At 43.5% G+C, this 71,738-nt stretch overlaps 1 protein-coding gene and 1 long non-coding RNA gene across 6 annotated transcripts; one reads left to right on the top strand and one right to left on the bottom strand.

Annotated features, from left to right (window-relative positions):
* Positions 1 to 15,235: 15,235 nt before the first annotated feature.
* Positions 15,236 to 53,877, bottom strand: LOC114487088 (uncharacterized). Of its 2 annotated transcripts, XR_008618604.1 has the most exons (7): positions 53,407 to 53,877; positions 51,642 to 51,690; positions 50,921 to 51,092; positions 32,377 to 32,570; positions 16,656 to 16,813; positions 16,179 to 16,260; positions 15,236 to 15,807 (listed from the first exon to the last, which is right to left on the bottom strand). It is a non-coding gene; the product is annotated as an uncharacterized lncRNA (long non-coding RNA). The 2 variants fall into 2 exon arrangements; XR_003681713.2 differs by having other exon boundaries at positions 50,921 to 51,690.
* NR2F2 (nuclear receptor subfamily 2 group F member 2) lies at positions 52,466 to 65,542 on the top strand. 4 transcript variants are annotated; one of them, XM_055088200.1, is made up of 4 exons: positions 57,802 to 58,799; positions 59,025 to 59,248; positions 60,850 to 61,377; positions 64,072 to 65,542. In XM_055088200.1, exons 1-4 carry the CDS (start codon positions 58,582 to 58,584, stop codon positions 64,344 to 64,346), a joined length of 1,245 nt encoding a protein of 414 aa, XP_054944175.1. In that variant the 5' UTR covers positions 57,802 to 58,581; the 3' UTR covers positions 64,347 to 65,542. The 4 variants fall into 4 exon arrangements, with proteins under 4 accessions (XP_007108507.1, XP_054944175.1, XP_007108508.1 ...); XM_007108445.3 differs by lacking the exons at positions 57,802 to 58,799; positions 59,025 to 59,248 and adding an exon at positions 52,466 to 52,815; XM_007108446.4 differs by lacking the exon at positions 57,802 to 58,799 and having other exon boundaries at positions 59,160 to 59,322.
* Positions 65,543 to 71,738: the final 6,196 nt, after the last annotated feature.

Genomic DNA, 71,738 nt, shown 5'->3' with positions numbered 1-71,738 from the left:
ATGGCTGCTTTGTCTTGTGGTTTACTGATTCAGAAGTAAACTATTTCTTAAAGATGCAGTGTGTGCATTCTGAGGCTTGAGGTAAGCAACCCCTAACTGCGGGTTAACTTCCGTGGAAAGGACTCTCTACTAAAAGAGGAGAAAAATTTCCCAGGTAGTGGTGAGAGCAGGACGCTGATATTGAAGAGCCATGTAGCTGCTGGGTAGCTCTGGGGTGGATGAGGTCATAATACTTGGGCAGCACTCAGACTCAGTGAAGACGCCGGAACACTTTGGCAAAGTGTTCTGTGGCGACCTTATGTCCAGTGAGACTCCAGGTGACCATAATGTGTGTTTTATCTCCCCAGTTGATTCTGGAACACCAATTCAGTCTCTACTCTTGGGTGGTTGAAGCTAGCCCTACACAATGTATAAATTATATAGCCATCTTTAAGTGGATTGCAGCCCCCCCCCGCAAAAAAAATTCTGGTCTTTTCAAGATCTAAAACTCTGATCTCATAAGTTGTCAAGAAAATATTCTTCAGCTTCCTACACAAGCCAGCTGATTAAGGTTTTGACCAGTGAGCCAATGAATGCAATCACTTGATACTGGTGCATTCCCAAAGCCATTTCTGCTCTCCATGTGCAATATTTTAATATTTGTTTTAGTTTCATTCATGAGAGTCTCAAGAGTAAAGGAAGAAATAAGTGTCCCAACTGGCAGGATAGAAATAGAAAAGAAGGAAAAAGAAAAGAAAACAAAAAAATCTAGCTTGGTCGAAAATTCCCTGCCACTCATGTATAACCCAGTTTGTATGACCCACCAGACACTTCCTGGGCTTGTGTAGTCTGAATAAATCCAACTCTCTCTTCTTTACTGTGAACCCTAATTGCTTTTATCAAAAAATCACTTTTATTAGCAAAAGGATCTCACTAGTTTCTTAATGCTGAATTGAACATGCATGTTTAGATTTGCTATATCTTAAAATTAATGTTTGTGATAGTCTTTTGTTACATATAAAATGTGTTTGCATTTCCTCCCAGTTCCTGGTTAAATAAAACCTTTTGGGAAAGTTTATCACTATACCCTGTAAAGCTATACTAATGTTACATAATTTCCAATAGTACCACAAAATGAGCTACTCAGAAATATTTCAGGAAAATTTACTTGATACATTTCTTGCTAAAAATCAAAAGTTCTTACCAGTCCTTATTTGAGGGCTTTCTCCTGAACTTTTACAACATTAAACTGCCATGTAAATTATAAACCTGCAACATAATAAATGTACATTTTCATTGCTCTTTGCAATGGTTGACTGTCTAGCTGCCACATTGCTGCCGTATTGGAAATATCCTAAACTTTCAAGTGACATTAGGTCTGAAGGTATCCTCCACACTTACAGCACTTCCTTGCTGACACTTGTCACATTTTTTTGAGTACATTTATTCGATAACAATGATGACTCATATTTACCATGCTTCATAATTTTTGAAGTTCTTTCATATAAATTACATCATATAAATAATCCTATGAGATAAATGAGGCAAATAATTTTATTATCCCCCCAAAATTAGAGGGCAGATAATTGAGGCTCAGAGAGGTTAAGTCACTTGCCTAAAGTCACAAGTCAGTAAACGCAAAATTGATCCTTGTCCCCAGGCCTTGAACTCCAAAATCTGAGCTCCTTCTGTCAGGACATGCTGCCTCTTTACTAGCTGCAAAGTCACCATTAGCAGTAACTCTCCAGAATCTACAGCTCTTACCATAAACAGTCCTCTCAATCTTTATTTGTACCTGGGCAAGTCTGACAAATGAGTGTAAAGACACACACACACACACACATACACACTCCCCCCCTTTATAAACACCAACTAAGAAAGGGACAGAATTCACACTGCATTGTTACATCCCTACCTCAATTTAAGATAAATAATCTATATTTGATTACAAACATATGCTTAGACTGGAGAGCTATCAGCCACAAAATTGAAGCAATTATCTACATAATTCAAATTTGAGGTATAGGGCAAGGACCACTCTTTTTAAGAGATATGGGTTTGTATCCAAATTTTCCAGAGATTCGGTTGAATCTTTTCACCAAACATCTCTCCAAGACCTTTGCACATGCCCTCTGCCCCACTCTTACCCCTTGTCACACATTCCCATAGAACTAACTCAACCCTGACCATCAATCTAGAATCAGCTCAAAGATCACTTCTCTTTAGAAATAGTCCCTGACTTGTATCTCTACCCCTGTTCCAAATACCTCCTTGATTTGATCTCCACAAATGAGCCTCCTTCATCCCAGTAATGGCCTCTCCCATCCTGAAGCCAGTGAAGACAGGATTTGGATCCAGAATCCAGAAAATACAAACTCTTTCAAGGGTGTGCTGGACCTATCTGCTGCAGATCCCCAGCATACTAAAGTGCCATGCTCATGACTCAGAGCCGAGATTAGCAAAGCAGTTTGGGGCTGTTCTTTGCAAAGGAATGGCCACCACTTTGATGAGAGATAGGCAGCTGACCCACGGTATGCCACTTGCAGAAGTGGCCTTGAAATGACAACTCTATCAAATAAAATATCCAAAGCAGAAGCCTATGGGAGTAGGCAAAAATCAACGATAAAAATCACATCAGCCATGATTTCCCATGAAAAACTATTTCTGCCTGAACTGGAGAAAGAGAAGATACCAGAAATGAGCCCAAAACAAAGGATCCCAAAACAGTGTAAAAGTATGTCCAAATCCCAGATGTGACAATACCTAAAGTTATAGGAGAAATGAGGGGATATGTCATTATTTCATTTAGTCACTCATTCCTCCATTCAACAATTCATTCAACAAATACTTTTGAGTCTTGAGGAGATAATGGCAAAAATAGACATCATCGCTACCCTCCTGGAACTCACAATTTAGTGGGGGAGACACATATATAATCACAGCACTGAAGACAAGATTGCCTACTATATAATACACGTGGGGAGTATAAGTGAGGATAAAATGGGACTCATAGTGGGATCTTGATATAGACAAGTGCTTCAATATAGAAAGTCTTACAACAGAAGCCTGAAGAATGAGGTTATACATGAATGTTTAGAGAATGGGGGAAAAGCATTTCTGGAAGCAGAATTTGCAAAGGCCCAGGAGTAGAACACAGCTTAGCAAGTTAAAGGACCATTAAACAGACCAGTGTGACTGGACCGCTAGGAACTGGAAGTAAAGTATAATGTGTTGAAACTGAGGACATAGGTAGGCAGTCCATGTAGAGGCTTGTAGACCACAGTAAGAATTTTGGATGCTACCTTCAATCTAATGCAAAGCAACTGAGGGTTTCTAAGCAGGAGGGGCTCCTGATCATATCTGCAGTGAGCTTTTTGGTGACAATGTTGTTACAGTTTGAGTAAAGAGCCTCAATTTGTAAAGAAAGAAACATACAATGGTTTTGTTTCTCTAGCACTGGCTACCAACCATGCCCTAGGGAACATTTTCCCCTTTACTGTTAGAAAACAGAGCCCTCTCCAACCTGTTTCCTGTGTGAGCCCAGCACCAGGCCCACCAGTGCTGATGGGGGGGATCTGGCATAGCAGGTATGATACCAAAGACTGACTTTTGAGTCAGTTCTAAGAAACAAGGACTGTTCTTGTGAGACCAAGACATCTGCTCAAATGCTGCAGCAAAGCTAGATGATACATAGGCTCTGAATGAAATGGAGTAGGAGCCGGTCCAAAGATCCCACAAGAAGTCAGTTTCAATATCTTGGAATGCTGACTGGACTACATGACATGCTCCTGAGTCACTGTCCTGCACCCTTTGACCCGGTCAGGACCTACGCACTCTGAACCCCCTGTTAGAGCCCTCTGCTGCCAGTACTTCTTAATGACCTGTCTCCTCCACGCAGCAGTAAGATTCACGGAGCAGGAGAGGCGTGCATCTTAGTGACCACTTAATCGCTAATGCCTGGTACAGTGCCGGACACCTGTAGGTGCCTACTAATGTTGGTTTGTTTCATTTGTACTATGGTCTGCAACACTGTGTTGTCATTGTGGATTTTATTTTTTCAATCTCCCTCTGTGAGTCATTTGAGAGCAATGTCACCGTCTCTGTATCTCCAGTTGGCACCTGATATAGGATTGATTAATTGTTTAGTTAAGTAATGTATGGACAAAGTAATTAATATAAAGGATCTTCATGAATGCCAATGACTCCACCTTCTCTTTAGGCAGCCACAGGATGTATAAAACCACATCACCTGAGAATCTTGCATACCATCAATATTTATTGGTGAAAGATGATCCCTTAACACTGATGGTTAATGCATTTCTACATATTAAAACACAACTAAAAAGAGAATGTATGTAGAAACTGCTGAACGCCAAATAAGGTCTATAACTGGGTTAACAGTACTGAATCAATTTCCTAATGTTGACAAGGTACTGTGGTTATATAAGATGTTATCTTTGGGAAAATTGAGTGAAGGGAACAGGGGATGTCTCTGAATTCTTTTTACAACTTCTTGTGAGTTTAAAACAGTTTTAAAATAAAAGATTATAATGACTTAAAAACAAATTTTAATTTTTTGCTCTTATACATCTTTATATATTTTTATATTTGTACTTTTAATTTTCATATCTATTTTTAGAATAGCTGAGAAAAATGTGATGATTAAATGATGCTGTCATACACCACACCAGCATGCAGGAAAGGTAATGCCCTAATTCTGGGCACTGTTCTTTTGGTCCAGCCAGGCTGGCATTTAAAATATGCTGGGAGAGGAACAAGATGCATTACTTTTGCCTGATTCAAGTATATCCTTGAAATGGTATTTTCATAAACAAACTGCCGATGGCTACTATCTTCTCTCCTATTTTCCTTTTATCCTGTCAGGTCAATAACAAATATCTCTGTCTCTTCTGCAGAGCCCAGGTTTTGGAAGATAGAGAGCAATTACAGGCTACAGGGAACTATTAGTGAAAAACTCACAGGAAGCCAGAGTGCCTTTAAACTTCCTTCTACTTACCACCATCCTTTTAAAAACATGTCAATTTTTTAAAAAGATGTTTTAAACAAATATGGTTAGTGTGTACGCTCCAGTGGTGCTCCTGGGGTTTTTTAATTACATGTTCAAGTGTCCACTGGTGGTTACATGGATAACAATGTGTGTCATGACATCAAAAGTCTGAAGCATAGTAGGCAATTTTTCTACTATTGGGAGATCTGAAAACCACCAACAAGAAATGCATATGTGGGCTTCCCTGGTGGCGCAGTGGTTGAGAATCTGCCCGCTAATGCAGGGGACATGGGTTCGAGCCCTGGTCTGGGAGGATCCCACATGCCGCGGAGCAACTAGGCCCGTGAGCCACGACGACTGAGCCTGTGCATCTGGAGCCTGTGCTCCACAACAAGAGAGGCCGCAATAGTGGGAGGCCCGCGCACCGCGATGAAGAGTGGCCCCCGCTCGCCACAACTAGAGAAAGCCCTCGCACAGAAACGAAGACCCAACACAGCAAAAATAAATTAATTAATTAATAAACTCCTACCCCCAACATCTTAAAAAAAATAAAGAAATGCATATGTATGTAGATTAAGGTGAAATTGCAGTTTATCTTAAACTGCTTAAACGTGGAAGGTCAACAAGAACTTCCTCAGCATGAAAAGCTTCAATTTCCAATACTATTCAATTAATAAACTTCCTGGAGTCCATATGATGAAAATTATGAAAAACCCTGTAGATATCATAAACATAAAGTCAATTCAAAGTTGAATGACATTCCCCCATATTCATCCTTTTTTTTTTTCTGAAAACTGAAAACCTTGGATAGGTACATCTAAGAAGACTACCTGCTCAGAAGTCCCTGTGGTTTTGTGATAACCTGTTTAAATCAAGTTCAGCTCCAGGTATGGCACTGTGACATCATCTTAGCAATCTACAGGCTTGATCAGAAAAGATGCAGAAGGGCCATGTATGATAACCAGGTGCAGAAAAAGAATGCCTCTCTGATGGCCAGAAAAGCTCATTAGACAAGGGCATCCATCTTTACTTCTTCAGGATAACAGCCACAAGCTGTAAAGACAGAGTTTCACTTAATAAAAGAAAGGGAGGGAAAATGCAAGAATGTTTTTAATATTTGGCTTATTAATTCATGAATCAAAGAAGAAGAAACTATAATTATCTCTGGTTCTGTCAGAACTGAGAGATTTCTTCCACACAATCTTTTGTATGGCAGGAACAAAGCTTTATTCCAAAGAAAATTCACTTTAAAATATCCCCAAAGAGATAAAATACCCGCAAGATTCTGCAGCTCTTTAATGCTTGCCATAGGCCAAATCGTGCAATTAGAATCAGTCACTTTAAGTGCTGAAGTCGTATAATGCTAATAGATCACTCTCTAATATGAGCAGTTTTTAAAAGTCGTATTTAATTTTCCATTATTACTGTACTGAATGCTAGTTGTGTCCATACAGTCAGTTAGAGATTCTCAAGTCCAGAGAGGACAGGGACAGACAAATTGCCACTTGCCAGGGCATTGCTCTATCCTGACTTTAATTCTGAGATCTGAATTAGAACTCTAAAATAGACCATATTTCAACTTTCTTCCTAACTGTGTTTATTTTTATTTCCAAACCAAATGACAAGGGATCCTTTGGTTTTGTAATTATTTTATTCCAAAAAGTACAGATTGAGACAAAATCCTCTATGATGTGTGTGTGTGTGTACGTGTGTGTGTGTGCACGTGTGTGTGTGTACACGTGTGTGTGGTTTTCTTTAAGAAAATGAAATGAACCATAAAATAAGCCCTTAACAGTAACCTAAGAAATAAAACAAAATCATTTACAACACATGGGATTGTTGCAGGATATGTCAAGATTAGATGGTTTAAGGGAGCTCTCCTGAATGTGGAAGCAATTATCATGAAATTCATGACTCATTAGCAAACATTCCATATTGTGTTTCTCATTTCTGGGTCAATGTTATAAGGAAATATAGACTTAAGATTTAGCTGTTTCACTGACTTCAGTGCTAGATTAGAGATAGTTGGACCATACGATAGTATAAAGCAAAGGCTCCATGGTTTTGAAGTTCTTCATTTCTCAGTTGTAGGCAATTTGGTCCTTAAGTTAAGTATGAACAAAATAACCTCGAAAGCACATAGGTAAGAATGAAGTTGGTGATAGAAGCGCTGCCTGTAAATGTAAAGTTAAGAATTGCAAACTGCACATACGTACTGGTGGATGTCAGCGGGGATTTCACAGACACACTGCTTGGTATGCAAAATGGCTGGTGAACTCAAGTACCCAATACTGTATATAATGGGAACCAGATGTCTAACAGAGAGAGAAAAATATTTTATAGCAATAAATGTGACATTGACTCTTAAAGGGTTTGCTGCTTTTAAACAACTTCCCAGTCTTCCTTTTCCTCATGTATTTTAAAGTAGATCATGGAAAGAAATTATTTTCACATTTTTAAAGGAAAAGTGTTTAACCTGCCACGAACTTCTAAAATGCATACATAAGGAGAAATGATCTGAAAAAGATAATTTTGGAATTTACGAAAGCCCTGTACTCAGCAATCCAAAAAAAAAATTATTAAGGCAAATAAAGTATAATTCCTCCTGCCCTTTAGCAACTTAAAATATACAAGATGTGATAAGATGCATACAGCTGTTACGGGGATGTGGCCAAAGCAGGTCCTGGGAAAGAGACACAGAGTGTTCTGAGAATTCAAAGGAGGGAGAGAAAACTCCTATGGCTGGCAGGTTCCATGAAGGAGGATCTCGCTGACTCATCCTCCTCTGGGCCTCCCATAGCCTCCTCTGCATGCACCAGTGTTGCCCTGGTGAAGGCCTCCTGCTCTCTTGCTGGCCACTGCAGTGGTCTCCCAGCAGCTCTGCTCTCTCAGCCTCCCTCCACCCACTCCCAATACAACCCTGATTTTGCTGCTGGGGTAGTTGTTCTGAAGCATTGGTGCTATCAAGGAAGCTGGTTAAGTTGCAAGCTCTCTAGTTAGGCCTGGGTCCACATCTTGCCTTGTCATTTACTGGTTGTGACTTGGGGGATTCACTTAACCAACCTCCTTCTACCTGCATTTTTTCATCTGTAGGGTGAGGATAATCAAAGTCCAAGTCTCATGGGCTTAGTGTCAGGATTAATGAGGTCTGCACAGAATGTGCTTTGCTAGATGCCGCCATGAAGTCAGGGCACTGTTGGTTGAAACTCTTTTAGCTAGCTGCTCTCCTATCAGTCATCAGATCCAGTTTTTAAAGGACAAAATCTAATGTCCTTCTTTTGGGATGCCAGGCTGCTCAGGAGCTGGTGCTTGCCTGCTTCTCCAATTCTTTCTTTCAATCCCTTCCCTCAAATACCCAACTCTCCTACCACCCTTGTCTGCTTGTCATCATCTAAGGAGGGCTTCTGGGCTCCAGCCCCTGTACCCTTGCACATGCTATTCTGCCTGCCATGGATGCTTCACCTTCCACCTATCTACATGGCAAATCCTTGCTGACCCTGCAGGTCTCCTCTCTAGCAGATCTCTCTGTGACTTCCCTGATATCTTGTGAAAAAAATAAGTGCTCCCTTTACTAAGTCAATGGTCGCAAACTCATGGCCCACACAGATAGCATAGCTAAGTGAAGGAGGACAAGGCAATGCAGTAGGGAGTGGTGGGGACTGTGGCAAAAAGGAGAACCCATGCCCTGGCTAAAGGGTCAGCCACTCCTCACTGTGGCCATGATAAAATGAGCATACAGTATTGCCAAAACTTCCATTTCTTCAAGGTAAGAAAGAAATCTGCATTTTTACCTGAAACCTCCAGTTGTTAATCGTTGACACCTAAAAAGATTTTTAACGCTATAACTTTGAGCCAAACAAAACCCTCTGGGGACCAAATGGCTAACTGTGTGCAGACCTTGGCTCTTGGGTCACCTGACTCAGGGATTTCCTTACAGGTGCCCCCCTCCATTCTTGGTCCAATAATTGTTAGCACACCTACTTCTCCAATAAGGAGAAGGAGAATGTTGGGTTTTCTTTGTCTTTCCAGTGCCCAGCACAGTGGGTGGCTCATAAAAAGCATCTCAGTGAGTTTTACATTGATATTTCCTGAGCCTGAAAGCCAGGGTAGGGTCTGCAGGTGGGAGATCATTCCAGGCAGGTCAAAGAATCAAGGTGTCCCTATTCCAAACATCCCTCTTTCTAAAAAGGAAAGATTTCATAGATATCATAAGCCTTGGTCAATATCTGACTTCTTTAGAAGTGTCTGGAAGTCTTCCTACAAAGATCCAAAGCCCACTCCATGGTTAGCAACACTGGAATCAGTCCTGAAAATATAAACATAGTCTATATATAAACTTAATCTGTACCTGGCGTGTGAGTGAATAACTCAATGAATGAGTTAAATCTTCCTTACAGAGACCCAACTCAAGTGTCAGATATAACACTGTCTTAATTTCGTTGGAAGGTGACCAGAGAGCAAATGCTGGATCAGAAAGAGACATGTTGTCTCTGAAACTGTGGACAAGAAGAAGAAAATGGTAAAGGTTGGGATGTGGACAACATAGAAGATTCAGTGAAAGCAACGACAATACACTTTTTTAAACTTTTTGAATGACCACAATCTTTGATCTGATGAGGCACTTATTTCAAGGAATAATCATGCATAAATATTTGGCTACAAGTATGTTCATTGCAGCTTTGTTTATAATGTTGAAAAATATAGGGGCTATTACATGAGCAGTAATAGAGGACTTATGATTATGATTATTAATAACAATAGATGAAATCTACTGAAGGCAGACTGTGTATTGGGAATGTTGGATTCATTATATCACTTAACCATATTGTTCTATCCATCTTACAGATGAGGACTCTGAGGCACAGAGTGCTTAAATAATCGGTCCAAATCACATAGCAAACAAGTGTCAGCACAGGCATTTGAACTCAGTACTCATTTAATGCCAGACCTTCCACTTTTCCCATAAATATTCGACATCCACTGTGGTCGTTGTGCAGTCACCAAAATTATAATCTGGGAGGATATAGGATGGTACAGAAAAAACTTATGAAGTGAAAAAAGCAGGTTACAAAAAAAAAGTGTCATCTTGCTCGGGCATCGTTAGAGGAAAATATCAGAACCCTTCAGACACTGTTCCACCACTAAAGAACGGTTTGAACTGAGAAGAAATGCTATCCCACAAAAGTCACTGCAGGATTAGTGCCAGATTCAAGGAGTATCTCTAGCATCCTGCCATCCATTCCTCTACTTCTCACCCTGTGTCTCTTTTACCTGTCTCTTGCAAACCACCTTCTTCAGTAACCCCACTTCACTGTAACCCAGCTCAGGCCTGAGTTTCACCCTGGTCCACTTAGCTGGGGTCAGGGGCTAGAGTTCTATAACAGCTGATTCTACAAAACAGCAAATGACTTACAGGAAAGCACTGCCCATCTAAGTAGTAATTCTATTTTTTGTAACTAAAAACCATAAATATGGAGAAAAAAGATGGCAAAGACTCACAACAAGGTATTAGCAGTGTTTAAACGTACAACATTTGTCTTCTTATGTTTGCTTCTCTATGTGTTCTAAGTTTTCTACAGTGGATATAAATTATTTCTGTACTAAGGGGAGAAAAGAGGCCAAACCGTATAGGTCTAGAGTGGGTGATATTTGGAGACTAGAAAGAGAAAAAAAAGTGTCCTTAGTGATGCTAAGGTATAGGAAACTCTTACCAAAGAAAGGTTAGCAGCTGAACAGCAGACCCCACCTGAAAGTCGCCAGATGTGGAGCAAGACCTCACCTTGAGGCTGTCAAAGCTGTACTGATGGAGATGCTAGGCATGGAGTGCACCAGTGCCAGCGCCCCGTGACACTGTGCTGGCCGAATGGCTCCTAGGATAAGGCAAGTCAGAGCAGAGAAGAAAGGCATGAGCTACACGGAATATAGGATATGGTTATAGAAGGCAAGAGACAGTGACCATAAAAGAGGAAACCAAAATGAAAAGACGTGTTTCAAGCACTCAAGTGAGGAATGGGACAAAGAAAAGCAGGGATACTGCTTTGGTCCAAAAAATGGCAATGGCGTTGCAGATAGGTGATGAAGGGGAGCAGGAGGTAAGATTTTCCATGCACAGAAAGATAAAGTGATGCCAAGGGAGATGAAGGAATGGAGAGATTTTTTAGATCCATAGACGGTATAGTACATTGAAGAGTAAAGGAGCTGAAAGAAGGATGGTGGTGGAACCAAGGTAGGGCAGAAGAAGAAAAGACAAGTAACAGGAAAATGAGATATTGAGGACAAACATTTGGGCTTGAATAAAGCTAGCAAGGACACCCGGTCCAGAGTTAGGGAATGTTACCCACTGCCATCTTATTTGCCTCCGATTCTCCCCAAATCATAAGCTGCCGTGGGCCTTCCTAACCACACACTGCCTGTGGCCTCTCTGGAGGCATGTGTTCATCTTGTATATCACTCGGTACAAGTTCCCCTATCACCTTGCTCAGCTGAAGAATAGATATTTCATTACTTTTCACTAATTACTTCATCAATTTTTTACAACTCCAACTAGACTGGAAGTTCTTGGAGATTGGGAGGTTGGGAACAGCTGACATTGTGATAGGACATCAGCAGTTTTAAGATGTGTCCACAAGTTTTCTAACACTCCTCAAATCCAGAGGAGGGGGCTATGTGCTCTCCCCTTGTATCTGAGCTGACCTTAGTGAATGTGTGTGCCTGGGCTAGGACAAAATGGATGCTTTAGCTTTTGCTTTGTTTTCTTGGGATGCTCATCTTTGGAGCCCTGAGTGGCCAGGAAAGGAGTACAAGAAAGATGCTGTAAGGAAGCTCAGGCCACATGGAATGACCAGGCGTTCCAGCTGATAGCCCCAGCTGAGGATGCAGCAATGAAGGACCAGCATCAACCATCACACGAGTGAGGGAGGAAGCCTCAGAGGTCCCTCCAGCCTCTGCCACCATCAAACCTCGTTCTCGTGAAAGGCTGCTTGAGAACCACCTAGCTGAGCACAGCCAACACTCAGAACCATAACGGATCATAATAAAATGTTGGTTGTGGTTTTATGTGAGTAAGTGTCAGGCTGAATCTGTCATACAGAAATAAATAACTGGAGCAGGCCTGGTTGGTTCTCAACAAACATCACACTTACTTCAACAGCAGATAAGGGAAGGCAACAATGTCTTTTGATCTTTTTCTCCCTTTTTTTCTTACTCTCCATTATTTTCTGTTCCTTAGTCAGGCTCTCCTTATATCCTCAATCTCTCTCTCTCTGCAAATCCAGAATTTTCCCTGTAGAAGAGAGAGAGAGAGAGAGAGAGCCAGGGCTCTCTTCACACCTATAAAAGGCCGCTTTTTTTTCTCTCTCTTTTGGTGTAAAAGAGCTCACATTCTTTATTAAAAACAAAACAAAACAAAACCTGTTCCCATTTTCCTGTTCTTCACTGACTTTATTCCTCCTTCCCCAATGACCTTTGAGTCTTGCGTGTTCCTTTTAGGTTGTAAAAATTAAGAACAAGATACTCCACCAGTGATGATCTTGCTATAACCTCACCCACATCTGGAAAGCACTGTTGTTTGGGCCACCTTCAGATCATCTTGCAGCTGCCCCACCCATCTGCTGCAGGAGTCCTGACTCACTTCCCCAGGCAGTACAGGGGGTCCGCAGGCAGCAGCTGCATCAGGAGCTTGAGTGGGAAGACAGCAAGCCGGGTGGTCAAAATGGCTGTGAGGGAGGATGCTGAGTACAGCTTCAAAGGAGGTCTCATAAGAGGGATGCTCAGACCCTGTAACCTGGAGACCGGCCCGGCTCACCTTGCACGAAGAGGGAATGAGGCACTGAATGGTCACTAAGCAGCTGATAAAGCATGGAGGCTGAGGGATAGGCAAAAACTAGACCAGAAAATCCCCCCGCCCCCTATGTGGAAGGGCGTGCATTCCATCTGTGCTGCCCCTCGGGAGTAGCCTGCGCCCCTACCTTGAGAGATCACCTGTGGCAAGCCTAGATGGGTGCACATTGACAGAGTGATGCTCCTGCACAAATTCATGGAATTCTGGAGGAGCACAGAGCTGTTCAGCAGAGGAATGAAGAAGCAACCCCCAGGAACGCCAAACACGCTGCTGAAAGGACCACGTGCAGGGTTGGCCCAGCACACTAGCAGCAGGCAAAGTAATATCATCTCAGGTCAAGGAGAAAACCCACAGCCCAAAATAGCCACCCTTCCCAGTTGCCACTGGGTCTAAAATTATACCATTGAAGATTTATTCCTTTGCACACCTCACTTTCCCTGGGGGCCAGTCTGGGTGAGGGCAGGGACCCATGCACCCATATGTCTTCACATTAAGGTGTAAAACGCCTGACAGCTCCACGGAGTTACATGGAGGTGGGAAAGGAAGGGAGGTGTTGAAAGGAGAGGAACAAGGCAAAGGAAGTGTTGGTGAGGAATACCAAAAGGAAACTTCTCCTATTTCAGAGTTTTACCCAGAAGGAACCTAGCTGGCAGCTACATCGTAAAACAAAGGCCTGAGCAATTTGCCAGTAAATCTGAACCATGCATGTAAACAATTCTAATCATTTATTCCTTGAAATGCCTTTATAATATATTATTATGCAGAGTTGCACATGCTTCTACTTCAAATTGCCTAAAGCAGGGGTGGGGGTGGGGTGGGGGGAGGAGTAAATGAAAGAGCAATTAAAAAGTATAACAAGGGCTTCCCTGGTGGCGCAGTGGTTGACAGTCCGCCTGCCAATGCAGGGGACACGGGTTCATGCCCCGGTCCGGGAAGATCCCACATGCCGCGGAGCGGCTGGGCCCGTGAGCCATGGCCGCTGGGCCTGCGCGTCCGGAGCCTGTGCTCCGCAACGGGAGGGGCCACAGCAGTGAGAGGCCCGCGTACCGCAAAAAAATAATAATAATAAAATAAAATAAAATAAAAAGTATAACAAGAAGGAACATGAGGAAATGGTATCTGCCTATGAGGCTAGAACACAAAAGGAAGCTACAGACAGGTAATCAGATCATCCTCAACCAAAGTCTCCACTTCTGGGGGAAGATGTCCTCAGAAATTCAGGCAAGGCCTCTGTTTTTATATAGAGAAGTTTGGTTAACCTTACCCTAGAAGATTAAGCAGTAAACAAAATGAAAACAAATAATCACTATTGGAAATACACTTCCAGTCCACTGTTCCAACAACCACCACCTCCATCCTATTCTATCTTTCAAGTCCTTAAGAAATAGACAAAAATGTCAGAATGGTAACCCACCCCCCTTTTCTTAAGCTACCTCTTGGGCAGAAAGCTAAGTACACGGATGCCAGGGATGAGCTTTAGGCAGAGGCAAGAATACAAATAGGGAACAGAAGAAGGAAAAGAGTGAAAGGCAAGGAAAGAGAACAGAGTGCTGAGAAGGATGGGTTCCTGAAAGAATGAGCAACATGTTCACACTGTTTGGCTGTTTCTAAAGGGCCGCCACTTAACTTTACCTCCAGTCCTCCAAACTCCATGAAGGAAGGAAGTTTTACTCCCATTTTTATGAATGAGAACACTTTGGATGAGAGAAATCCGCTGACTTGCCCAAGGTCATACAGCTGGGTATTTGAGGACATGGGCAGGTCTTGAAAGCTGCGTCTAACTAAGTAAATCCCCTGTTCCATCTACTCTAATAGTCTTTGGAGTTACCAAACCCAGGGATTCAAGAAATGTTCCTCCTGGGTCTGTAGGTAACGTACTGATGATTTCTGTAACTAAGATTTCCCTTCTTAAACTTGATTCGTTCATTCACGCAGCAACGATTGAGTTTCAGCTAGCTCTGGGCATTGTTCTAGGAGCTGGAGTTCACCTTCGTGGGTGAAGGGTTCTCCTTCCATCTATGTCACATAGACGACTCCTTGATAGTCAATCTCAACTGTCCCTTTGAGATTGACTATCAAGGGGGACAGTGAACCAGGCCACCTCAAGTGGCCCCTGGCATCCTTTCCTAGTGACTCTTGTCTAATTTTCCCATAATACATAAGACACCTGAAACAATGTAAGTCTTATCTTTATCCACTATTTTACTGCTTGTCTTCTCTCTAGAAAACCAGGTCCTTTAGAGCAAGGACCTTCTCTTATTCAAAGCTGTCTCTCCAATGCTTTGAACAGTTCCTGCCCATAATGGATGCTCAATAAATATGTCTCCATTAAACGACATTGAAAATCATGGAGAGCTTTTTCCAGTGCCTACTATATGTCCAAAGCAGTATGAGACTGTTTGCATCAATCATCCCATTTAATCAAGATTACACGTGCCAAAGTAGAAAATATATGAAGAATATAGGGTTTTAATAATGGCGGAGAAAGTGCTTGGAAGAATTAAAGCTCAGTTTGAAATGCCTGTACCCTGTACCACTTGATGCAAGAACAAGGGCCATCTTGTGACATTAAAAGGTAACAAATTTAAAATGAATAAAAGGAAATACTTTTTAAAACAGCATATAATCTACCTGTGGAATTCATTGCCGCAGGATATTATTGAGGCAAATAGTCTAGCAAGATTCAAGAAAGGATTAGACATTTATATGAATAGGAATAATATTGGCAGTTACACTAACTAGGTTAAAAAGTTACAAGGCATGTCCGTCCTGGGCTCCAGGGCATAACTGCTCACCAGCTGGAGTGAGAAAGGAATTTCCCCTTGTGACAGAACATTGCATAATTGGCCAGATGCACAATGGCTGGTATTTTTGCAGTCTTCTGTAACAGAGGTAGAGACCGCTGCCCAGGGGAGGTTTCTGGAGAAGTCGGACCAATGACCTCTTAATATGGTTATTTCTGTCTTCATGTTGTACAATCCTAAATAGAAGGTAGAGAGGACACATAAATTTGGGGGGATTTGTACCTGAAAATTATTCAACTGCAGAAAGCAGAAAGGGTAAAAATAATTTTCTTCTTCCTGATGATGAAAATATTTCACAGAATGAAATCATACTCTAGCTGTAATCTTATTAGCAGCATAGCCAATAGTTCCAGGAGGCTACCTGTGCAATTCCAAACCTCAGCATGCTAAAGTCCTGGGAAAATCTTACATAAGGGCATCATCCATCCATCTTTCATGTCCATCTAACACTATGCCTTCTGCATGTGCACTTAACAAATATGTGCTTAATGAAAGTGCATTTTTGCAGGTGTGGTAAGCAAAGCTGTTCATAATGCAGTCCACTCACATTTTGAAGCTTTTCTCTTTGTTATAGAGTCAGGCACTTCCTTTGATTCTTAGTAATGCATATCCTCCTTTTTTTCTTCATCCTACCACGGAAAATCAAAAAGGCAGTTGTTAGCCACACATCGGGATACAAGTGTCCATAATAACATGTGAACATATTAAAGAAAACATCAAAACTAAATTATTCATTATACTAACTTACTTTACAAACCTTAGTTATCCAAGTGTAGGTAAGACTCTGAGGAAACTGTATCAGTGCTTGAATGATTTAGGAAAGAATATCCCCCAAACTGTGGGACAAAGAACACTATGCAAGCCAAAACATAAAGGGGAATTTTAATTTAAATCCTCAAACCATCAATGAACCCAAAAGATTTCAAAGTAGAATAAAAGTAGATAGATATGCAATAAAATGTATAAATTTTAATACGATGGGCTCTTTTTATCCGCAGATTCCTCATCTGCATGTTCAACCAACCAAAATTCGATCCTCAGTTAGATGAATCTGTGGATTCGGAACCTGCCGCTAGGGAAGGCCAATTGTACTACATCATTTATACAAGGCACTTGAGCATCCACGGATTTTGGTATCCTCGGAGGTCCAGGAACCAATCCCAGATGGATACTGAGAAACGACTGGAGAGAGAGAAACAGAGACAGACCATAGTTATCATTAGTATTTTCAAATATGTTTTCACACAAAGTAAGTTAAGAACCACTGGTCTAGGACCCAGTCCACCAGAAAATTCTCAATTCACCCTGGACAGAGTCTTTTCCATCTACGTACAAGAATTCCTCTCATTAAGATTTGCTTCCTTAAGTTGGCAGAATAATATTACTTAGATTCTCTTAGTAAAAGATCAGACATGTTGAGGGGATATGGGGATATATGTATAGGAATAGCTGATTCACTTTGTTATACAGCAGAAACTAACACACCATTGTAAAGCAATTATACTCCAACAAAGATATTAAAAAAAAAAAAATGTAGGATCTAATTCCCATCCAGAGGAAAGACCTTAAACATTTAAGTGTTGTTTCAGATAGCTACCTGTCATTTTATTAACTGGTGGAAGATAAGTCTTTTCAAGTTTGGCTGTTTTCTCTTGGTTTAAACTTTCCTATTTACTTTTTCATGTGATTATCATAAGAATAGATCTTGTCAGATATTTGTTTATTGGTGTTGGGTTGCTTTTAGTTTGGGGTGCTTCTTTCTTTCTTTTATTTTTTGTGGTTGATGATTGTTTTTTTACTCAAAATTAACCACATAGCATGAGGAATTGCATGTTGTGTAAGGTCTGTCATCAACCAGGATGGGGTTCAAATTTCACCCTAGCAGTGTTACTTTAGATAAACCAATTCCTGTGACTCTCTTTCTTCATCTGTAAAATGGAGATATAATAAATTTGGCTTAATCTGGTGAGTAGATTAAAGGAGACATGACTATAAAGCATTTGACACATTGCCTTTTATATATTAAGCAGAGAATAAATTTAATCTATTATTAAAATTCTGCATATTTTGCCTGTGTATTTGTAATCATTAAGAGTGCATATCCTATTTCAATATTATTACAGCAGCTGCATAACAATGAATATCAAGAAAATATTTTATACTTCCCTTTCCTGTTCTAACTATTATAAGCAATAGTTTGATGAATATTTTCGAGCATAATCTTTTTGGTACTGAGAATGGATTCCTAGAAGTAAAAATTAATTGGTCATGGGTTATAAAAAATCTCATGGCTCTTGATACACATGGTCAAGTGAGTTTCCAAAAGGGTTTTGCCAATGTACCCTCATCTCAGCTATATAGAGTATCAGTTTCACTGCTCTTTGGTGAATAATGGGAATTACTATTTACCAGTAATAAAAAGAAAAAAAAATTAAAATAATGAAAAGACTCTGTACAAGTAAGCCATTGTGTTTCCAGATCTAGGAAAAAAACATTCTTTGAATGGTACAAATTTCCATTCCTTCAACATCAGCAAGTTTCCGTCCAAGTGTTTTCTCAAAGTGTTATATTCAACCTCTCAGGAACTTTTCATCCTACAGTCACACACCTTGTAGTTTTCTGGCTGAGCGAAGTCACAGAGGGGAAGGAGCAGTTTCCTGGTTTCCTGCCAGCTGTCCAGTTGTCCCATGAAGACCAGCGATTCACTGCCTGCCACTGGCATGAAAACACTGCACGCAGGACCATTCCCAGAGGAAATGGGACCTAATGAGACTCATACATAAATATTTTCTTGCAAAGTGGAATACTGTAGAATGACACAGCCCACATCTGACCACAAAACATGGAAGATATAACCCAGGGAGGCATATCACCTGAGCCCTGAAAAGGATAATCTGAGGAGGAACAGTTGGTTTGTGCCGCTTTGCAAGAGACCTAAATAATAGCTGGTTTTGTGGCAAGAGAGAAGAAAAAAGGAAAGAAAAGAAAAGAAAGAAAGAATACTTTGGCCTTTGGTAGTGAATTTACTACACGTGAGAGGTGAGGGATTGACAATGTTGAAATGGAAATTTTCTAACTCGAGGTGACCAAGTAGAGGCTTTTTCTTCCCTTTCCACATCAATGTTCTGCTGACCTCCTCTTTCTCTTTAAACAAATCTTGAGGAGCCCCAGAATTTCATTTGAAATCTATGTGGGCATTGTTCTAATAAGAAAGCATCTGACCACCCTCCACACCAAACTGTCCAATGAGAAATCTCTTTTAATATTCTTTCACTTAGGGCTTCCCTGGTGGCGCAGTGAGAGTCCGCCTGCCGATTGCAGCGTACATAGGTTCGTGCCCCGGTCTGGGAGGATCCCACGTGCCGCAGAGCGGCTGGGCCCGTGAGCCATGGCTGCTGAGCCTGCGCGTCCGGAGCCTGTGCTCCGCAACGGGAGAGGCCACAAGAGTGAGAGGCCCGCGTAACGCAAAAAAAAAAAAAAAAAGATGCTATCACTTATAAGGCTAGTTCAACGGCTTCTCCTGGCTCAGTTACAATGCAGTATTCACATAAAAGGCGCAAATCACAGTTGGACTCTTTCGACATTTATGGATGGTGTAGCGTTATTTATTAAATTCCAGAATCTGGTGTTGGTTAAATAGGCTAAAATGATTAGTGACTCCAGAGATGGAGACCATTTTCATGACATTTTATCCTGGCTCCATGGATGTCTGCACACCTGGGTATGAAGCACACCTAAAAGCAGGCAACAGGGTAGAAGGGATAAAGACTCAGCCTCCTATCGCTACTACCTGTGTGACCCTAATCAAGCAATGAACCTCTCTGGGCCTTTGCTGCTACTCTGTTAAATGGAGATAGTAACACCTGCCTTACAGAGTTATGTGAGGAAAGCTCCAGTTCCCAGTACAGGGGAGATTTTTATGTCTACACACGTGAGCACACACACACACATATGTGAATATGTGTGAGTGCACTTGAGTTTTTGAAAATCAATTACACCTCTCCATTTTTATAGCTCACAAGGTGTTTTGAAAAGTCAATCAAGAACGGAAGGAAAGAAACAGATTTTCCTTTCCAACAAGAAAAAGCAATTAAACGTCAAATATGAACTGTTCCTGGGAGTAAATTTTTTTAGTGGGTTAAAGGCTTGGCCATTATAGACCTCCGATATGTAATTTCTAAGAAAGGACCAGGTAATATTTTTTTTAATTAAGTGGAAGATAAAATGCTAGAACCAGTGGACCCATTCAGAAACCACTTTTTTAGCCATTTTCCAGAGCTTCCCGATTGCATCATGCCTTTTAAGAGGCCCGATTTATTTAACAGCACTTTATTTTAAACCTTCATTTGTGAAAAGCATTGATTTATGATGGGCTGATTAAAGCAATGGTATCTTAAGCAATAATTATTTCAATTATTGGACTTTCACTGATGTGCATTATCATGGCTTGCTCTCCATTCTTTCCCCATTTTGATTCACTATACTAGAATATGGTAGGTGACATAATTTTGAAAAATTCCTGTACAAATGTAACATGAGAAAGAAAGGTATAGACAGATGGACCGCTGTACCCTTTTTGATGATGTGAGGGTATGGTATTTTAATATGCTCTGACAAACTTGAACAAGTCCCTGATGGGCTCCTACTCAATATCATTTGGATTATTCAGAGCTCCAAGCCTGCTCTATTCTCCCTGGAGCACAGAGAAGTCATAGGAATGTACATACTAAAGATGACCCCTCGAAGCCTAGTACTTAGAATCTTGCCTTCTCTTTTCATGGACCTGGAGAAAACAGTTAAGCTCGCACTCAGATCTTTAACTCAATTCGAAATTAGCACTGATATAATGCAGACCAGATATTCTCTCCTGATCTGAGAGCCTGTCCCGTGGACCAGGCTGGTAAATAAAAAAGTGAAATTGGCCTGGAGTCATATGCTAGGGAATAAGTGGCAACTTGGAAGGAACCCTGTATAATGGGGGCAGCTGCTCCTGGGCCCCAGCTAATTGTCACCAGCTGTGGCCCAAACGTTCCCACATCTTTAGATTTTTCAAAAGAATCCAGAAATCCATACTGTTGGGTGAAGTTGAAGTTTCTCAGTTTCTAAAGGTTAGACAAGCACTGGCCAAATTTAGCCTGTAGGCCACCTCTGCTCTGCTTCCTAGTTGGTGCACAAGTGGTCAATCCATCTAGTTAGTGGGGAGAAGATATGCCACACATTTTTTAAATTAACAAAGTATTTTTATTCCACTATTTCACAAACATTTAAAGGAAATATATTATGTGCTAAGAACTATATGCTGGGTACTGGGAAAGCAAAAAGAAAGTAACACCTAGTATCTGCCATCAAGGAGCTGACAGTCTAGCTTTTATGTATATGAACTATGAAGGACTTGGCACTTAAAATCTTAAGAGGAAAAGCAACCTAACATTGGGGCTCAATCTATCACATTCCTTTTTTGTACATAGCTCCTTTGTTATCCTTCAGGTAAGAAGTTAGTTTGTCCCTATGTTCTGCTTTGAAGCTCTCTCTCTCTCTCTCTTTTTTTTTTTTTTTTGCGGTACGCGGGCCTCTCACTGTTGTGGCCTCTCCCGTTGCGGAGCACAGGCTCCGGACGCGCAGGCTCAGCGGCCATGGCTCACGGGCCCAGCCGCTCCGCGGCATGTGGGATCCTCCCGGACCGGGGCACGAACCCGTGTCCCCTGCACCGACAGGCAGACTCTCAACCACTGCGGCACCAGGGAAGCCCTGAAGCTCTCTTTTAATTTCAGGACTACTCCCATGAATATTAAAGTCCACATCATGCACATTCCCATTAAAACCCCCAGCAGCAATTGGAAGGGAAAATTCCATTTGTACCTTGACAGTTTATCTCCATCAAATCAACTTTACAGATTTCTTAGTTTGGTGCTATTAACTAGTCTCTTGCATGATTTGAATCTAGCTATTCTATGCTGCTGTAGTTTTTATGAGAGCTGATCAGCAAATGCTTTATGTATTAATCCCTCTGGAAAATCACCTTAATAACTTTTTTAAATTTTGGGGGGGGGGGAATTATAGAAGTCCCAAGACACAAATGAAAGCGTTTGGGTCCAGCCATTAGAATTTTCGTTTAGCACTTGAAAAATGATGCACCTAATTGCTTTACAGAAGAAAATCAGATCAAAGTTAAGATTCTTTCTTCTTAAACTCTGTAATTATTTCTCAGACTCCTACTTGAAATGCCTTAAAGTACTTCCATTGAAATGTATATGGGCTTTTTCCCTCTTTCTTTTAAATATGCCTTGACTTTGCTGGGTCGCTTTTCATTGCCCTCTTTGATGGCACGACCTGAAAGGAAAGTCCTCAAACATCACCATCACTTGCATGGTATAGAAACAGACAAAACAGGTGGGGCACGGTGCTAAGATCCAGGCATTGCACCAATTTAAAAACAGCATTTGATACAGTCTGCAGCTCAAAAACAGACAATTACGGGTGGTCTCATTTCCTTCTTTGCATAGAATTCCCTGTCAACCCTTCGCATACAGATCCCCTTCCCGTCCTCTTTTTCCCAGCCCATCCCCATAGCAAGTTCATGTACGGCTTCTCAGGGAGCACTGAATCATGGGTAACATGCTCTGACTGCTGTGGGTACTGGATGTTGGGGCACATTTGACGCTTCTCATTTACTTAACACAGCAGGCAATTCTTACAAGGTCACTGACTTTCTTAGTTGAAGCTACTTTGCTGATTCATCGTCAAACCCGGTATTTGACAGATGAAGGAGAAGAGACTGAGAGAAAGGAGGTGACTTGCCTGGGGTCACACAGCTGGCCACAGTGACTTCCATCTAGTGCTCTCCCTGCTGCCACTCACGGCCATGGTACTGTACAAACCTCGTCTCAAACAGAATTTTACTTAGGCTTCACAATAAAAACTAATGTATGATAAAAGCACAGATGGGCTTCTGTTTTGCACCAAGAGCCTACCCATCGCCAGAGACTCAACAATGAATGGGAAGCAGCCTAATCCTGATTTAATCACCTGCTGATGATTCGTGCCCCCTGAATTGATCATTGGCTGAACACTGCCTAGATTGTAAGAGGAGGAACCTTAGAACTTCCTTCCCAACTTTTGTTTTACAGAGGAGGAAACTGAGGCCCCTGAAAACCTTAAGAGCTAATTCACACCAGAGGCAGGTCTAGAACCCATGATGCTGATCACTGAGCGATGTTCTCTTCACTTCCGTGCATCCATCTAATTCCGAATGCAACCTAACTTGGGGGCCCAACTTATCACATGGATCCCAGATATCTCCTTTGTTATCCTTCAGGTAAGTTAGTTTTTCAAGTGCTCTGCTTTGAAGCTCCTTTTTAATTTGAGAACTAGTCCCATGAATACTAAAGTTCATGTAAGGTACATTCCATCAAAATTCCCAACAACTGGACAATGGTTCCTGGGACCCAGAGTTTAGCATGCCGTGACTGGCACAGTACACATGGGTCCCAAGGGGCAGATTGGGGACATCTCAGTAAAGAGGGGCAGATCATGAATAGAGCCTCCATTCCCAGCTAGGGGCTCTTGGGTTCTGCGAAGCTCTGGGCTTAAACGTGAAAACTGGACAGTACACAGAATAGCATGTACCCATAGCTCTGACATATTCAAGACAAACCCAGAGAAGTGGAGTGATAAGCCAATGTCCACTGAGACCCTGGGGTTAGTGTTTGTACCTTTACCAGACTAATGGGCTTTTTAGGCTTCCCACAGATATATTTAAAATAGTAGCTGCAGTTTATATATATTTTCAATGACCTTGTAAATCAACAGTATTCAGTAATCTTAGCTGAAACTATAAATGGCTGCTGGGCCCATTAAAGAAGAAGTAAGTTAGATCTTCTATTTTTTTAAATATGGTCTTCCAGGAAGCTGCCTCTGGAATAAGTACAGAAAATTAACACAATAAGTAAAGCATTATAGAACAGCTATTAACAGATTACACTAATAAAAACCAAATGGGGGCCTTAATGCTGCCCCTCTGGGAGAGAAGGACAGATAAAATAAACAACAGGAAAAGAATATGGAGTAAAGGAAATTGATTTTAAACAATAATAATACAGAAACCTCCCACCATGTTAAAAAAAAAAATCAGATCTCTAGCTTCACTTTGGGAAAGATAGAAGGAAATTTTCACTCTGCCTTGGTAAGACTTAAGTTTGATACTAATAAGCCTGTTCTCCAGGCTAACAAATTGGAAAAATGAAGACGTGCTGACAAGGAAGTTCTTAAATGCCAGGCACATGGCCACAAGGACTATTTACTGTAATATCAAAATGAGGAGCCCTTCCGGTCCCCTTCAGCAGAAGAGGAAATCTAAACATTTGGAGCTCATGGTCCGTCACGGTAGGACGAAAAGTCGGTTCCAATGATACTTGGCATTCACAGCAAAGGCCACGCCACACAGAGGAGAAGAAAGAGTAAGAGTTTCTATCTCCTTGGGAGGTAGTCATGGGGGTGTGTAGTTTAGAACTGCACACACACACACACACACACACACACACACACACACACACACCCGCCCCAGGTACAGCACTGCCTGTTGGCTAAATCCTAAAATCCTTGAGCGTGCTCGGGGTTAACTCTATGTAGAAATTCATAGTAGAGAAGGGTCTCTTCTTTCCATTTTGTTACCTATAACATGGCCCATTATCCCTACCTTCAAACCTAGCCGGAAGCTAACAGTTCGTCTTTGTAAGTGCCTGCTAGTTGCCAAGTGTCCTCCAATATGCCTTACACATGTTGTCTCTCATTCCTGTATTACACTTGCAAGGCAGGCAATGATCCACAGAGTTGAAGAAACGAAGGGTCAGTGTGATTCAGAGACTAGTTCCATTTCGCACCTTGTAGACACCCACCCTTCTTCCTTCCCATAGGTAACCCTGGCAGGATCCCTAACAGTCACTGTTGTTACTCTTTTCCTCACTCTGTCTTCACATATTGTTCTAACCAGCTGAACCCATGGAGCCAATCCTTTTTTGCATGGCATATGCAAAATCCCAGGTTATTTTTACTTTTCACTGGCAAAAAGTCAGCAAATTCAAATGAAATGATAATTTCTATGTGAGAAAAATAGTTTAGCATTTTCTTAAAATGCAAACTTAAAAAAAAAATCTTACACAAGACTCTAACTTTTAATTTGGCAGAAAATAGCCTGGTGGTTTCGTGGGATACACTAAGTAAAACAATAGTGGTTTAAATGTGTTGGTCTGAGAATTGAAGGTGAGCTTTACCACAGTGAAATGTGGGTGTTTAGACTAGAAAAGAAGCGTCAGTAGGTAAGTGATGGGGTTGTCTGTATGGAGATAGACCACTCGTGTATTAAAAGGGGAAGACTTGTTCAATAATGGGCAGAGAGGGGCTGGGAGGTATACAAGGGAACCAGTGAACAGAAGGTTCAGGAAGGGAGATTGAAATTTGAAGCTTTGAACACATTCTAAAAGCTGCAGCCCTTCAAAAATACATTGTATTCAGGCCACCACACGTGGTAGTAAAATATTGGAGTCATTCTGAATAAAGAATATTTTAAATAATGTGGAAGTTTACTCTTTGGTAATAAGACAGGGAAAAAATGAAGAAATTATATAATTTGAAGGAAAGGGACAAAATTATCATTATCTGCAGACGATAAGGTTTAATTAGACGGCTCAAAAGAATCCACTGGCAAACTCTTTGAATAAGAAACCAGTAAAGTGGGAAAATACAAAATAAAAAAGCAAAAATACAAAATAAAAATCACTTTCCTCAGAAAACAGTTATAAGATTTAATAGAGAAACTGTATTCACAATAGCAATGAATAAATTTGACACCATGCACATTGAAAAATACATGAAGAAACTACAACTTTAATAGGAGTTCATGTGAAAAAATAAATGAGAAGTCATGCTTTACTTCTAAATGAGAATACTCAGTATTAAAGACCTCAGATCCTCACACATTAATGTATCAATTGTCTTTTCTTACATTTTGAACTTGATGAGTTCTTATGGGATAACAAATAAGGAGGCATAACCCAGAAAACTAATTGTAATGAGAAAAAAAAACCAAAAAACTTGCATTACTGGATATGAAAACATATTCTTAAATTGTGATAATAAAAATGGAGGGTTTTGGCAAAAGAAGTGATGAAGACAGAAAGATAATGAATAAAATTTTAAAATACAGAAATAGGCCCAATAGCATACAACATTTAGATCAGTGAGGAAATAGATTCTTACCATACCGACCAAATACGTGACAGATTTAAATCTTTTAAAAAGAGCCACAAAAGCACTAGTAGAAAATATAGGTTAATATTTCTCTGACCCTGGGATGTGCCTTTCTGAACATAAAAGTAGAGAAAGAAAGACTAAATGAAAATAATTATGTATTTAAGTTCATAAACATATACATTAAAAATCCATTAACAATTAAAAATCAAGTGACAAAATGAAGAAATGCTTGCAATGGGCAATAGTGAAAGGGTTAACAAATTTAATAGGCAAAGAACTTTTACAACTGTATATGCAAAGAACTAACACAATTGAAAAATTGAATAGAACTTCTACAATTTTAAATAAATAGAAATTAAAATAACAGACAAATAACATACACACAAAACAAGACAGCCAAGAAACATGAAGAAGTTAGAATCACAAATAATCAAGGAAACATGAATCACAGTAGGTTCTAAGTTTCTTATCTTAGTTTGGAAATAATTAATGATGGTTTGTGAATTCTGTATTCTCATTCACAGCAGGCGGGAATATAAACTGGCATAAATACTTTGGAGGGCAACTCTGAAAATTTTAGCCCCAAAAAGCCTTTGACCCAGGAATTTCGCTCACAGTAATTTCCAGAGGGAACAGAGATGCACGCAAACATTTTAAAAAGGCAAAAAGTTACAAAGTTACATGAATATCTAACTAGAGGTCAAATGAATTATGATACCTTCAAATAAGGAAGTATGATGCCAACATAAAAATCATGTTTTATAATAGTTTTAACAACATGAGCAAATATATATAAGGACTTGTCAGATGGAAAAACCAGATTCCAAAATAGTGGATGACAGCAGGACGTCAGTCTTACTTTTCCAACATACAAATATATGCGTGTAAAAAGGAGAGGAAAAAGATGAGAAAATGTATATCAACACGTTGACAATGATTATACACAAGCGGTGGGACTAGAGGCAATTTGTATTGACTTCTTTGTGCTTTTCCATAATTTCCAAATGTTCTGCGATGAACGTGTATTATATTTGCAATCAAGAAAAACATTGTTTCATGTGTGTTTTAAATCCTAGCTGGCTGGAAGTGTGGAAGTGTGAGGTAGGTTGTCCAGAGAGGATGCTGCAGGAGTATAAAGGGAACTTCTCAACCCCGTGAGTCTATGCCTTTACCTTATCCTGGCTTTTTTTTTTTTTTTTTTTTGCTCTTTTTTGTCAGTTCTCGGAAAGTTTGCAGCTTCCAACACCATTTTACATGCTCCTCCTGTGAGTGACAGAGCAGTGTCCCAACAATACTTAATGTATTTTGGGTCAGGGGCCCGTGGGTCAGCAAGGTTATTAATAAACATCGCCTCTTGTTCTAATTTGGGTCCCTTCTCTCCTTCTTGTCTCTCCTGCCCTGCTTTTCCTTTCACATCTCTTTCTGTCTGACCCTTTTCCCCTTCTCCCTGATCTCAAAGATTCGGCCTTCATTTTAGCTCGACTTCTGGCACTTTTACCGTAACACTTTTCTGATGTATTTGTTGGTCCTGTTAAGTTTTCATAGGGAATTTCATTTTTGAGGAAAGATTTCGTGTCCTAAATCGATTTGACGTGGGCTGATATGATTCTCTGATCTGACATGCCTGGGAGATGGGGGGATAAGTCAAAATGAGGCAAATGTGGATGAGCAGGGGAAGGACCTTGTTTTTGAAAAAGAATTTTTGTTAAACAATATTCACCGACCACAGAATTAGCCAGATTTAAGAGGCCACTACTACGAACAGCTCTACCCAAAAGGAAGAGAGCTGGAAGGCAGAGGGCAGCTTAATTTTATCATTCTTTTTCTATTATCTTTGATGAGACAAAAAGAATTTAAAGAATTTATCATGTATATTTGGATGTATGTACACCCATTTTATTTTCTGTTTTAGAGCTTGATTTATGACCTCAGCTTATATTAGAGTAAATCTTGTTGTATTTTTGCTGATTTTATTACACAAATAGAAGTGGCTGCATGGTCATCACCACTACCAAATTTTTACACATCAGCTCTTCAAAGCCCCTGAATTTGGTACAAATTCAATTTTTGTTTTTACTTTCAACATTTCCTAACTGCAACTTCAAACCAGACAAGATTCCTTTGTCAACTGAAAAAAGTCAATTCCTACACACACACAAATTTGCATGTACTGTTTCCAAATTTATTAAACTTCAGTTGTTATTTTCTTCTAATAAACATAATATCGCATCTCCCATCAGAGCGTTCAGAGTTAAATGTGCCAGTGGGAGTTACTTAACAATGATAGAGCAACATTTTTATATCGGAAAATATATAAAAAGAAATGTATGATTCTTTACTGAATTACTCATACTTTTCAAATTTACCTATTGCACTTTTTCCTGTTCAAGAATGCCTTCTTTTTTAAATGTGACCTAGACTACCCTTTCTAGAATGAATAGAAGTCTCTAAGAGTGATATAATTTTTTAACACATGATTAACATGATTAATTCTACTATAAACTAGGGTCCTCATATTGAAAAAAATGAAGAAAAAAAAAATGAAGAAATGGCAAGGAAGCTAAATTTATCCAGAAGAAAGATAGTTTTCTATACCTAAACTTATTATCATGAAACATACTAGTTTTGTTGCATTACCAGAATTGCACCTGAGTGGTCTTTCACAAACTAAGACTATGTGAACTTTGAATAAATTATGCATTCCGCTTCTTAATATGGTCACCCCTCACCACTGTACATTAACAGTCAGACAGGCAGGGATCCTGAACTCAGTTCAAATCACCATTGGAAGTAGCCATTAATCAGACTTGACTAAATGTCTAATTTGGTTCCTTGCTTACTCTTTAGTTTTTGATTTTCCTTTTGAATAGGTTATTCTTATCTGTTCTGTAACAACTATCAAAGGATGAGGATAGCTTTAAATGTGCTCTGCTACATGTGTGGCCATTTGTCACACATGGGATAATATTTATTTTCTTTAAACACACTACTTTTCTTAATAGACCTGGGTTTGCATGAGCAGTAACTTATTAGGCTGTCTTGGGGAAGAAGAGAGGAAAAAGAAGAAGGAGGAGGAAGCTTTTCTTGAGTGCCTACTATGTACCATACAGTATGACATGTGCATCCATCCATTCGATGGAGCTTTTATGTTGTGCTAAGTGTTTCACACATCTTTTCTGGTATTGTCTGCACAGCAACGCAGTGAAGAAGAAATTGTTAACCTTGGGGCTTAGAGATGTTAAGCAACATGTCTAAGACACACAATTAGTGTGACATGAAGCATGGATTGGCACCCAGGCCCTGCTCGCCAAGCTATGGCACTTTCAGTGATTATGAATAGACTTCATTGTCTGCAGTGGCAAGGGCTCAGAGTACAGATTAAACCCTGGAGTTTATTGTAGGCTGGGCTTGCGGTCAATGACACCTGATCACTTATAAGGTATGACTTGGGGTTGTCTGAAAAGCCAAGAAAGACCTCCCAAAGAATTACATTAGATAACATGGCAAAAACATTATGAAAGGACTAAAAAGAAATTCTCATATTAGTATGAAATACATATATTATAACACCCATGACACCGTCTGACTCAGACTGGTGGCTTTCAAGAGGTGGGCATCTATGTACCCTTGTTGTATGTATTTTAAATATTCTCTATTTAAAGAGGGTCACTGGTTCCAAGATGTTCCTCGCAATTTTGGTAAATAAATGTTCTGAGGATCATCTATGTATGGGGAATTTTTCCCTCACATAATCAGGATGGATGCAAAGCACAGTTTTATGCCCTGTAACAGGCCATTTTCTTTTTCCATGATCTCTCTGTTTCGGCTACTTCCAAGTCCCAGGCTGGGATCTGCAGGCTGTGGGATGAGGGTGGTGTGGGAGGTGTCAGGCTACAGTTCTTCGTGCTCTAGGGGTAAGATTTCTTATGAAAACGGGCAGCTTTTTTGTTCTTCCTCAGCCTTTTTAACACACAGCCACACCTCTGGCTGCGCCTGCTGTGGTTGTGACTGTACTGAGCTAAATTTGCGGTACGCGGGCCTCTCGCTGTTGTGGCCTCTCCCGTTGCGGAGCACAGGCTCCAGATGCGCAGGCTCAGCGGCCATGGCTCACGGGCCCAGCCGCTCCGCGGCACGTGGGATCCTCCCGGACCGGGGCACGAACCCGTGTCCCCTGCATCGGCAGGCGGACTCTCAACCACTGCGCCACCAGGGAAGCCCTGTACTGAGCTAAATTTACGCTGCTGACAACTCGCACTGAAGTGCATCGGTAGCACAGAGTCAGTGAGAGTTGTGTGTATATAAGCGCGGGCAGCCCTTGGCCCGCTGAGTGTAATAGCATCTCTGCCTTGGGAGATTACGGGTATGATATGGGTGATGCGTAATGGATGGGGCAGTCTGTGTACAAATTTCCAATGACTTGCTACACCCCTTTAGGATGGTGGCTGTCAAAAGTGTTAGCACTTTACACACACAACAACTACGGATCCTATTACCGGTGGCCCCTGCGCTCACAGACCGGCTCCTCCTCCACCTTCTAGTAGGTAATTGCTGCAGGGGTACCTATTGAACATATACAAAGGAGGAAACACGGGTGAATTTTCTTCCTTGAGCTCCACTTTATTAATAGAGAAGGAGGAAAATACGGAACGTGTTTGAATTAGCCTGGACGGAAGTTCAAAGGGAATTCCATGTAAAAGATATCTCTGAAAGATTTAAATTAGCAACCCGAAGAGAACTTGATTTCACATACAGAAACTGAACCAAGGGGGACATTATGTTGCTATGCACTTAAACTAAGACCTACCCTGATGTCAGCGCTTCATTTGGGGTGTTAATGGAAAGGTACAGAGATGCGGAAACTTCCACGCTGTGGATGATGTTTAAAACATTTAAATTGTTTATCATGTCTTTTTGAATGAGTCTGCCGATGGCTGGGGAATCTACAAAAGTTTAAACATGAAGATCTGACTAAGGAACACTAGCATTCTTGGGTTAAGAGACTTTTCATGCTAAAAATAGACAGCGTCACCTCTCAGATTGGGGCAGGCAAACTAAGCTGTATCCTTGCTTTTTTTCTGAGCTGAGACTAAACTTCATTGTGTGATTTTTCTGGTCTTCCAAGCTAAACTGAGACATAACAGATTAGCATCAATAAAGACACTGGTGACAATGATGATCGTTCCGAGAAAAATTAGGGGCAAAATAACCACCCCGATGATGGCCTGAGATTGAATGTGGACAACCTCTTTTTTATAATAGTATTGAAAATCTGTTAGCATTGGAAATCATAGCATTGATTATATTATCTGTCTGCATCTAGTGTCTAGAGCACTATGGAAACTCACTCATCCATATACTCAATTTACTAGCCCTAAATATATTCCAGGCACAGTGCTAGTCTCTGGAGACACAGATCCAAAGAGAGACTGTCCTTGTCCTTAGGGACCCTGTCTTAATTTATTTTCATTGTATAATAAATAGTGTATGCTATGTACCTGTCACTAGTCTAAGTGCTTTACATATATTAACTCATTTAATCATCAAAACAACCATAGGTATAGTTATATTATTATCCCCCATTTTACAGACGAGGAAACTGAGGTACTAAATCAGCAGGCCCAAGGCCACACACCTGGTATGTCAGCGGACCCAGGATTTAAATCCAGGCAAATCTAGTTCCCAGAGACCTTATTGCTGATGGCTGCTTAGGAGCTAATTAAAGAAATAAAGCTTTAACTATTTTCAGCATAACTACTAGTGACATCAAAGAGCCTAGAAACCCCAGAAACCCTGGCTTCTGCAATATTCAGATCAATGATTGGGCAAAACTGTAAGAGACATGCTAATGCAATTTGTAAAGGAACAAAAGATGAGAGAGATAGACTCTAAAAGCCACCGAAAGCCAAAACAAAATGCAGTTTAATGGGGATAAACATGAGACGTTCTTAAATGCAATAAATCCCCCATACAAGCCCTAGATGCCTGAAGTCTGACTCCACAGCATGGGGGCTCCTCCCTGACCAGGGCTCTGATTAAAGTCACATGACATGATAGATAGCGCTGGTCACGAGACTTCTGATTATTTTATTTTTTTCTGGATGCTTAAGAGACTCTGGCAAACTAAGGCCAACTCACGAAGACAAAACTTCTGAGTCCGTGTCATATGGGGCACTGGGGAACTTAGCCAATAAAACAAAAGCAGTGGCTTGAAGGGGTGGGGGAGAATGAAAGTTACCTTTAAGGGTTTGAAAGTCTGCCATATGGTGTAGAGATGAGGTGGTTCACCTCTATTGCTTCTGAGGACAGACTCCAACTCTGTAGAAAGATGCTCCAGGGACACCGTTCTGGTTCCCATAGAAGGAACAAAACTTTCTAAAAACAAAGCTCCCAATAGTGGTAGCCTGGGGGAAAGGGAACCCTATCCCTCCCATCTGTCTTAGGTGGCTGGCCAGGGCTAACTGGCAACCTTCACTCAGACCTTCACATATTTACATTACCTGCCTTGAATTTACAACTCTTGAAAATGCTGAATCGGTGTCGTCTGCCTGACCATCTGCCCATTTCCAGACCTCTGGCTTCAGTGGGAAGTTGGACCAGTGTCCTCCAAGCTTCCTTCCAAGGGAGCTGTTCATGACTTCTTGATTCCATTATGGAGCCTTGAATTCCACAATGTTTTAGAAACCGGTTATCCCTGTTGTATAGATGAAGAAATATCAGAGGGCTTAGTAACCAGCAGAATGAGAGGCAGATAACATCTCCCCCTCACACATAGATTCCTGCTCACACTTGAATAACTACTTCTACACAACCAATCTTAGCATTGTTACAGAGCAACTTAGCCCTAACCTTATTCTAGAAAATTGGTCTGGTCCCCAGTGGCCACTATATCATTTAGCTGAGAGCTTACTATCATTTCTAAGTTAATTTGTGAGTTAATTGTAAATGTCAGGAAGCTCTGACACTGCCAAAAATGGTAAATTATTGAGATAGACCAGGGTCAGAAGAATCCAAAATTGAATAAATTTGGTTGTTGATCAGTTTTTATCAAAAAATATGTTGACATCCAAGGGGACTGGAATGCCCTCAAATATGAGTTGCCTCAGAAGACAGCCCTCCATGAAGTGGACCCTGGATTACGGGGTAAAAAATGTTTTCCAAAACAAAACGAAATGTTTTCCGATCCTAAGATTCCCATAATACTCCACAATCACAATGCCAATCACGTTTTCATCTAAATGACTATCCAACCTATAGAACTTTAAAAAGAGCTCAGTCCCTGCCTCTGATTACATCCAGTTTGATGGTCTAAATGTGGTATTGAAAGTGGTTAAATTCTAAACCTCTGAACACGTGCATTACTGCTATTGGTAAAATAATGACTCGTCTTTTCCACACCACTGGGTTTGGCAGGTCTGTGCTTCAGGAATAGATATGCCTCCCATTCTTCTTGCCTTCTGACCTCTGTGGTTCCTTTCCCCCCGGCAAGGTCAAGCCCTTAACATCAGGATTATGTTGAAAGAAAGACGAATATTTTCCCCAAACTTCTGGAATTATCAGGGTTATATAAAGTGGGGGCTGGCGTCCTTAGTAAAGGGAGAAAACGAAATCTCATTCCCAAATGATTCGGACCTGTATTGGCCTCCAAGTTTTGGCCAAATGATGCCGCTTTTTTGCCCACATGGCTGTATTTATTACCATAATCTGTGTCTCTCCATTCTCAGCCGTACAGTCCTCATGGTAATGATGCCACTAACTCCCATTTGTTACTGATTAATCCACAGCATATTGGAAAACGGAGTTAAAGTGGAATGCAATGGTAACTAAGCAAAAGATGTCAGAGAGCCTTTACTTTTAACTTCTCTTGCAAAAATCATTTTTGAGGAGTGGCAAACTGAAAAACCACATCCTGACACAGCATCCACAGTCAATTAGCCCCTTCGCTGAGTGAGAAAATGCACGCTTTCCTTGCAGAGGATCTGTGTTAAACATCTTACCTGGAAGACAACATTCAGTTCCCCATTCATTGACATTTTAAGGCAAGTAACAACAGGGTTTTTCTAGCTGCTTTTCTCTACCCTCAGACACACAGGTCAAAAGAGGAGGCAATGTTAGGCTGAAATTTCCGTAATTTACAATCTCCAGCTTGTGGGCCAGAGCCAAAGGGCTCTTGGCTACAAAGTGTAAACAGAGCATTGTTGCCTCTTAATCTGGGTAATTGGTCCCAAATGCTGTTGCCACTTTTCAGATCAGATGCTTTACATACTTTTTAAAGAACCTGGAACTTTTCTCCTTTGGCAGGGAAAAGTTTGGAGCATTAACTCAGTCTTTTCATCAGCACTAAGACTCCTGTAAACAGCCATGTGATTTCATTTGGGGGCCTGTAAACACAGGAGACTGGGGGCCCGCTTGGAGAGTTCCAGTCCATGCTTGAATGTTCATCCAACTATTGTTTGCTTCCCCCATCCGAGCCAACTTCAGAGTGTTTACTTAACATACACAGCTTCTGCAAGAGCTGAGCAGACAGGCCACCTCCTAGAGGGTGCCCCCAGTTATCAGAAGCCAGGTTATGTCCCATTCCAGCAGAACGTGTTCTTATCAGTACATGCCTTAAGGGTGATGCACCGCAGTGAATTTGGCCTAAAACCAGTTGTTCTGTGACATCATCTTCTGGGAGAAGTCCTGGGGATGCTGTGGGAGAGAAGACAGTATGTGGTGTTCTGGGAGGAGACGAGGCTTGGGACGATGCAGGGGGACCACAGGCTGCATGACCCTGGGCAGGTAACACAACCTCCCTGAGCCTCGGTTTTCACATCTGCAAAATGGAGCTAATAATATAAACTTCACAAACTCATCATGAGAATTAAATGAGAAAGTGAATATAAAGGTTATGGGGGCATTCCACATACTATTATGATATAAAGTAATTTTAAAGCCATATGGCTTAAAAAATACTTTACATCATAATAGTATATATATTAATAATAGTATAGTATATATATATTACTATCATATAGTAATATATGTAATAGTATATGTATTATATTATATATATTATATTATATATATATATATATATATGCGCCTATCTTTCTGCTTCAACCTACACAAGGCAGGGAACATATTTTTGTTTTCCTGTGAAATCTCTGACTTAGGCTTCAGTATTCCAAGAAAATATAGCTTTCATTACTGTTTTTGCAAGAAAATGACAAAAATCTAACTGAGTTCCCTTAATTTGTTTTTCTCTTAGACCTTCCTCTTTACCTATTTCCAATCTCCCTGGTGACATTTGTAGGCCTTCATTTTTCTTCTAAATATTTCTAGAGTGCTATTGAGCTCTATATTAACTATTGCTTCTCCAAGTTTTCCTTATTTAGTTCTTTTGATCTTTCCTCCCAAGTCAATCTCTCACCCTGTCATTTTTGTACTTTTTTTTCTTTGAATTCCAGTCCATTTATCTCTATCTCTTTGGCATTAAGGTATTCTACATATGTAGCATTCCAAGTAGACACTCAGCAAAGACTTCAGGGAGATTTGGGACTTCGACTCCCTTCCTACTTCTGGGTTAAGAAGATTAGACAAGAATGAGCTTTCTCGACCTTGGTTTCTGCCATTACATTTACTTCTGTTCTCAGCAGTTAAAAATGGGAAAATACTTCTCCTATGTATAGTCTATGGCAGTTTGTTTTCCAAACAACATTGCAATTATATTTTCTCTAGGGAGGCAGTATAGCATTGTGCTTAAGTACAGAGATTCCAGAACCAGACATCCTGGGGTTCAAATCCCTTTTAGGAACAGTGTAACCTTGGGCAAGTTATGTAATTTCCCTGTGCCTAGTCTTTCTTATCTGCAAAATGGAGATAATTGTGTTTGTTTGGTACTGTTATGGTCAACTAAGTTGAGTTAATACAAGCAAAGTACTTAAAATTGTGCCTGGTTACAGTAAGCACTCAAGAAATGTTGGTTACCGACATTTCATTTAGATTCTCCTTTTTTTAAAAATCGTATGTGTATTTAACTGTCAGTTTCCCCTCTGGTCTCTCATATGTGGTCACATTTCCACATATATCATTGAAAATGGGCTTCATATACTGTTCTTCCCTACTTCAGAATGTTACAGGAAATATGAAATAAAATAGGACAAAACAGCAATTCCCAAAACATCTAGCTCTCTTCCCCAGACCATCATCTCTTCATCATTAGCTAAAGTGGGATGAAAGTTTTATTATGAACCCAAAACACAACTGTACTTTACCCCAAAGTGAGCGAATCTGGGTTAGCTTTAGAAAACCTGGTTTGAATTTTAGGAGAACCTCCTTTTTACTCTCAAATGCCAAAAGAGGATTTACAGTTTCAGGTGGATACCAAATGAAATTTGGTAAGTTCATCTGAGTTTTACTTTGGGTTTGTCATTTGAATGAACTCAAATTTCATGCAGCCTTAATCCTTATATTTATGGTTTTCCTGCCATTTTCACCTCAGTTGATAAAAAACATTTTTAAATAAATATTGAGACATGCTGTTCAATATTTCAGCAAATTGCAATATTTTAGAGCATATACATTTCTTTGTCTCAATAATATATAACTATGAGGAAAATACAGTTTTGGTAATATATGCTTTAATGAGTCATGCTATTTTTGCAAATATTCTCCTTTACTTCATACTGTGTTTATTAGCCACAAAATTCCAAGTTGACCAGACAATAATTAACAAAATCATCTATTTCTGTCAACATTTAAAGATCTGCAGCTGCATCCATTTTTAATCCCTGGCTCAGGTAAACCATGACTTTAAAATCAAATTTGTATAATATAAGCTTTCTCCATTTTTACATTTCTTGCCCCCAGAAGTCAGAAGCCCAGACTTTAGCTAATTTCCTCAAATTATATGCTAGAGGTTTGAGGAGATTTAAGGATAGATCTTTTATGTCAAAATGATAGGTTCACAGTTTGTGACTGATGATTTTGGACATATAAATGATATATGCCCATTAAATAAAGAGGCCTTTGGGATGAGAAGATTAGGCAAAAGTGAGTTTAGGGAAATTTCCAAATCCTACATTTGCAGAGATATGGGCAACACGCTTACAGTTTCTGTTTTATTATAAGGCAAAATAATTTTAAATAACTTATATATTGAGACTAATATATCAATGAGATTAAAAAGATTATTTGCCTAGAAGTGCATTTTTCACTCCAATAGTTAAGTAGAAGCTTTGCAGTTACATTACTTTGAATACCTACTTTTTTAATGGAACTAAACAAAGTTACTCTGGGATTTAAAAAAAAAAAAATTCTCTTAAGAAATGTGCATTAGATAAAATTTCTCCCAAATACTACTGATACTTTTTCATAAATTAACCACACTTTATATTATTTTAAAAATTAGGGGCTTCCCTGGTGGCGCAGTGGTTGAGAGTCCACCTGCCGATGCAGGGAACACGGGTTCGTGCCCCGGTCCGGGAAGATCCCACATGCCGCGGAGCGGCTGGGCCCGTGAGCCATGGCCGCTGAGCTGGCGCGTCCGGAGCCTGTGCTCCGCAACGGGAGAGGCCACAACAGTGAGAGGCCCGCGTACCGCAAAAAAAAAAAAAAAATTAAAACCTGAAAACACACACAAAAAAAGTCACACGTTTTTTTCTTCTAATCTGTAGTTCCCAAATGACTGGTAATAAAAAGAAACTTTACAACATCTTTGAGAATACCAAAGAACCCCAGTCAAGATTATTTTGGCTAGAAAAGAAAGCAATTTTGATATTCAAAAATTTGGCCTTCGGACATATATACACTACCAAATGTGAAATAGATAGCTAGTGGGAAGCAGCCGCATAGCACAGGGAGATCAGCTCAGTGCTTTGTGACCACCTAGAGGGATGGGATAGGGAGGGTGGGAGGGAGACGCAAGAGGGAGGGGATATGTGGATGTATGTATATGTATAACTGATTCACTTTGTTATAACACAAAAACTAACACACCATTGTAAAGCAATTATACTCCAATAAAGATGTTTAAAAAAAAAGAAAAATTTGGCCTTCCTTAGTCAATTCCCAAAAGGGAAAAAAGCAGCTAATCTTAGAAAGGTGGTAAATTTAAGTGATTCTGTAATCCAAGTTAGTCCTCAATCATGTTTTGAAATATGATGAAACAGTAAGGACTGGGAAAAGACATAGAAAGTTTCAAAAGTAACTCCAAATAGAAACACCGAGCATTTCTTTAAGAGGCTTTCGGCTTCTAAATTAGAGGATGAATAGCGTCTAACTGGAAAATAGCAGCAAGTTTGTGCTAGCGTGCCCGCTTCATGGTATTCATGGCAACCAAAAAAAAAAGAAAAAAAGAAAAATACTCTTAACATATTCTATTACCGGATCATTTAAATCAGCATGAAACATATTTTTGTCGGTCACGTATTCCAGGTATCACCCTAGACAGCAAGTCAGCTAAATATGGACACATCCATACACAGGTTCTAACACTCATACAACAAACAACTGGGCATGCACGCACACTGGCATACGCATGCACACACACAAACATATACATCCGAAACCTGCCCAGGCTTCCCTCTGGGTCCTTGAAAACTCTGGCATATTGTAAACCCAGGAAAGAATTTTAATCTACATGGTTTGAAAATAGGAGCCTTTTAAATATGCTGCATACAATTTGTGATGGTCATCTCTAAAATGCTGCTCCATTATCCTTTTCCATTTGGAATGAATGAGGCTAATTAATTTCAGGCCATACTTGATGAGGTCAGCACCATACGAGGGGTGCGTGCTAGACATTGCTAATCTCTTTCAGCTGAGAGTGATGAATTAAAGATGAAGCATGCCTTTGCAGGCCTAATTTAGAATGTATATCAAAAAACCTACAGCCAATAATACTATACCCTACAACAAAGGAAAACTGGTTCACTCAAACTCCCTGAGTTGTGTTGATTTTAAAGACATTTTCAGTCCTCTTTGGAATTCTATCTGTGGATGGGTGAACCATATCAAGAAAATCAAGCCATCTCTCACACATAGCCATGTGGACAAAAAGTGGGATTAAAGGAAAGAAAGAAAGAAAACAGAAACAAAATACAACAATCAGGGTTTGATCCCTTGTGTATTAAAATTCCACCTACACATTAGACTTTTTTTTTTTTTCCAGAGCTACCAGACTGACAAAGATCCCAAATTAGCAATACCTGTATTCAAGCAATGACCACCCAGCTCTGCTGGGACATTTCAAAGCAACATGCTAAATGAGGCAGCCTGTTGTTTTTAAATCAGGTATCTTAATGAAGCTTATTAGGTTTTTCCATGTCTCTATTTTGAAAGCCAATAGAGATTGACCAGGTAGATAATGTGATACCTTTTATAAAGCCAAGAAAGAAATTGTAATACAGATGCCTCCAGGCCAAAATGTTCTTATGAAGTTAATGCTAAGCCAACTTCCCAGTTGTGAAAATGGAGATACTCGCTGATCTAAACTCTAAAGAGAAGGAGGAATTAGTCTAAATTTCTCAAAGGTAACTACATCAAGTCCCTAAGGGTGGCGAGAAAGGTGGTTCAGCCCAGAGACTAGAGAATAAACCTTGAAAAAAGTATTTCAACATACCTAGCAAGAGAAATCCTGACATTCTAATGAGTGGGCATTTCCAACTGGTGGCCACAATAACTCCTGCCTCTGTATCTCGGTAGCCTTCACTAGAAAAAAGCTGCTTCGAATTAGGTCCAATCTACATGCTGAATCAATCTTTCATCCCTTTGATTGCTTCTGAAAATATTTATATTTCTTAATAATGCACATTTTGTCTTGCAACTTCTGATTAAACCCAGACGGGGTTTCCCAAAGCAGCCAATGTATGTGGAAGGGTGATTTGGGACAGGAAAAGGAAGATAAAAAACACAGGTTTTTCCCATTGGGGAACCATTAGAGAATATAAATCTAGCAATTTTGGTTATGTAAGCATAAGAGGAGGGTTGTAATAAATACAGATTGGAATATTACAGTGACCTAATGGAGATTACAGAATATTTTTATTATTGTGTGATTCTTCATTGCAGCTTAAACTCTTCGGCTGGTTAGCTTAACAGATTTTATGAAAAATTATTGTGGGGGAGATTTAGGAAGATTTCATATTACAACCAATAATAACCCACACAAATGATCATATCAAAATAATTAGAGCGGCAAAATAGTTATAATAGGGACATGACGAGATCATCTAAAATATTTTTTTTGATGAATAAGGAGCATAATTTGGAAGATATTGGGGGAGGGAGGGTGGATTCCTGGTTTGGGGGCCAAGAGAAAAGGGGTCTAATTTCAACCCTGTCACCAATCAGCTGGGAGAACTTACAGAAGTCACTCAACCTCTCCAGACCTCAGGTTTTTCTTCTTGCTTTTATCTGGGAAATAAGAGAGGTAAAGTTCTCCTTGTAAGTCTTAAATTCTATGGTTTTGTAAAGAACTATCCTTTTCCTTAAGCATTCCGTGCTCTCTGAAAGCAGAGAGGAAGAAAAGAGACTTCGTCCAACGCTGAGTGTCCCCAATGCCAGTCTCTGAGAGATGGCAGTCACAGCTTCTCAAAGTACCTCATTTGTCACTTGTCCCTGCTCGCCTCCTCAGACATGGCTGTCACTTTTCTGTTCCTTACTTCTTCTCTCTTAGAGACCATGACAGAAGGAAGCACCCAAAAGCAATGCCCATAGTTTCATTTGACCCAACCACCCCATTTTAGAGATGAAGAAAATAAAGGCCAAAGAAGTGGAGGTCACATACTTAGTAACTGGTAAAGCTAGAATTTAAATCCAGGTGTGTTTCCAAACCAGGATCTATTCTGCTATGACACACTGCGTCAGAGTCTGAGGGAGTTTTATATTCCACAAATAAGTGGGTTTCTTGCGACCACTTAGTGCAATTGAAGACACCTTGCAATTGGAAATGGGAACATAGGATAGGGAAGTGGCTTTGAATGTAGACTTCCTGGATTTGAATAACATGTTACCAACTTACTAGCAATGTGAGTTTCAGGCAAGTCCCTAACCTCCATAAGCCTTGGTTTGCTTTTTATTTTTCTCTTGGATAATGTAAAATAACACCAATATCTACCTCAGAGTTGTATAAGAGATTAAAAAAAATACATGTTTATGTTTACCATAGTTCTGGTATATAGTCAATGTTGGCTGATGTTAGTATCACCATCCTTTTCTTCTTCATTTACATAGTGAAAAATCCTGAAAGGATCCTAGGAAACCTAGGTATGAATTCTGACTGTGCTCCTATTAGTTCCATGGCCTCAGATAAGTCTCTGAGCCTCAGTTTACTCATCAGCAAAATGGGAATTTAAAATATCAACATTGCAGGATTTGGGTAAAAACCAAATGAGTTATGCATGTGAGAATAACTTTCATAAATAGGTAGAGTCCTATAAAAATACAAGGGTTGATGGTTTTATTAAAACATTATTATTCCTAGGTCAGAAAGCCTCTGGATGCTTAGAGCTGGTTAACAGATGGTAAAAGAGATAATGCCACTGATTTTTTTCTCAAATAAATCACCTTAGAAATGAGATACATGCAACACCATGTAATCATAAAAGAATAAATGCATTTCCTCAGTTATCACTGTTATCCATTTAGTCCTATTCTACTATTCACTACCTAAACTTGCAGTTCTCTCATAATTTTATCTTACCAGGGAATTAGAAGATGATTAGGTTGCAGGGACAGGGTTTAGAACAGGAAAACAGCACTCTCTTCTTTGCCTTCCAAGTAATTAGAGAAAGAAATATCTCAAAGTAAAGAAAACACACTTTATGAAATATTCAATGACAGCTTCCAAGAAGCCTTCATACCTTGTTAAAATACTGTCAGACTTTGCCATTGACCAGCTGTCCACTGCACGTGAACTTAAAAATATATACATTATTGAGATACAACTTTGTTTAAGCTAAAGAAGCATCTTGGGACGGGAATTGTTTTCTGAGTAGGATTAGTAAAGAGTCGGGGCCTAAAGGTGTATGTCTATTTTAAAAAGAAATTTTCTGATTGCAGATAACTTCTCAATTTGATTTAGTGTCGAACGATAGTGATGGGGTTGATAAGTGAGCATTCATCGGTAATTCATCTTGTGCTGGTAGAAATTTACAGCAAAGCAGTGCTTTCCCAACAGTGACAAGCCCTATTAATCTTCTTCAGACACATTTCAATAGGTGTTCCCATCTGTGGCCAGCATCTAAACATTCTGGCATCACTGGCGACTTGAAGACACCTTCATTTCAAGTTACACTCATGAAAATGTGATACTAGATTGTACTCTATTTTTTAACCTAATTCTCTCTCCTCATTCAATTAGCCTTTCTTGCCTAGATTTTCTGCTCATGTGTAACATCATTTCCCAGGGAGAGCTCTCAAAGATTTGGTTTCTCAGAGATGCACAATCTCCCCGAAGGTTAACAACTAACAACATTTTTACAAATTAAAATTGCATAGATTCCAGTTCTGGCAGTCACTGGCCTCAGATTGCGTACGTCCTTAGAAAGTAGAACCTGCTCAAATACAGCATTGAGAGGGCTGAGGAAAAGAGGAAGGCTAGAAAATCCACTGTGTTCATATTCGGAATGCAATTTATTATCCTGAACTATGATGCTTAATTTCAGTGCAGGGGAATGCTGGGAAAAGGAGAAGCAATTAGGAAAACCGAAAAAAATGAAACATCAGCCAAGTGTTCAAAACAGCCACATGTACTCAACATAGTCAGTCTATAGGATAAAACCCCTCTCCTGTTCCTTTGCATCTGCTGGAGGACCTCCAGTTAAGAAAGAAATACAATAATCACTTTAGGGATAGCTTATTTCACTTAAATTGCCTTTATCTACAAGCAACATGCTCTATCTGGCTGCAAGGTTAGGCTAGGTGAAAAATCTGGAGGAGGTGTTTGATTTTGGATTGCACCTAAGTGCTTTTTTGTGCCATTTCATCCTCATAATGGATTTGGTCTTGCAAGGAAAGTGGATTTGAACAGCATTTTTCTTGTGCACTTTAGAAATCATTCAGAAGAGAAAACTGGCTTACACATTCTTAGTTTGGAAAGGTTAGATCTACCTGCATAATGAATGGATATTTTTAGCTTTATTGAACGTTTTTGTTTGCATGTGATCTGACGTGTATGTGTGTTACTAGTATGGGTGTATGTATGTATGCATATATATGTGTGTGTGTGTGTATATATATATATGTAATAAAGATATTCATTCTCAGAAAGATCTCCCACCCTCACATAAATTATTTTTCACAATAATCATCTGAGTTTCTTATAGATCTCAAAAACCTTATTGTAGGTGGCAAGTTTAAATGTGCTATATTAATAACTTGTTACCCAAGACAAATTAAGTCTTTATATGTCAAAAGCACTTGGCACTGTATTATCTACAAGACAAGTATTTATTGAATAAATGTTGAGTCCAATTTCATTTTAATGTGACTGACTGTATGTTTCGGCCTCTTAGAGATAAAAACACTCAGACCCATAACTGTGTTGCAACATTACACCTAACTTGTCTATTTCTATTATTGTCTCCTAACTTAGAATATGGAAAGAAGGCTTTTTTTTTGTTTTTTTGTTTTTTGGGGCCTTTTTAGTTGTTGTTCTGAAGAGCAAAGGGAGAGATAGAAAAACGGCTGGCATTCAGCCTAAAGAGAAATCATTGAAACAAATTAATCCTATGCCGTTTAAATTGACGTGGTAATCCATCATCAGAGAAGGCAAACTCTGAAAGCAATCTAGAATCTGCCCTGCTCTTTCACTAGCCCTGGAGGCACAAAGATGGATAGTAAAGGAAAGGGGGGATCATAAAAGTTAGGGATGCCTTAGAAAATAATAAAATTGGTTATATCAGCTCTCACTGTCCTGCTTCTGAAAACCTTCTTTGGAAAGGAGAGGTTAACTTTCAACAGGTGCTTTCCAAACTTTACCTCGAAGTGGTAGGTCATCTGCAGTTGAGCTGAGAGAATCTGCCTCCTTCTTGAGGCTGCCAGGCTACGGACTAGAGTCTAACCACTGCAGGACCCACAGTTACACAGAAACTTTCCCTATAAGTGGTAAGGGTGGGGGTTAGGATTGGGGTTTCTTTGGGGTTTTGTTGTTGTTTTGTTTTTTGGTGGCGGAGAGTGGGAGGGAATCTTTTCTTCTTTTTTCTCCTATAATTATCTTGTTTTGCACCCAGTGAAAAAGCATGTTATTGTAATTTTTAAAGTAAAACTTCTGTAACATCCCTAAAAACGGAGGCAAGCCATCATGCCCTGTCACTTATCTGTGTTTTTTTATTCTGGAGGCTTATTTTTCAAATTTTCTTCACTTCAAAAAGCCTGTGATATGTTGTTAAAACTTGCTCAAAATTCAAAAATTATACAAAACTGAAGTGTCCCATCTTGGTAGATAGTAAAGATGAAAAAAGCCTTGTAAAGAGCTCCATTGTAAAAACAATGATTCTGCATTTCCAACACACTGAAGCCTAAGGTTTTTGTTTTTTATTTTGTTTTCCTCTTTAGCTTGTATATGCAATGATGTTTTCTTTTTTGTTATTGCGGTTTTTTAGGGGGGTAGTGTAGAACCTCACCTCTTTACTATTGTCTGGAAATAGAAATTTGAACACAGAAGTGAATATTATTTTCCAATTTAATAATGCATTAAGCTATAAAGGCAAGACAATTTGAAAATATTTTTTAATCTCAAAATCTGCTAACAATAGACAGTGTGTGAAGACAAAAACCCAGATACCTTAGTGCCAAAGGCAAGAAGGCACAAGGACACGAATATAAACCATACCCAATAACTGTCCTATTTAAATTTATCTAGGATAGAGTTTCTTCTAGTTTATTAAGAAAACTTTACATGTTCCTGAAACTTCAGAGTAAACATCACACCTTTTCTCTATAATTAGAATTTTATTCACTTTTTTTAAAGGGGATGAATAATTCTTTCATATGGACTAATGCTTTTTTAAAGTATTTAAGCATAAAAGACAAATTAGAGGCATTTCCCTGCTAAACAAGAAGAGAACAAAAGGCTCGTATATAAAATATTCATCCACAGCTATGCCAGTTGCAATTTTAAGAGTTGTTCGGAAAGAATAGATTCAGGTGTTTGTAAGTGTGTTTGTTTTTAATGGAACCTGGGAAATTTAAATAGTAGCTCTTCAATAACTGAACATTCAATTGCACTTTCTGAGAAAGATCTGATGCCTTTGAATTTGTTTTCAATGTATAAACAATGACTTCAACACAATAGTATATGATTTTAAAAGCTCTTAAATTAATCAAAATCATATGAAAAAAGTCAATGAGTAACTAAGCATAATTCTTGAAGACTATAAAGAAAAACATTGTTTAATATTTTTTAAACCCCATCCCCCCTCGCTTAAATTTCACTTCTTTCTATTTGGATGGCAATATGGCAACAAAGTATATGCAAAATAAAAATTTCCACCATAACTTTTGGAGTCAGTAAATACATAATTAACATGCATTCTGCAAGAAATAGGGTTGCCTAAATTTTTAACTTCTCCCTGACATGCGATGTAATGTGGTCCTGTCAATAAATACCCAATGTGACATTTATCACTGAAGTCAATATTTTCTTCCTTTTACATTTTCACTTTTGCTTTAAACTATTTTAAGAGAGATCATCTCAGTCAATTTACCTCAGTCAAGCACATTGTAATCCCTTTGATAATGTTGATTAATTTATTATAAATTGTAATGTAGGGATAGGAAAGGTACCTTTCTGTGTCCTGTATTCAAAATAAAAAAGATCAGTGTAAATTTTATTTAAACATTACACTTTGTAAAGCCTCAAGTTGATACTTTCTATGGTCAAAAATCTGAATATTACGTTAACCTCCTCTCACTTTTGCACAGAAGTCCTTTATTTTTAATGTGTACGTTCAACATTTCAAGAAACCATCCATTTAAGAAGAGAAGTGCAGTTGATAGTTAATTAATTAATTATGTTTTCTAAATTCATACATTATGTTTTTCTATTATGGCGGTATATCTGTCTTTGTCCATTTACTTACTTCTCTAATTATATGCTTTATATTGAAACTGGGGTTTTTCAGCCTTCTAAAAACCAATAGAATGGAAATTAGCCCTTACTTTCTCCTTCTGAAATTCACCTTGAGTTTGTGGCTAAAGAAAGTTAAACAAGATAAATCCCCTTTGTTGTTCTGTTTGTATTTTCTTTAAGTACACTGATGCAGCTAATTAACAATATAAATTTATCTGGATATTTGCCTTACTAACACCTGCACATTTAAATGACTGGCACTTGATACCATTTGATTAATGCCTTTTTTGACATACCAAAAATGAACTGCCATTTTAAAGATTTCATTACCAGTAATTACCAGTAAGAGAAAAAAATACAGAATCAGACAACCTTTCCTCACTCTGTCCACTTCTAAATAAGAACTGATGTCCACATGGCTTTAGATGTCTTTAAAACTTTCTCAGCTGGAGTTGCCTTGCAATATAATATTAAAAGCATATACAGCCCACATCAGACTTAGTTAAATGGGCAACAAATCCCTTATGCTAGCATCTATAGCTAGAGCCTATTCTCTTTTAATTCTTCAATTCATTGAAAAGTAAAATAAACAGAGTAGCATACTGTTGAATTTTAAAATAAATATATTAGGCAAAAGATGTTCACCTCTTGTTTAAATGCCCTGCCAAAGCTACCAAACTGAAAACTGACGTTTTTACCTTGAAGTATCTTTCCATGATTCTGCAAGGCACAACAACTTTACCATTACTAAGTTGCTTCAGCTTGTATTTCAGCAATAGAGATTCCAAGGAACTCATTCAAAACTCTTTTTTGCACTGTTTTCTGCCAGACCCCCAGCATGTACACATGAGTGACAGCCTCTATCTAGTGCTTGAGTATATAAATCTTTAATCTAGCATGGAACTTCTACCACCATAAGAATATATACACACCCATGTGCATATACCTTCATGCACATAACTATTATATAACTACTCATTAAAAATGCCACCAGGTGTGAAACCAGCAGAATGGATTTTCCTAATCTCATCTAGATTTTATGGCTATAATTTGGCTACTGACAAGAGTCTAAATTAGCTTTTACTTAAATGAAAGAAGGTAAAACATATATTAGGATTTGGGTTTTTTTAAAAACCTCTCCCACAATAATTAATTGTTGCATACATGTTAGAATTATTTTTAAAGTGAACTGGGTGGTCAGTTAAATAGAAGAAAATATTTCTCTACATTGTGTTTTCTTATTCCCTAAAGTCCATCTCCGTGGAGTGAGCTGCCTTGATGGATGAAACTGTCGTCTCTCTTCCTTTCATAGGAAGGGTGGGGGTGGAAGAGGACCAGTGAAAGACAGAGCTCTAAAATCCTTGCAACTAGAGTGAATTTACCTCTCCTCCCTCCCCCTTCTTCCCTTTCACCCTTCCTTCCTTTTTTGCTACAGCCCCTTTGGTACATTAGTGTAGTTAACCTTCGCTCTGGCCGAGACCAAGAAGGGTTAATGGAGACCCGGCTTCTGACAGCCTCCAGGTCAGCGATGCTCTCGAGCTTCCATCGCAGGAATTAGAGGATTACCGAGGAATGAATTCGAGGCACCAATCGCCTCACACCTGAACACATCACTCCAAGCCATTGGGATTCATATTTAAAAAAAAAAAAAAAAAATTCTCCCTTCTGAAAAACGGTTAATTAGATCTGCAGTTATATTTCCTGTTGCACCGAGGACCAAGTAGGACAGCCTGAACTGAATTCCTCAATCTGCCAAGGAAATCGAGCAATTTGGGGAGAGAGAAAATAAATAAATAAATAAATAAATAAATAAATAAATAAATAAAATTAATAAAGCCAGCAAGCTATCGGTTTCTTCAGGAAGGACAGATTTCTAGGAAAAGGTTAAGAGCGAGAAAGGGAAGAAGAAACGAAAAAAAATCTTCCCTTTCCTCACCTTCCGTCTCCCCTTTTCCCCCCGAAATTAGTGCCTTCTTGATTATTTGCAGCTGTTTCGAACCTCAAGGTTTGTTCACAGCAGCGACCGATGCCTCCCGCTTGCAGAAGTGAAAAGCCATTTTCTTCGCGCCAGGACTTTGCTGCTTGAGTTTGGGGAGAAGGTTTTCTTCTCCTTCCCAGCAAACTCCACCCAAAGCCTTGCTAACTTCAGCGAGCCCCGCAAGCCTTTGCGCCCTCGCACTTTAGGCTTCTGCACCCAACCTTGGGGCCACAGAACCATTTCCCTCTCTGGACTGTCGCTTGAGACCCCCCAAAAGCTGATTTCCCGCCCTGGAGAGAACGGGGACATCCTGGGGGCGTTGCTGGTGTGTGTCACCCTGCCTCTGCCTTCCTGCTCCCCCTCAGACTTCCTCCCACCTGCCTAGGAGCCCCGAACCTGGAATCCACTCGCCCTGCGGTCCGCAGCGGGTTCCGCCACCCGGCGGCCGCCCTTGACACTGGGTGGGTGGGATGGAGAGGCAGCCCGCTGGGCTGGGCTGGGCCGCTGCGTCCTCTCTGGAACACTAGGGGAGACAAGCGGGAAGAGGTGCATCCGGGAGAAAGTTCGGGGATGCTGCATGGCGCGGCGGGGGAAAATGCAACCCGTTTGGGCCACGTCGTTACTCCGGGAAGCTGCCTGGAGAGACCGCGCTGTGCGGGAACCTGCCAGAATCTCCACGCCGGGCCTGCGATCCCCTTCCGTGCCCACCTGACCACTGGCGCTCGCGACGTAGAGCCCCGTGGCGCCCAAGCCCTCTGCCCCGCGGCGGCCCGCGCAGCTCTCACCCAGCGCCAGCCCAGCCGCGCCGGGACGCGGCGGACTCCCTGCCGCTGGCTGCACCCTGGCGTCTCCCGTCGAGGAGGGAGGGACACAGGCCTGCCCCCGGGAGCTCCCTGGCGGTGGTCGGGCCGCCCCCCTCGAGGCTCGCTCCCCCCTCTCAGCCTCGCCAAATCCCTGAAAGCCCCGGCCCCCTTCGTCACCCCGGGGGCTTCTAATCACTCCGTATCGATTTCCCTAACTCTTTTCATCCAGTTGAAGACACATCTTAAAACACTCCAGCCCGGAGTGTGCTCTGGGCTTTATCCACACTAATAAAATGATTTACCCTTCTCTCTGCGCTCTCCTCACAGAGGAAAATCGTTCGAGCCCCGGCTATTTGTGTGTGATCAGTAAATATTTAGTGCGGTGACATCCTCAGCTAGGCTTCTGATCGATTCGGGGCCCACCGGGAGGTGCGCACGGTCAGGGCGGGGCCGCGTCGAGCCCGCCGAGGGGGCTCCTCCCGCCCTCGCCGCTGGCCGCTGATTTACGGCCTCTGCAACCAGCAAAGGGGGGCGAAAGCGCGCCGGGAAAATTGGCTTTTCAACCTTTTCACTTTTGACATTCAGCTGCCTCCCCAGGCTCTAATTCTCGCCCTACTCCCCCCTCCCCACCCCAACCAAGGGCGCCCAGTGCGCCCCGAGCGCCCTTCCTGCGGCAGCGCGCTGCGCTCGCGCGCCCGAGACCCGGGGACCACCTAGCACAAGCCTACGCCTCGACGCGGGGAGGCCCAGGCCCCTGCCCTGGGAGTCGTCGCCTTCGGGGCGAAAGGCACTCTGCCCGCCCACACCTCAGAGGGTGGAGGGGTTGTGGAGAAGCCGAGAGCTGCGGTGGCCCGGACGGGGAGCCACTGTCCTCGCTACCTTTTCTCCGACTCTCAGTCTTTTCCCCACTTCTGTGTCTGGTCCTCGACGCCCCTTGGGCCTTATGGCGTCGGGCGGGAACTTCACTTTCCTCGCAGAGAAGCTCCCGTTTCCTTAGAAGCGGAAAATCACTTAGCTTGGAGGAGTTGGAAGGGGGCCTCCTACCCTGATCTTGGCTGCCAGAGGGTTGCGGCCGCGGCAGTGACAGGGTCCGCCCCCCCACCCCGGCCTCCCGAGGCGCACACTCCTTCCTTATTTCAGGGCCGCGCCCTGAATCTAGACACCTGGCAATGGGCCCGACCTGAAGTAAAGCATGACACACTCTCGCCCCCTCCTACGGACCCACCACCTCGGGCCGCTGCCTTGTCAGAGGAGGAGGATGTGAGAGATACTAACCCCCTGGGCTCCACCGCTCTCCAGTCGGGGGCGCGGGCCTGAAAAACTCCAACACTGTCGCCCACCTGTTAGCGGCCTTGATCCCCTCTCACCTGAGGCCGGGGCTTCTGCAATTCCCCCCGGGTCCAGGGAGGGAGGTGAGCCACATCGCTGGTTCACGCACCCCTCCCCAGCGCTAGCACCCTCTCCTTTGTCACACACGTGATTTTCTAAACCGCTTTATCTGCAGACTATATCTTTATACTAATGCATACTTAATTGGTCCGTCTTGACTGTCCATATAAAACAATTTAATTAGGGTGCTTTCTTGCTTTGGAAAGCAAAGAAAAAAATCTGCCCAGTGCTTATTGTATTTAGCACCAATACAGGCAGAAAATGTAGCACAAGTTTTTGGTTGAAAGAGCACCTCTGTGCCCATTGAAGGGCGTTGATCCGAAAAGACAGAAAGGACAAGTAAAATCGATTTGAAGCGACCCTCTCTGTCCCTTTCACACCATTCAGAAACTCCATTCCTTCTAAGACAAAGACCAGCGCCTTGGGAATTCTCAGGGAAAAAGAGGACTCCAGTCCCACAAGCCTAGGGCACTTTTTAAAAACCTTCAATATTGCACTTAAAACCCACTCTCGGTTCTGTGCCCCCCGCGTGCGGGTTTCACTGGCACACCCTCCGAAGCGTCAGGCGGTGTGGCTGACAACCCCCCACTCCTCTGCGGGCTCGGCCTTCTGGCCAGGCCAGACCAGGCTTTTAGGGTTAGTGCAGCCCTCACCTTTGACCCCCAAGATCGAAGTGGCTGCCACACTGCAGAGTGCAAAGCTACAACTCAGGCCAGAGTTAAAACAAAACAGCAAAATATTTCTCTACTCCCAAACCCAGGGAAACCAGTTCTGGTTCGGCCGCCTGAGCCACCTTACCCAGTAGTACCTCACTCAACTTTTTTTTCTTCTTCTTCTTTTGCAATGAACTGCCCTAGCCACCTCTAAAGGAGGGAACTTGGGTTGTCAGGGCGGCATCGCTGGGTTGCGGTGAGTTGTCCTCCATTAGGAACCCAAACGCCAGGTTATCCGACAGGCGCCCTGGCTGGGGAAGGCAGTCATCGATCAGACCTGGCAGGAAAGGGAGGAGGGAGAGGAGGACAAGGGGAGGGGAGGAAAGAGGCTGAGCTGTGATCACCTTCACCTGCCCTGAGCCCGGCCCCCCTGTTCAACTATCCCTCGACCTTCTGCTGGGGTTAAAGGGGGCGGGGGTGAAAGGGAGGGGGGCACCCCCAGTTACACAAGTGGCCTCTTTCTATAAGAGAATGAGTTCATCACCTCCCCAGAGAAGCCTCACCATCCATCCACTCGTATAACTGATGAGACAAACCACAAGGAAAAACTTCTGTAGCCCATATTTATGGTATTAATGAATAGTTAAAAAAAGATTTACACTTCTTATGATCAATATTCTGAGTTATTTCCCTCAAAGTATATAATTACAGTGTCTTCAGAGTTTTCATCATTGTTTGAGGTGGCTAAACCATTTGTAATTTTCATTAGCCAGTAAACATGTAATTAACATTCAGCACTGTGTTTAACTTAATTCCTGTTTAAGACAAGGACAAGAAGCAGCCGAAGAGGGTTAGTTCCATTTGTCAAGTCTGACATACATCTTACCATAACAGTTTCCTAAAATAAAAGATCCGTGTTTCCCCATTATTCTTCTCTTAAAACAAAACAAAAAAATTCCATTAGTTAAAACTGTATTAAACTGCGAGGGGAAGCATAGTTTATTCTCAATCTTTGCTAGTTACTGTATTCCTGCTTCCTTTATTCATTTTGGGAGGTGGATGAAGGGAGGGGGTGAATTAAGCATGCATTATCTGAAGACAAAAAGTGGGGAACCCCTCCCCCCAAAAGAAATGGGTTTCCTCTTCAGGAAAGTTCTAGAAGGGGAACTGGGAAGGGGGGACATGAATCTGCAGGGGAGAGGGAAAAATCACTTGGGGGGGTTTGAGTTAAAAGTAGAAAATGAGGATTTCAACGGATTCCTAGGAAAAATGTTGCCCTCCTGTTTCAAGTTCTATCTTTGATCTAGGGTGAGGGGAGCCTGTCTGCCAGTCTTCGAGGCTGCTGCTTTTTTCCCCTCCTCTCCCACCTCTGTTTTTTTCCAACTTGCTTTAGGATTAGCTTCCATCCCTCTCGACCCCAAACAGTGGAATTTGGCTGTGCCTTGGGTCGTCTTTGCTCTGCAATATCGCCTATAGTTGTTGGCGGTTTTCTGCTGAGGCTGAGCCGTTAGCTCCAGCCTCCGACTAAACTCATTAAGTTGGGAGATTTTTTTCAATTGGACGGGTGTTTTTAAAGTCTCGTCTTTCCAGCCCCAAACAAGGTGTAACAACGCACTCTTCCTTCTAAGGAATGAGATGAGAGACAAGGATCACTCCAGACATCTCCTACCTACGGTTTGGGGTTTTTTTTCTTAAAGGCGAGGCTTGCATTCCTCAGCAGCTATGTACAAAGCTCCCTGAAACCTCGTCTCTCTAAAGTTACTGTGCAGGGCTTTCCAAGGCTGAGAGCGCCTAATACATGGGGAAGCACTTCCCTGAGGTGGAAGATCTCTCCCTTCACCTTTCCTCTTTTTCCCTGCAGGCTAGTGCCTACTTTTTATCAGTTTGCACAATCGCTTAGATAAACACCGAGGAGGAGATTCTCTTTAATTATCAAAGACACATCTTTTCAGGGGGCCAACAAAGCATTTATCTCACCCGCCAAACTAAAGGAGAGTTATTCCAGTTTAGAAGGAAGATGCAAGCGGTTTGGGACCTTGAACAAGGCAAATATGGTTTTGGTATGTTTACTTTCAGTATTTTTTCTCTCTCTCTCTCTCTCCTTTCTCACTTTCCTCCTTGGGCTGTGTGGGGTTGGGGATGACTTGGGGTTTTTCAAAAAATCGGATTGCTAACGTGTATGAAATGCCTAGGACTGTGGTTTAAGGTGTTCGGGGAAGGGGGGACAGTCAATTCAATGCCTTGCCATATTTTATTACATGTGTGCGGTAGGAGAGGTGGTGGGGGGCGGGGAGAAGGGGAAAATACAATTGCAAAGCTGCCAAAATATGATTAAACCGAAGCGTAAAGACTGCGGTGCCTCCCATCTCCTCAAACTCATTTCCTTCGCTAGAGCAAACTAAAAACCAGTCCTATAAGCGTGTTTTTCCAAGCAATAGACGACTCGGTTTTCTAGCAAAGGAGCTGCTAGGCTCGCACTAAGCGTCAGAATTTACTGTTCGATCTGCCTCTGCGCTGTATTTTGCAACCTTGTGCAACTGACATCCAGCCAGGCAGGGAGGGAGAAAAGCTCTGCCCGGCGCCCTCGGCCGCGGCTCGGGGAGGAGAGCGCTCGGTTAAGCTAGGAGAATCGCAACGAGAAGGGTACTCACCATCGGGCGGGGTAGTGGAGCTGGCGTGCGGATTTCAGGCAAACGTTTACCTTTTTGCTGTCTATTACAACCGTGTCGGGCTGACTTAAGCAATTCTGTGCTCTGTCCAGAACGTTCAAGGAACGGTTCCTCATTTTTAAAAAGCCAGCGAGAGAGACGACAGAGATAGAGAAAGAAAAAAGAGAGGAGGGGGTGAGGGGGACACACATAAACCCAGTTCAGAAAGAAAAAAAAAAAAATCATCACCTCTCCGGCAGTGACTCAGGAAACGCAGAGGTGGCGAGATCGGAGTCCGGTCCAACCAAGCCAGAGCCAATTAATTTTAAACCCTGAAGAATTGTTCAGATTAAAATGTACAGAAGTTTCATTCTGCTATGCCTACGTGAGCCCAAAGTCGTTTCCCTTTAAGAGCTCTTTTCTTTTAAAGTTGCCTTTTAGGCAGCGAGAACTCTTACACTAGGGGGCAGACAGATACTGTACTTGCTCCAATCTTAAGCAATTTTTTCCCTCCCAGCATATGCTCTGATTTAGCACTGTAAATTTTTCAGAGGACCCAACTCTGACAGCCCCTGGTGATTTTCAAAGTACCACAAGCCAGTGGTTAAAAATTGCATTGACTTGGAAGTTCAGAGAGACACAATGGAAGCCCCTTTCTCTATTCATGGAGCTCCAGTGTGGTGGAAGAGAAAAACACACACGGACTAGATTGAGGGGAAGGAGGAATTCAATGAATCCTGGTGGACAGAACTGATTTCTACTGAGTTCAGAGTTAATCTCGACATTTGCTGGGGTCTGTATTCATATTATGATTTAATTTGTGGAGAATTACAGCCACTTTCTGGAAGAAAATCATATTCCTGGGTGGCTTTTTTTCCCCCTACAGTAAAACAAATGTTTTTTCAACTTTCTCCGGCCAAATTAAAGCTTGCCATTCTTCTCATTAAAATAAATTTACATCTACAATAAAAGACTGGGCTGGATTTTCTAAAAAAAAAAAAAAAAAGTAACAACATACTGATATTTATCTTTTAGCCTTAGAGCTGTTTTAATCAAGGAATATGAGCATCTCAGAAGAAGACATTTTAAAATATTTTCTCCTTGTTTTTCTTCTCAGTCTGCAGTCTTCTCTCTTCTTCTATACCATAAATTAACTACAATTGAAATGGTCATTCTTTTTTGTTTTTGTTTTTTGGCTTTTTAATAGCACCCCCATAACTGAATGAGTCCTAAAATACAGAGTAAAACACCTCTGACTTAGTGGCAGCCCTGTGGTTGTATGCCTAGCAGGATCCAGAGCTGTAGGAGATGGTTGGGAAATCATTCATTTTAAATCTGAAGCCATCAGAGCGTACTTCAAATACCAAAAATCTCCAAGTGTCCTGGAGAAGCTCTTCTTCCTTAAAAATTTCCGACTGCATGTTTGTAAAAGGTGATCTTGCCATGGAAGTGTCTGCACCCAAGAGGCAAGTTTAGGATATCCTTATAATCAATTATTCTTATCTTCTATTAAATTGAGATGGGGCTGCCCATTAGATTTTCTGTCTCAACCCCAGCCCTACCACATCTCTGCTGAGTTTGCCCCTAATCTACTGACATTTGTAGCATTAGGAAATTCCAAATCATAGAGGTTGAAAAGAAAAAGAGTAAAAAAAAAAAAAAAAAGCACAGCCTTCTCCGAAATGATTTCTTTTCCATCCTTCTTGTCCTCTTTAGGAGAAAATTATATTGTGTCTCTAATCAACCTGAAATTTTCTGCCTGGCTTTGCTCTATGGCAATCTCATTACACACCAGGTTTATGATAGCTCAGTGTCCACTATAGTTCTTTTTTTTTTTAACAACTTCCAAATAATCCCAGCACCTGCAGCTTTAGTGAAATATGTGATTTCAGCGGAGGAAGGGTGAGGGCTAAGGAGGTTTCGAGAATGAAGCATAAGGAGAATCTTTCCTTCCCTATAAACTAGTGCCTATCTGCCTACATCTTCATTTATTCTCGTATTCTCCCCATGTGTGTAAAGGGTATTGAGTGCAAAGTACAATCTACACATGTCAATTATATGTATGGTTTATTTTTTTTTAATCCATCACTCCGATTTTTTAAACTATCAAGGATGCTTTCCTATGGTCATTAATTTACTGTTTATGTGTGTTCATGTTTCCTGAAGCTCAACATGTTTTGTGTAAAATATCTTAATTGTTCATAAACCTGGTTGGATTACCAGTCTACAGTTTTTTCTTGGTGCAAAGAGTGTATGATGGAGTCACAGTTTTGTTCTATAAATTTTGAATAATCATAATCCACTAACTGGTCAAAATCCAACAGACAGGTTACTGATTTGGAATACAGTGTGTTCTGGGGGTCAATTCTAGATGTTTGATGTTTAAAACCAAAAGCCCTGGAATTCAGAGACATAACTGGCTTGATGATTTTAGCACATTGAGCAGAATGGCACAGGAGATGAAGTTGTTCTCATTGCAGTGAATCTCTTGAGGAAGAATATGGCTTGTGCGTGATTCCTGTGAGCTGTACTTATTATTCCCAATTTGGGGCAGAATCTCTGGGTGTGTTTTAATGACTGTATGAATGCTTAAAAGGAACTTGAGGAACAATGAAGTCGTACTCAAGTGTTCTATTACCTAGAAGCATAGTCGCTGAAGCTTTTGTCTGTGTACATTGACAAATGCGCATCTGATATATGTGCGCTTACATGTGTGTACAGAGGGTATGCACAGGGGACGCTGGGAGGCTGCCTCCGCTTGTCCATCAGCGGGCAGAAAGGTCTTTTCACCTCTCACCACGACTGGGTGTGTGGCAGGACGTGGACTTGGGAGTTAGCTGAAACTAACGAGAGAGGATAAACTTGAAGAAAATTGATTTTAATTGCATCATGACAATGAGACGAAGTCTATTTCTGCTTCTCAGCATCCGAGATGCTTTATTTGAGCAATTAAAATGTCAGGCCACATTCCTGTGAAATGTTAACCCTACAAGGAAAACACAAGCACTGAACGGCTCCTTTTCTCTAAAAAAACGAAAGAGAGAGAAAGAGAAAGAAAAAAAGAAAGGAAGGAAGGAAGGAAGAAAGGAAGGAAGGAAGAAAAAAAAAGCCACCAAACCAAGCAAGTGATCAGAGTAGACTAAGGGAAGGGTCTACCATCACCCGGATTTGACCAAATGTTTCGTTTGGAAAATGCCTGCAAGCTCGGCTCGAGGCACCTTCCCATCCTCACCCACTACCCCTCTGCAAAGAAACCGGGGAACTTTTCTCTTTCTCTGGCACTGTGGGCATAAAGATGCGCTGGGAGTCCCGGGTGGTGCGCGAGCGACGGATTTGGTGGCATTGCCAAGTTGCGAGAGTCGAAGTCCTTGATTCCATCCAAAGCCTCTCGCGGAGCCTTTAAGAGGCGCTGTGTGTGCGCGCCGCGGTCCTCTCCCCTCTGGGGCGGAAACCTCGGGTGCGGGGTGCGGAGAGAGCCGTGGCCGCGCGCCCGGGGCCAGTGTGGGCCCATCCCCCGCTTGGCAGTGGCGGCGGCACAGCCGCCCCCTCCCCGCCCCCCTTTGCCCACCGCGCCCGGGCCGCGACACCGCTCGCGCTAGGACCGGGCTGAGCCCGCGGCCGCCATGGCGGGGCCGCCGCGCTCCGGCCAATGACGGCGAGGGGGCGGTGCGCGCGCGCCTGGCCAGGCCAACCCCGGCTGCTGCCTTATAAGGCGCGCCGTCGCCATGGCAACGTGCGCTAAGTTGCAGCAGTCGTGTCAAAGTTCACTATATAGAGAGCTCAGTGAGCTGATCGCGGAGAAGCCACTTCTGCCAGCCCCGGCGCCTATAAATCGCATTCCCTCCCGCGCCCCCCTTTTTAGCATATTTGATCACTTTGATTCTCTGTTCTTTTCTCTCCGCGGTGTGTGTGTGCGTGCGCGCGTGTGTGTTTTCTTCTCCTCCTCCTCCTCTCCCCGAGTTGTCTTCTTTCTCCGGGTGCCGTGCTGCCTTTTTTCCCCTCTTTCATTCTTTCTCTCCGTCTTTTCCTCCCCCCTCTACGCACGAAGGATGTGCTTCTAGGTGGTGATCTGCCCTCCTCTCTCTCTTTTATCATTTCTCCCCCGCCGCCGGCGAGTTGACTCTTTCCCTATGTGTGTGAGGCGGCGGCGGCGGCAGCAGCAGCAGCAGCGGCTTCGGCGGCGGCAGCAGCGGCAGCAGCGGCTTCAGCGGCGGCGGCGGCGCTAGACGCGGCGGCTCCGGGCCCGACCCGGCGGCTTCGGCGGCGGCGGCGGCGGCTCCAGCGGCGGCGGCGGCCCAGGCGGCCCGCACGGAGCGGCGAGCGGCCTCTATCCGGCGAAAGCGGGCGGCGGCGGCCGGAGCAAGCGAGGCGCGCGCCGGGCGCCTGTGGCAGGCGGCGGCGGCGGCCCAGCGCCAGGACGACGCCGCGCAGCGCCCGACGCGGACCACTTTCATGCTGATTCCCCCGGACCCGGGCAGCGCTCCGGCCACTCCGCGGGCCGCCGGCCTCCGCCCCGGCCTGCCTGGCTCTCTGGGTGCGCCAGAGACCGGCGCCTCTGCTCTCCTAGCCCTCCTGATTTCGATGGCTTTCCTGAATGGCTGACTGTGGGCTGCCCTGGACTTGGCCCCCGGACAGTCGCCTCTCCTCCTCCTCCTCCTCCTCTTCCTCCTCCTACTCCAACTCCTCGGCTGCACACCAGCTCTGAGAGCGAGAGAGTGAACGAGAGAGGGAGGGAGAGAGTGAGAGCGAGGGAGATCTTTGGAGAAATTTTTTTTTTTTTTTTTTTTTTTTTTTTGCCTCCTACTTCTGTCTTGAAGCCAGACAATCGACTTGCAGCTCTCCCTCCCCTCCCTCTCTCTCCACGTTCTGCTCCCACTTGCTCTCCCCCGGCCCCATCCCCTCCCCTCCCGGCGGAAAGCCCCCCGAAAGCAACAAAGCTGAGCCGAGAGAAACAAACAAAACAAACACACCGGGCCAGACAAGCAATCGTCAAAACTTTGCAAAGCAGAAACAAAAAAGGAAAAACTAACCAACCTCAACCAACCAGACCCCGAGCCACCCGGGGCGCCCTCTCGCACCCTTGCACACACAAAAGGCGGCGCGCCGGAGCCCGAGACCCGGGAGCCGCCGCCGCCAGCAGCCAGGGGAGCAGGAAGTCCGGACGCGGCCCCCATAGATATGGCAATGGTAGTCAGCACGTGGCGCGACCCCCAGGACGAGGTGCCCGGCTCTCAGGGCAGCCAGGCCTCGCAGGCGCCGCCCGTGCCCGGCCCGCCGCCCGGCGCCCCGCACACGCCACAGACGCCCGGCCAAGGGGGCCCGGCCAGCACGCCGGCCCAGACGGCGGCCGGCGGCCAGGGCGGCCCTGGCGGTCCGGGCGGCGACAAGCAGCAGCAGCAGCAGCACATCGAGTGCGTGGTGTGCGGGGACAAGTCGAGCGACCCCGGCGGCCCCAACCCCGCAGCGCAGGCGGCCCGCGGCGGCGGCGGCGCCGGCGAGCAGCAGCAGCAGGCGGGCTCGGGCGCGCCGCACACGCCGCAGACCCCGGGCCAGCCCGGAGCGCCCGCCACCCCCGGCACGGCAGGGGACAAGGGCCAGGGCCCGCCCGGCTCGGGCCAGAGCCAGCAGCACATCGAGTGCGTGGTGTGCGGGGACAAGTCGAGCGGCAAGCACTACGGCCAGTTCACGTGCGAGGGCTGCAAGAGCTTCTTCAAGCGCAGCGTGCGGAGGAACCTGAGCTACACGTGCCGCGCCAACCGGAACTGTCCCATCGACCAGCACCACCGCAACCAGTGCCAGTACTGCCGCCTCAAAAAGTGCCTCAAAGTGGGCATGAGACGGGAAGGTATCGGCCTCTCATTTCTACCCCCCTCGCCTGGGGTCCCGGGGCCCTGGGTGCGTTTGGCTAGCCTGCTCTGGGTAAGGACACGGAAGCCCCAAGCTCTTCTCTTCGTATTGCAGCTGAAAGGGGTTTTATACTAGAAGCAAGTTCTGCATTGGAACCCAGATCCCCAAATCCGCATGCTTTGGCCGACTGATTTCCTCTTCTACTCTCTCTTCGGGCTCTTTTAATTTTCCTTGCATTGACTGCCAGTTCATTCGAGTTCGCCTTTCTGCAAGTGATGGGGTGTTGTTTGTTGTTGTTTTAAAGCCTGGTTTACTTCTCTCTCTTTCCTCTCAGTTTTTTTCTCCTTGTTTTTCCTGCATGTTCAACACATGTCCCTCCTCCCCAACCCTCTCCCCAGCCCCCACCCGCTCAAAAAAAAAAACCAAAAAAAAGAGCACCCCACCCCCTAAAAAAAAAAAACCAAAAAAAAAAAAAAACCCAACAACCTGAGATTGTACTTTTGTACAGGAGGTTCAAATTACAAATGGCAATTTTACGCACTTCGCCGTATTAACGCTGCCGCCCGGGCAGCACTCATGTGACCCTCCGTGGATTAACATTCGGCTGGAAAAAAAAAAAAAAAAAAAAACCTCTGTTTTCTTTTTTCCTTTCACTTTTGAAAGGAGGAGATCGCGATAGGGAGTAGGGGAAGGGTGGGCGAGGGGCCCTGGGCGGCTGCTTTCGTTCTGCGCGAGTTGGGTCTTTGTGATATGAAATTCGCCGAGCGCCGCAAGCCGTGCTCGGCCAATGGCGCGCTCGGCGCCGGGCGCGGGCTCCGGGTTGGGGCGAGCGAACGCCGCGGTTTCTTTGTGTTTCTGCGAGAGCGACTCTCCCCGTCCGGCGTCAGATAACAGCTCGTGCCCGAGCCTGGCCGGCTTTCCCCGGCCCTCCCGGGCCCTCCCCGGGCTGCGCCGGCCGCCTGTTCCCCGCCTCTCCCCGGCTTCCTCTCGCCTCGGCCGGCCTGTCTCTCCGCCCTCTCTCTCCGTCTGTCTTCCTCCGAGCACACCGATTAGGCTGCCGCCAGACCTCGGCTCTCAACTTGTCTCTCACCGGGGGTGGCCCGCGGGGCTGGGGTTGCGGGGTTGGGGGAAAGCGGTTCCGGGGTGAAGCCTGGTGTCTTTTGCAAAAGCGTTTCACCCTCCCCCCAGCCTCGCCCCTCCCGCTCCCTCTCCTCCAATCAATAAAAAATATCAGCCGTTTAGCAGTAAGGAAGAAAGATGCCCCCAGAATGCTCCATCCCTCCCATCGTGCCGGGGACCGCGAGGCAAAGCGGCCAATTCTGGGTCCTCGGCCGCCCAGCCCGGAGTGGGCCTCCGAGGCCAGTGTGCCGCCCTGGCCGCCAGAGCTTGCCTGGGTGGTGATTTGAGAGGAGTGCAGCCGGGCTCCCGGCGACTCCCAGGTCTGTGGCCCTAGCGCGCTGGTGAGAGGGACAGGCCTGCCTGTTCCTGCGCCCCGCGGGGTCTGGGTCAGGTGGGGGTCGGGCTGGGGCAGACCCTGCCGGGGGAGCAGGGGAACGAAGCTGGTCATTAACTGCGGAGTGTCTCCTTTCCTCCCTGCAGCGGTGCAGAGGGGCAGGATGCCGCCCACCCAGCCGACCCACGGGCAGTTTGCGCTGACCAACGGGGACCCCCTCAACTGCCACTCGTACCTGTCCGGATATATTTCTCTGCTGCTGCGCGCCGAACCCTATCCCACGTCGCGCTTCGGCAGCCAGTGCATGCAGCCCAACAACATCATGGGCATCGAGAACATTTGCGAACTGGCCGCGCGGATGCTCTTCAGCGCCGTCGAGTGGGCCCGGAACATCCCCTTCTTTCCTGACCTACAGATCACCGACCAGGTGGCCCTGCTTCGCCTCACCTGGAGCGAGCTGTTCGTGCTGAACGCGGCACAGTGCTCCATGCCCCTCCACGTCGCCCCGCTACTGGCCGCCGCCGGCCTACACGCCTCGCCCATGTCCGCCGACCGGGTGGTCGCCTTTATGGACCACATACGGATCTTCCAAGAGCAAGTGGAGAAGCTCAAAGCGCTGCACGTTGACTCCGCCGAGTACAGCTGCCTCAAGGCCATAGTCCTGTTCACCTCAGGTAGGAAGGAGCCCTGCCCTCTCATGCCCAAGCGCTCCTAGCTCAGAGTTAGGGCCTAACCTCTTCGGAGCCCCCAGAACTAGCTCAGCCTCCCCCTTAAAAAGCCAAACTGTCTGTGCAACTTGGAATGGGAACTTTGCATAACTAGTGGGGCCCCACCAGGCCTGTCCTGGGGAGAGGGGAGAGGAGCGGAAGGCTGGGTTGCAGGAAAGATGCTTCAGACACACTCTCAAAATAGGCCATGGGGAAGCCTCTCAGGCCTGTTCCCCTCCCACCAGACTAGGATGCCTGCTTCTACACCCTCCCTTAGCTGAGGCCCTCTGGACTAGCTGAGCCTGTGGAATCTCCTCTACCCCATGGCTTTCTCTGTCACCCTGGCTGAGCCTCTAGAAGATGCCCCTAGGCACTGGAGCAGTCCTGCTATCATCCCTGCAGGGGAAAAGTTTGCCTGCTAATTCAGTAGGAGTTGGAGCTCCAGGCACATCCAACCTGAGGGCAGCAATTTTCAAAATCATATTTTTATTAAAACAATGCAGACTGCCAGGAGAGGGGAAAGAGCTGTCAGAAAGGGGCAGGAGGAAGAAAGGGGCCATCATAACTCTTCAGAATGCCTGTAGGGGCTTGAAGACTCTGGCCTCTCGCTTTCCCTGCCCAGGCAAACAGTTAAGGCAATTTTCAAACAACCCAAAGTGTATGCCAACTTGGGCTGGGTATGAGTATTGCTGGAGATATAAAACCATCATTGACTGCATTATGAAATCTAATTAGTTTGCAGGTAGTTTAACCTGTGTAATAGACCTAATATTAATTAACTCTTGAGGCCAAACGATTGTTGAAGGTGTCTGGCTTACCACTTTGGGCCACACCTGAGCCTTTTGGCTGCCTCCAGGCTGAGTTCAGCAGAGCCCAGGTGGGTGGAAATCACCCCTTCCACATTCCTGTTCTAAGTTGTCAGCTGATCCCTTTGTCACGGCTGAGAGGGAAAGGGGTTCCCAGTTCAGGATAACAAACATCTGGACCTGGGTAAGCTTGGATCCTAGTCACCCACTGCAGGTTTTGCAGCTTGTAATCAGGACACGAGGAGAGCTGTGGAATTCCTGTGGCAGGCAAAATGATCCGCAGTCTCTTCCTTACTGTTCCAAGGAATTCTGGGGGCCCAAGTCATTAGCTGAATCCATTGCAGGTTCTGAGTCCTTAACCCACTGTCTTTTACATATTGCTGCTCTTCACATAAAATCCACCGCCTCCACTGCCACCCCAAATGCTGTCTTTGTAAGTCCTTAGGTAATCAATTAAAGGACAGTGTGTGGGCAAGGAAGAGCTGTATGCAGAGGCTTGGCTCTGGATTATTTTTCTCGGGGGACCTGTCATAACTAGAACATTTGCCTGATGCAGAGGTACAGGCAGGATCTTCCCCTAGCCTATAGCCACCTTCACCCCTTCCCAAAACCCTAACCCAGCCCAAGTTCCCAGACCATCTGGGTGGTGGTTCTTTTCTTGATATCCTTGTTAGCTCTTAGACTTACCCTTGGTCTTCCAAGGAAAGAAATGCCTGATACTGTCGTACCAGTTTATTACTATTTGCAAAATGTAGAGGCCTGTGTGGAGAATGCAAATCACCTCACAAAGAGATAAAGCTTCCTGTTATCTGATTCTGAGACAGTCCGCTGTAAGAAGGAGTCCTATGCAAACAGATCTTTTAATTCCTGATCACAGACACCAATGCATTCTGGATACATGCAAAGTCCTAGATCTACACATGAGGAGATTGTATGTGTGTTCTGTTTCTTGGGGTGGACGTGGTGGCAGCTCTTTTTGAATATCTGCTTTAAGAATTCACAGTATGCATGTGTTAGCCCTCGTCTTGCCTGGGGAGCCCCCAAAGGTCAGGTCACAACCTGCACCGCCTTCACTGAGAAGCCTCTCATTTCAAAGGCACTTATTGTATTTTCACGTATCCGAAAAAGAAAAGTGTTTTCCTGAAGATAACGGGGAGGGGTCTCTTCTTGGAGGGACCTGGGTTTAAAAAAAAATAAGGAGGGGGGTGGTAGGAGAAAAAGGGAGAGAGAAGAAAAGGAGGGAAAAGAAACAGCTCAAATGAACAGAGAGATCACAGTTTGCATGGCTGCCCTTCAATAGGCTAAACTGACAAGATCAGTTTTAAAGGGCCACTTAAATCAGTTTCAAAGACTGGAGAAAAATGAGTCGCCCTCTTTGGGGAGAATCTGAGGCTGGGTCGTGGGCGCCATTACCCGGGGCTGGGCCAGGTTGTTGCCCACCCCCCCACTATATAATTATAAGCCAAACTATTATTTACAGAGGAGGAGGGGGCGGAGCACTGGCAGTTTTGGTTTCATCTGTTTGTCTGTTTACTGACCTGGGCCAGATTTACCCAATGCACTTTGCTTGGGCCTCCCAGTGACCAAGCCTGAGGACTCGGACAGGGAAAGCCTGCAACGTATTGAGCTGTGTTTTATTTTAAAGCAAATACCCCAGGACCATTTCTTGCGGTCCCCGCCCCCCCCACCCCCCCCACCCCAGTTTTCAGTATGTAGGCATTTGCTCCAACTCCGGTTGGGGCAGTTTGACAGAGCACTGTACACACACCTCATGTGACCCATTTCAGACCTCTTAATCTGATGACTGAATTCTTCGTCTTCTTCTCTTTTTTTTCTTTTTTAAACTTTCTTCCAGATGCCTGTGGTCTCTCTGATGTAGCCCATGTGGAAAGCTTGCAGGAAAAGTCCCAGTGTGCTTTGGAAGAATACGTTAGGAGCCAGTACCCCAACCAACCAACGCGATTCGGAAAGCTTTTGCTTCGCCTCCCTTCCCTCCGCACGGTCTCCTCCTCAGTCATAGAGCAATTGTTTTTCGTCCGTTTGGTAGGTAAAACCCCCATCGAAACCCTCATCCGGGATATGTTACTGTCCGGCAGCAGTTTTAACTGGCCGTATATGGCAATTCAATAAATAAATAAATCAAGATAAGAAGGGGGAGTGAAACAGAGAGAAAGAAAAGGCAAAAGACTGGTTTGTTTGCTTAAATTCCTTCTATTAAGAAAGGATATAAAAGGATGTTACAAGTTTGCTAAAAGAAGAGAGGGGAAGAATTTAATGGACTGTGAATTTCAAAAAAAAAAAGACTGTCAAATGAACTTTTACAGAATGCATTAAAAAAAAAAAACTCCTGTGTCGGTCAGAACAACTTGCTACTTATCATTTTTGTATAAAAAGGAAATTAGTCTTTTTCTTTTTTTGGTAAATTTTGGAAAAATATTGCTAAAAGTGCATTTAAGGAGATTGGGAGAAAATTAGCAGAATGGAGAAAGTAAGTCTTTTTTTTTCCAAATTATTAATTGTCCTGTGTCTATGTACCTCTAGCTGTTCTTTTTTGTACTTTTCTGGTTCCAAACCAGTTTATTCTGTGGTTCTATAATAAGTTTTGATATAATCTTGGCTTCTTAAAAACTGTGTATCCTTAAAATATATGTTCTGCAAGAATTAAAACTCAGTCCATGAAAATATCATAGGAAGACATAAAACTTTAAAAGGCAACTCAAAGATGATGGAAACGCACTTACAAGTGGTGACCAAAAATTTTAGGTGAAGTTGAGCACTCTAATTGGAGAACTGGAGGAACCACATACAACACTTAACTTCCCCTACCCTGCCCCGCCCCCCAAAAAAACGATACCATGACAAACCTAGCTTTTTAAAAATATTTTAAGAAAGAGAATGAACTGTGGAATTTATTGGCAGCCAAGGAATGTGTCCAAGACACATGCTGAGGTTTTGAATAAAAAGTGAACTTTTGTAATTTGAATTGGGTCCCGCTTAGTTCTTGAATTGTTATGAAAATCCTATATCTGTTTGTATATTTGCAAACCCTTTGTATTATAATTGTTGATATTTTCCCTTTTTAAAAAATACCATTGAAATCAGCATGACAAAATAACACTGTTGGCACTTATAGGTAACGTGATTGATTCAGTATCTTAGAGTTTACAGTTTGTGTTTTAAAAAAACTGAAGGTTTTTTTTTAAGTGCAACATTTCTGTATACTGTAAAAGTTATAATAACTGAACTGTTTGGTCGAGTCTTTGTGTGTTATATTCCAAGGAAAATTGAAAGTATTCAGAAATTAAAATATTATTTGATATCTGAAACCTGTTTGGCTGTCCCCACTCACTGTCTTTCCTTCGAGAAGCCCCTGTGAGCTCTCACTGAGCTGGGCTGGGGGCTCTATTTGTTTACTCCCCTCAGCCAGTTTGTTCAAAGGTAGACTAGTGTATTTGCCTGTTTAATTTGTGTGTGGTGGGGGGGGAGCTGAAGTTAATGGTTTATCTATGGTTTAGGAAGTGCCATACTGATATAGTAAACCACCCCCATTCACCTAATCCTTCTTTTAATTAAAAATGGATTTTCCAGGAAAAAAAAAAGGCCCTTATATTTGTCACACTTAAGTGCCTGCTTAGGGAAGGTATTGTGAAAAGTATTAGAAATCTTGAGATCAGTATCTATTTTATGATCAGGAAAAAATACTGTTTTGTACATTTCTGACAGTTACGCAGAAGACCGTTCAAGCAAGCTATCACAGCCTTGTAAATAGAAGGCAGTTGTTTGCAATGAGTTTTTCCTTAAGTAGGTGTGATTTTTAAAAATATTCTGTGGTTCTCATCTAGTGTGGTTGTTGAGAGGATTTCAAATTCAGTGATATAGCTTAGAGCGGCTGAAGGGTTTATTTTTAATGTATATATGATAACTTGCAGTTGGCCTTCCTCCCCCCTCCCCCCGTACGTTCATTCTGTGAGAGCATGACCACAGGTCAAGGGAATCTTTTCCATTGGAGTTCTGTACATAAAAACACATCGACATTTTGACATTTCAGATTGTGTAGATGCAGTGTGTACTGCTCTTGGGATCCTTTGTCCTTAAAAGCCAAATTAAGAAAAGGAAGAGAAAGAAAGAAAAAGAGAAAGAAAGAAGGAAACTTTACAGGGTGTGCGGATTTGGAAGTATCTTGTTTTGGAGTCTTTTCCTCTTTCTCTTTTCCTGGTTCGGAGGAAGCTCGGTGTGTGGGAGCTTTTGCAATTTTTGTTCCTATTCAGGCTTTGCAGCAGCCCCACCACTATCCCGTGCCGTGGTTTGACTTTAAAAGGGGGTGGTGGGGTAAAGGGGATGTGAAAGAAAAGGGATCATTTTGTAAAGTGTATTAAACTTTGATACTCAGTTCCAGTCAATACATGTAGACCAGAAAAATCTGTCTGATTTGTGCATTTGAGCGGAGTTCTCCATCTGACCCTCAGCTTCTTTCTGTAGATATATACATACATAAATATAAGTATGTTCTTATGGCAGAACATCGCTGACCTCTAGATCGAGGTTTTGTAGGTGGTTGTTTTTTTTCTCCTCTTGCAAGTGCTATCCATGTGAGTGTGTGAAGTTTCTCTAATAAGTAAAACACAGGCCCTTTTCCTTGTTTGTTTTGTGTTAGTTTATTGTAAACAGCCATTTGTTGTAAATTATTATTGGCATTAAATTATAATTTATGATTTTCAAAGCAAAAGACAGTCCCTGTTTTATTATGCTTTAAGCATGTGTTCTAGACGTTGGAAATCTCTCTCTCACTCTCTCTAAGTTTCAGCAGTGAGCTTGGGGTCTGCGAGGCAGAAAAACAGGACCCAAAATTTTTCAAACGGTTAAAACAAAACCCCTTGTATATGTTTAGAGTGGCCGGAGGAGGATCTGTTTAGAGTCTTGAGTTTGGTTTAAGTTTATTGCATTTAAAGAAAGTTTTTCTTTTCACGCTGAGTTAGAACAAAAGATCTTTGCTGCGACTGAATTGGACAAAAGACGAGGGCTGGGACCCAGCGAGTGCGTTCTGTGTGAAATTGACGAGATCTTTAAAAAAGCTGCTAAACATGGCGACTCTTTCCCTTTAAGTGTCTCTTTTTCCTTGCTGGTTTTTTTTTTTTTTTTTTTTTCCTCCATCTGATCTGAGCTCGCTTTATTTCTTTTCCCAACCCCGCTCCCCCTCCTCCTGTTGGTGCTCGGGGGAGTGAGAGAACCCAGTTAGAGGCGAGATGCAACAATAGTCTGAGGAGGGAGAGAGAGAGAGAGGGAGAGGGAGAGGGTCGGTCGCTGCTTCTCGACACTTTCAAACAAACCTGGGGGAAGACTAAGCTGGGGGTGGTGGGGGGGAACGGTGAATTCTAGCCTGTTCGCTCGGCTCGCGGTCTCCCTGCCTCGGCCTTTCACCAAGAGTTCTCTCTGGGCCGCCAGGGGCTGGGGCTCAAAGTTAGCGGGCGACGTCCGGGGCCGGCTCCGCGGAGACCGCTGGGTTAGCATCCGGCCGGCTGTGGGGACGGGAGCCTGGAGTTGGCAGCAGCTGCTGAGAAGTGCCTGCCCCCCCAGCCCCCGCCCCCCACTTACGTGCGGCGGAATTCCGCCCGCGCCCCCGGAAAGTCCGGGGTGCCGGGCGCGCGGAGCTGCACTCCTGGGATGTGCATTAAGCGGCGACGGGCGGGGGGCGGGTGCGGGGGGCGGTCAGGGGGAGCTCGAGCGTGTGAAACTCTGCCTCGAAGCTCGCTTTTGACTTGGTCCTATGAGCTGAGCCAACATGGCGTCTCCCATTGCACCGCGAGCGCCGGGCTGCCAGGCACGGCAGGGCCGGGTAATAGAAAACACATTGGTTACCAAAAAGAAAAAAAAGGGGGGGGCGGCTAAAGGCCATTCCATCTGCAGGCAGAAAACCTCTTTTAAACTCTCTGGCGAGTGAGTGCGGTCCTCGATTATTCTGTAATTAAAGCAGCAGAATTACTAGGGAACATATTGGTGATACAGTATCCCCTTCTCTGTTCGCCCCCTCCCCCTTATAATCCGGAGAGTTTATTTCAGGGCTCCCCTCCCAACAAGAACCAAATGAGAAAAAGTCTGTATCCTCAACTGTGATCTTAAATGTTTGAATGGTATAGGGGGAGGGGGAGAGGCCAGTATTAACAGACCTCGGTCAGTTCTCGCGCTCATTAATGCAGGGGCTGCGCCGGCGGGTTGTGCCGGGGCCTCCTCCGAGCTGGGGGGTGGGGACCGGGCTGCGATCCCCGCCGGACGTGGGCACAACTTGCTGCTTGCATGGCAAACTTAGAGGAAAGCTGGCTTTCTGGGCGGAGGGCTGACTGGGGGTGCGCAGGGGCCGAGGGCGGGTTCCGGGCGGGCGGTCGCAGGCGCTAGAAATGTGTGAGCCGGCGTGGACGGCGCCCCTGACAGGAGCACTTCACAGCGGGGGATCCCCTTTATCTAATAGGTTTGAGAGAAGGCGAGGTCGGCCGTGGGACAGACCTGGCCGCCCAGAGAGGGTCTTCTGAGAGCCTCTGGAGAGACAGTGGCTTGGCCCGGGCTGAGCCTTCAGCCGACGGGGGAATCGCCCCTTACGTCTAACTGCAATTCCAGCCCAGGCCTGGAGACCCTTACCCTCAGCCGCCTGGGAGGGGAGTGAGGTACTCTGAATTCTGGGCCGCGTCAAGATTTATTGAAGTTAGGTTTAAAAAACGTGCTTCAGATGATTTTTCCCATTTTCTCAGATTTCAAAGGCTCCCTGCAGTGCGGCTGCCTAATTAATGGTGAAATTCAACTAAATCTAATTATGCAGTAATTTTAAAGCAGTTAGTGCTGGGCGTTGGTTTGTAATAGGACCCCAGTTTTTTAAAGTTTGCTTACTCTGTTGGTTTAGGGGAAAGCTATCTTTTGTAAGGCAAAGAAAGACGTGGAAATAGTTTTACTGCGTGAACTAGAGGGCTGAGAACGGCCCCCATCCCCTCCATTTCCATCCCCACTTCTATCTCCCTTCCCTTCTCTCTCTCTCTTTTATTTTTCCTCTCTCAAACTCACGCTCAAAAACTGAGCGAGGTGCTAACCCAGCCAGGGGACATGGTTTCATAGCCAAAGGGGAAAGATAATTTTTCATAAGGAGACACAAAGGGACTTGGTATCTGCCCTCTTGGACGCATCTGTAAATGCCCGAAAACAGGGAAGGGACTCTCATCTCTTCTAATAGAGAACAGATTTCCTCTCCTTAACATCCATTGTCATTAAGGAGAAAAGCTGACTCTTGGAGTTATAAATCTTATCGTCCTTCTGATAACACACTTGTAATAAGTTAGCGTCTTATTCAAAGTGAATTGTAAAACTGCCTCATTTAATATGGCATCTGTGTCATTAAAACTTTTCATCCCCCCCCCCCTTGCGTCTTGCAGGCTTGGCATTCAAGCAAGCGCCTAGGTGCCTAGTGGGCCTCTGGGGTAGGACCAAGGGAGAGAGTGGTGTAAGAGATGGGCTACCCGGATTTAGCCTGTGGATCTTAGTCTGGGGTGAGAGACCCCTGAGGCAGAGAGGGCCTGGCGAGGGGGGGTGTTGTGTTCCCCTTTCCCATCCCCCGGAGCAGCCCCCTCTAAATGACGTTCCTTGAAAGAAACATGCTTGTGATTAGCTAAGCAAACACATCTGCTTTCGGAGTTGGGCCTTCGTTAATTAGCTGAACAAAGGGCCGTTTTGCTTTTTACCTTTTGCTGGGGGAGAGGGTGTTATTTCAGGAGTGTCGCGGGCCCTCCTCTTTTCAATTGCAGCCACGACGTTAATTTTATTGGGATTACTGATGGGAAATGAGGTGGCGCAGGCTTCCGAGAGGAAAAGCTTGATCATTACCCCCTTTGGAACTATATTTTTCCACCCAACCTCCTGTTCGCGAGGAGGGGGTGGGGGGCGAACTACGCAGCAAGTTCGGAGCAATTGGAATCAGGTTCGCCGTCCGCTGATATCGGGTGACAGAGCGTGTGTTGAAGCTGAACTCTATAATTTGCTCCTCTGTTTCTTTATTAGGCCTGGACAACGAACTAATGAGCTTTGGCCCAGCACAGTGTCACTTGTATTTATTTTCTTATGGCAACTTTGAGATAGCGGAAGTGTTCCTTACCAGGAGCCAGAGAGGGCCCGGAGTCCTGACTCAGGCTGTCCCCGGCCGGGGATGGTGGCTGCGTCCCCGGGGAGCGAGGGCGCGGCGAGGGCCTGCGCAGAACTGACGGAGCCCGGGGACTGGGCCTTTAGGTGAGGCCCTGAGGCGCTCAGGAAGGGGTTAGGCCCTTTGTAGGCCCAGACATTCCCGCAGGCCCAGCTCCCTGAGGTTGAGGTCGAGGGGCGCGGGGCTAGCCTAGGGCAGGTCCCCAGGCAGGATGATGGTCGGAGGTGCAAAGGTGTCTTGGCTCCCTCCTGGCGCCGGGCAGAGGAGGGATCCACAAGCAGAGCGTGTCGGGCCAAAGAACCCTTGGAGCGAGTGGGACTATCCCACCCCGAGGCCAAAGCGTCTGTCTGCTTTGTGTTGAGGGAGGCCCGGCTCAGCTCTCTGGTTAACTGGTTTGGGGGTGGGTGGGGAGAGGATGCTTTAAAGGAGCTCGCGGGGTCCTGAAGTGCGGGGGCTTCCCTTCCCTCTCTCCCTAGTTTGCTCCAAAGAGTCTCAGTTGGAGAGGCCTGAAATAAAGTAAGGGAGGAGTTGGGGGGTGGGGACCGAAAAGGGTCAGCGGAGGCAGCACGAATATCCCTTGTGCTGTGGCAGAGAATACAAGCCCCCCCACGCGGAAGGGGGGTGGGGTGCAGGGAAAGGGGAAGCCCAGGGAACTGCGAGGCGAGCCAGGACTTCTCTCCGCAGCAGTCGGAGACTTCCCGCGGCTCCCGCCTTGCTCCCCGCCAGGCAGCCCTGGCTAATAACGCCCAGGCTCTGTGCCCCCGCCCGCCCCATCTCTCCTAGCTCCATCCCTCTGCCTTACTAGCCCCCTCCCCACCTCTTCCTTCCTTCCTGCAAATGGGTGTTAACGTAGGTCTTTATGTTCTGTCTATAACTAGGATGTAATCACGCGCCCCATGCCTCTCTCTAAAAGCATTTAATAAATGTCTATTAAAGCGCTACAAATGTAAGATGAATTTAGTGTCGTGGCTGCCTCCCTGAATCCGAACGGTAATGATGGATTTATCAACGGGGATTCGCCTTCAGCCCAGTAAGGGAGGTTTACTCAGCAAATATGTCGTTGAGCACCCACCCAAATACAATCATTTGACCCCCTGCGGGCGTTACCCACCTCACCCCTTCCGCCCCCCGTCTGGTGGGCCAGGGTTGCCCGGGGCCAGCGACGGCTCGAGGACCAGACGGGCACCGCCCCTCTCCTGGCCTCTCGCCCCCTCCTCTGCCTCCTCTCGGCCTGCGGGTCTCGTCTTTTGGCGAGTGGGGGACCTGGCTTGCAGGTTTGGACGTGGGCAGTGGGTGATAGCAATATTAGAGCACACGACGAAGTGTGGGCTGTCTTGGTGTTGCCGACT

This window comes from Physeter macrocephalus, chromosome 11 (genome assembly GCF_002837175.3).
Source record: "Physeter macrocephalus isolate SW-GA chromosome 11, ASM283717v5, whole genome shotgun sequence".
In the NCBI taxonomy this organism is placed as follows: domain Eukaryota; kingdom Metazoa; phylum Chordata; class Mammalia; order Artiodactyla; family Physeteridae; genus Physeter; species Physeter macrocephalus.
This window is presented reverse-complemented; position numbering and strand designations above follow the sequence as displayed.

What these genes read in the sequence shown, in the direction of transcription:
- NR2F2 (XM_055088200.1), top strand. Translation starts at nt 58,582, where the DNA reads ATGGCAATGGTAGTCAGCACGTGGCGCGACCCCCAGGACGAGGTGCCC. An exon ending in GGCGGCGACAAGCAGCAGCA is followed by an intron (nt 58,800 to 59,024) that starts GCAGCAGCACAT and finishes CTCGGGCCAGAG; the next exon opens with CCAGCAGCACATCGAGTGCG. An exon ending in CATAGTCCTGTTCACCTCAG is followed by an intron (nt 61,378 to 64,071) that starts GTAGGAAGGAGC and finishes ACTTTCTTCCAG; the next exon opens with ATGCCTGTGGTCTCTCTGAT.